We start from the raw sequence: 72,089 nt of genomic DNA, 5'->3' as shown, positions 1-72,089 counted from the left end.
TGACTGCCCCACTCAGAGCCTCCGACCCATCCTACCCCCCCTGCCTTCTTGCCTGTTTCTGGTTCCTGCCTCCCAGCCTATTCTTGGTTCCTATCTTTCTTATTCAAGACTCCCCTCTATTGCTGGTTCTTGCTTTCTTGTCTTGTTCCAAGTCCCTGTTTCTATACCTTACCCCAGATGCTGACCTCCAGCATCAACCCCTGGCTTGACTCCTGTCAGGGTTCCCTCCCCACTCTGAATTCTAGGGTACAGATGTGGGGACCCGCATGAAAGACCCCCTAAGCTTATTTTTACCAGCTTAGGTTAAAAACTTCCCCAAGGTACAAACTTTGCCTTCTCCCTTGAACAGTATGCTGCCACCACCAAGTGATTTAGACAAAGAACAGGGAAAGGACCACTTGGAGTCCTATTCCCCCAAAATATTCCCCCAAGCCCGACACCCCCTTTCCTGGGGAAGGCTTGATAATAATATCCTCACCAATTGGTATAGGTGAACACAGACCCAAACCCTTGGATCTTAAGAACAATGAAAAATCAATCAGGTTCTTAAAAGAAGAATTTTATTTAAAGAAAAGGTACAAGAATCACTTCTGTAAAATCAGGATGGTAAATACTTTCCAGGGTAATCAGATTCAAAACATAGAGAATCCCTCTAGGCAAAACCTTAAGTTACAAAAAGACACAAAAACAGGAATACACATTTCCTCCAGCACAGCGAATTTACAAGCCAAAACAAAGAAAACCTAATGCATTTTCTAGCTAGATTACTTCCTAACTTTACAGACCTTGAAGGGCTTGCATCCTTGATCTATTCCCGGCAAAGGTATCATACAGACAGACAAAAGCCTTTTCCCGCCCCCTCCAGATTTGAAAGTGTCTTGTCCCCTCATTGGTCATTTTGGGTCAGGTGCCAGTGAGGTTACCTTAGCTTCTTAACTCTTTACAGGTGAAAGGGTGTTGCGTCTGGCCAGGAGGGATTTCATAGCACTGTATACAGAAAGGTGGTTACCCTTCCCTTGATATTTATGACAACTCCTGACTGTGGCTCCAGCTCTGACCTTTGGCTTTGTACCTGACTCTCACCCTGGCTCCGGTCCCAGCTGCCTGACTCTAACCATTAGGCACGACTGTCCACCCAGTCCCTATACCCAGTAGGGAAGCTGGAAGGGAATCCCAGGGTTGTGGGATGAGACTATTGCCATGGGGGCAGCACTCCCCATTCTGTGGGAGATAGGGAGAGTTGCACAGGAGTAGAGCTCTTTCTGTGGTGAGCTGGCCTGTTTTGAAGAATAATACGAGTATGCAACAAATCTTTTTAAAAATCTTTGTTCATACTCTGTCCTCACCAGCTATGACGAGGTCTGTGACTTTATATGGCAGCATCCCATTTCCATTTTAGGCTGCAGACTTGCATTCTGGGATGAACAATGCGAAATGGCTGAAAGCTAAAGAGGCATGTGGAACCTTAGTCTCCCTGGGCCTATAGCACATGGCCTCCCAGACACAATCCCTCAGAGATAAAAAGCTGTCAGTGAGTCAACAGCATGAGCTGATGCATCTGAGGAATTTCCTTGACAGGTGAAATTGCTGCTCATGTTCTGCCCAGTGTGTCACGCCCAGATGACATGCTGCAAACGTTGAAAGCAGTGTGTGTGAGTGAGAGATCACGTTTTTAGGTTAAGGATTTGAAAGAAACTCTAGATGACAGGGTCATCCTAGCAAGGCACTCCTGTGTACTGTATTTACTCCCTCTTGAGCTAAATTGGGTCACACTTGAAGTAGGAAAAGGTAAATAGCTAAAACCTAATCTTGTCTATAGTGAAAAGAGGATAAAATGATTTTAACATGTATAGTTTAACAAGGTAGCGATATGTTTGTGTATGGAAGAGACAGAGGGGCAAATTCTGAGGTGATGGGTTAGTTTTATGCCTTGGTTGCCTGGTGGAAGGAGGTCTAAGTGAATGTAAGAATTCCAGGTCGGTGTAACTTAAATGCCATGGGGCTGGCAGAAGGTATACATTAAAGGAAAGAGCAGACATTAACTATGTGGAGAAAAAGTATGATATATTTGAGAAAAAATATGATCACATAAGTAAAGACTATTTTGTAATGTAAACAGACAGGGGGGTGGAGTCAGCATACTCAGCCTTAACTTTTGTATTTATTATTTTGTAATGCCTGTGTGTGTGCCAGGCATTTCACCTACATAAAAAGACTCATTCCCTGCTCCAAAAGAGTTTACAATTTACATGTAGAGAAGACAGGGAGGAAGGGTAAAATAAAAATGGGAGGAGAGGTGCAGGAAGAAGATCATGCTCTTGACCCTCACCCCCACACTGACCCCTCTCCCTCGTAGCCCTGTCCTTGCTAAAGCTCCCTGTTTCCACAAAACTCTGCCCTGCTCAATCTCTCACACCCTCCCACTAATAACAGCTACACCTCCATTCCCCCTCAGTTGCCCTAATGCTACCCACCCCTTGAGCTCAATCCCGTCCCCCAGAGCCCAACCTGCCTCCCTACTAGAGAGACAAGGTGAGTGAGGTAACATCTTTTATTGGACCAAATTCTATTGGTGAGAGAGACAAATGTTGAGCTCACACAGAGCTCTTCTTCAGGATTCCCAGACCGGAAGAAGAGCTCCTCTCACCAACAAAAGTTGGTGCAATACAAGATATTACCTCACCCACTTTGTCTCTCTAATGTCCTGGGACCAACATGGCTACAACATCCCTATTCAAGTCAGGGATAGGGCGGATTGGAAAACTTTGATGAAAACAAAATTCAGATAAAAAATAAATTTTAAATGTTCATTTTGTGCCTGCAATCAGGGAAGCAGGCTGGCAACATCAAAAAAACAAAAGTAATTGATGGAGCTGAGTACTGCTATTGGCTAATCTTGGCAAATCTCCATTTCTTTATGACTAATTAAGGGAATAGATATGTTTGAGCTAGACTGCGCCTTTAAGGTGAGTGTGTAGCTGCACCATGCCAGGAACATCTCCGGAAAGGAACCATGCCTCAGACACCCCTCTGGAACTCCTCTCACAAGTGTGTCACATCCACCCAGGCAGGGAGCTGTGGTTAACCCTACTCCCCATCCTCTCCCTGTCCACTTGCTTGCAATAGGAAGTATGGGAACCACAATTCAAAGCTCTCCTTCCTGCATCTAAAGCCGAGTTTGAAGACTAAATTCAATTATTAAACTGTGAAACAGATGGGTTAGTCCTGCTTTAAGTGCAAATATCAATGCACTCTTACCTATGGAGTTGCTACTGTCACCACCATTTGACTTATGCACACACACACAGTGATTCCCATAAAAACCAGTGTTATCCAGCTGGAGTTAAATTTATTGTGATATTTCCCATTATAGAATCATAGGACTGGAAGGGACCTTGAGAGGTCATCTAGTCCAGTCCCCTGCACTCTGGCAGGACTAAATATTATAAGTGCAGTAGACACACAAATCCCATGCACCAAATAAGCAAAATGAATAGAGGCCAATTTTATGTCATGTACATTGTATATACACTGTGTGTGTATGTGTGTGTGTGTGTGTGTGTCTGGGCAGGAGTGGAAACACATGGAGTGTTAGTTCTAGAATTCATATGAATCTGTGTTGACAAAAGTAAATGGATCTGTATGCTCAGTATTTGTCACATATTGATGCTATTCATATTTTGGTCACTAGAGGGTACCCATGTGACTTTTCCAAAGGAACTTATTCAGTGTATATACAAAATTTCACACATTCTTTTAGTGTAGCTTTTTACAGGTGCAAAGTCAAAGTCAGGAAATACCAGCATTAAGGGTGCCTGTGCAACCCCTGTGTCTATGCACTGAGATAATCTTTACCTACGGGGTCAAGTACTATTTTTTCCCACAGGATTCCTGCCTCATTCAGTGCGTAGGATGGATGCTGCTCACTGAATGACCAGCTATTCAATGTTGTATTTTATCCTCACTTTTCAATGTATGGCCCTAGATCTCATTTACTTCACACTATTCAAACCCTGCTGTGAAGACAGAAGTATTAATTTCATCATGGGTTCTTCCACAGTGCTCACGGCTGCAGTGTGGGTGCCTTGCAAACATTTACTTCATAAGAATCCTGTGAGATGAGGGGGTATTATTATTCTACAGCTGGGGAAGAGACAGATGAAGGTCAAAAGTGTCCACTAATTTTAGGTGCCCATTTTGAGACACCTAGGACCTGTATAATGCTGTGCTTAGCATCATATAGCACTTAATATGTTCAAAGCACAATTCCCATTGACTTCAGTTGCAGGTGTGAGTGCTAAGCACTTCTGCAAATCAGACCTCAGATTTGACACTCAGAAAATGAAGGCCGCACAATTAGTGACCACCTGTGAAAAGTTTAGTTTCAATTACCTGCCTACCATCACGCAGGAACTCTGACAGAGGCAGAGAGAGGCTCTGATTCTCCAGGGTAGCATTCAACTGCCTTAACATGAGACTATCCTTACTTCCTGAAATTCCTGCCTTATTCACAACACACCCTCCAACTTCTTTAACAAATTGTTATTTATTATTTATATTATCGTAGTGCCTAGAAGCCCTAGTCATAGACTAGGAGCCCATTGTGGTAGGCTCCGCACTAACACAACACAACAGTTCCCTGCACCAAGGATCCTACAATCTAAATATGAGACAAGAGATGGCTAGAGACAGTCAAGAGAGTCCAACTAAACAATGGGACAATACTGATCAGTATGGTAGGCAGTGCTATCAGCCAACCCTAGCCTAACTCTTGTCAAGTTTTATGTAGGAAGAGGAGAGTTTTAAGGAGGGAATTGAAGAGTGAAGTAGCTTTGCAGGTGCTTACGTGGAGCACCTCCCAGGCATAAAGGGCACCAGAGGAGAAAGCACAAAGATGCTCATTAGCAAATTTTATGAGTGGGTGATGGGGGCTGTCATTATGGGCCTATTGAAGGCAGGCACTGACCTTTTGCTACGGACTGAGGCAGGGAACCTACAGGCGACAGCCTCCTTTGCTAAACAACTTTGATTTGCCCTGAGCGCACCATCCATCCTGTGTACTGTATCATGTAAACAAACTGGTATGTGATGCAATTAAAGACTTATCATAATTCATAGGCACAAGGGGGCTGAGCTAAGGCTGCATGCACAACCTTCACTAGCTTCTCTCAACCCCCCAGTTCCCAGGCCCAGGCCCAATCTCCTCCCAGCACTACTGCTACACGCACCCCTCCCCACCCAGGTCTGGCTCTCGTCCTCCCTGCATTCCAGCCAGGCGGACTCCTCCTCCAGGCTTCCTGGGCACCCGGGGTGGGAGCAGTCAGAGCACCAGAAAGACAAGCTCCCTGCTGTCAGATGCGGTGTCCAGTGTCACAATAGGCCCTACCAGTGAGGAGCAACAATTGCAAGAGGCATCCTGCCCAGCTCCTGCAGCCCCAGTCTGCAGCATGCCCAGTTATGTTCTCTTTGGAAAATTTAGCTGCCAAACTCTGTCTCTGCTGAGTATGTGCAAATTGAAATTTTTCAATGGCTTATAACTGGGCCAAAGGTGGGGTGTGACCCTCCCCTCTCCCAGAACAGCAAAAGGCACATCTCTGACACCAGGGTGGCTGCCCCCTCCAAATTTCAAGTCCCTGTTTTAAAGCATGGGGCACTAGAGAGTCTCAATGAAATGTCTGTAAGCATGGGCGGTGGGTATAATAGGCTGGGGGAGGCAAAGCTTCCCCTGGCGCAGCCCCCGCCACCCTGCCGCCGGACACCTGGGCCGTGGTGGTTTCACCTGTGCGCCGCCTCTTCCCCTCCCTAATCTGCCCCTGCCCTCAAGGTCCCCACTGCTCGCCACTTCCTGGTGAGTCCCTCCTCGCTCCTCTCCTCCACTCCACTCCACTCCACCACCCTGCTCCAGAGGCCCCCGCCACTATCCACATCCCTCTTCTCCTCCACTCCCCTCCCCGTGAGACCCCCCCCCAGCCCCCTGCATCCCTCCTCACCCCCCCCCCCCACAGGGGAGGGGGATGGAGGAGAGGAGGGACACAACGGGTGATGGGAGAGGAGGAGGGATGCGGTGAGCTGCAGCGAGGGGGCCAAGCAGGGAGGGAGCTGAGCAGGGAGGGGGTGGAGCGGGGGTGGGGCCTGGAGCAGAGGGGGGGAGTGTGGGTGGTGCCACTGGCAGAAGAGGCAGGACATGGAACTAGCCTCTTCCAGCTTTACCCGCTGACCATGTCTGTCAGATTTTTTTTTTAACACAGGCAAAACATCATCACCAACTCAGGCCCTCAGGTTGTCCAGCCGGGCACTCTCGGTCAGAGATGACCTTCCTGTTGTGCACTCAGGTTTCGATCTCAATGTCCTGAAATTGACTGTGGCCCCTACTAGGTCTGTTGCTATAAGAAGATGGGAGGATGTGCCACCTCCTCCTCCATCTTCAGGGCCTTGTCTGCGGCCACCTCTATGGGAGCAGGGAGTGCACCGAGCAGATGCTCTCTTTCTCCTGCTGTAGGTGCTCTGTGGCATCCAGCTGTCCACATGGCAGAGAACACAGGGAGGACGAGATGCAGCCACATACCCAGGCTATGTCAGGGTGAACCAAAGGAAGTGGGGCCGGTGATCACTAAGTCACACAATACGCTCCCAGCTACAAATACTGTCAGCTGGTCATACTCTGGGAAAGGGGTCAAAAAACTTCTTAAAAAGATTATTAGTATTAGGCAGGTAATGTGTTGGTGGATCCAGGCCCACTAGAGTTCTAAGCTGCCCTGCCTCCACAGAGGTCATCATGTGTGAGGTGAGTACTCTAAAGGCTGGCTAGCTGCTGAGAGTGAATTAGGGAAAGACTTTTTTCACGACTTATGCACACAGCAAGATTTCACATGCTCTACATCCAGAATGCAAGTTAGGATTATTTGTGACAAAGAAAGCTCTTAACTAAATTTTAAGGTGGCTAACGAACCTATTACTCATAGCTTTGAATGTTAAATGGCGGCTCTGAAGTCAACATATCCCTAGTGTCATTTATATGGAGCTGCAAAATTAAAACAAAGCCAGCATTCAGAGTAACCCATACCAAAGAAGAGCAGTAAGCATTAGCTGCCTGAACTGTGTGCATGCTTTTTCGATTGGTGTTCTAATGTGGTTTGCAGAAGATACCACGTTTTCAAAAGTCTCCAGTGAACTAAAGTTCTCACTATGATACCACAGTCATCAATATTTTGTCTGCTCCGACTTTATAACAACTTTACTCTGCACTTGACACATTACAAATATCTTTAATACATCCTGCGCTTATGCAGAAAGCCTCATTTACAAGGTGTAATGTTCGGTAAAGCTTATTTGACATACGGTCCCACCAGCAACCAGGTTTTTTGAAGGAGGTAACTAATATATTTGATAGGGGCAATTCCCAGGGCTGGGAAGAAGCTATTTGTTTTCCCCTTAAAATAAGAGACAAGCCGGGTGGGAATTCATGTTCAGAAGAATGTGTGTGGTGGATTGGGAAAAAGGCAGCTTTCCATGGGGGTATAGCTTCCTTGCAAACCTCTGTTCTGACAGTGGTTCTGTGGGGGGTTTTATTGGGCCTCAGTGACATCATGTTCATTGGGCTTCCGTGACACCATATCCACTGTGCTAGGTCAGCATTGAATCTAGATCTGAATCTTGGAGAAGACTCTATCACTGCCTCATACCCCTTTGGTAAGGAAGGGAAAATAAAATGGACTCCCAGGGACAGGAGGGGGAGATGGGAGTGGTAAAGGGTGTTGCTACCCAGGAAACACCTTCCAAAGAAGAAATTAACTCATAAAGCTTTTATCTGAGGGAAGCTGAAAGCCTGTTGATTAAAGGGAATAAAGAACAATTAAAACCAACTTTGAGAGAGCTATTGAGAAAAAAAGATTCCACGTTGGCACAGACTTATGAAGGTGTGAATGCAGCCAGAAATGGGTGACATTACAGCAAAGAAAGCTGCTGCCTCACATATTTGCTTAAGATGTTTGAGGCTTGGTGGGGAAAAAGGTTACCAAAGCAAAGGCTAATGGGAGAAAAAATCAGTGGCTTTGGAAAGCTTGATACAAGATTGGCAGATTCAATCTTTTGGCACTTCAGCTAGCCACCTGTGTATACCCTCCCATCCGGACCAAAGCTCCCTTGTCTTAATGCTTGTTTTTCTTTTGCCTCTTTTGTTAACGAACTGTTCAAGACTAGCATGACAGGCTCCTGAGTTCCCTGAAAGTGCATCAGAAGTCATCAAATAAAGGAATGAAATATTGAAGAAACATACCTGCACAGTTGGCTTTGTAGAAAATATGATTTTCTTTCATTGTGCAGAGAGGATCCGGCTGAAATAGGATTAGTTTGGAATAAAGAGGAACTCAGAGATGACATTCTCTACCCATTGAGGTCCATTGTCCTTCCATTGTGCTCTGGGTCTCTCTTTAGTGTGTAAAGCCTCTTCTTTTGATGACTTAAGAACTCAAACAAAACATTTAATCATCAAAGTCACTTCCAACTAGAAGCTATAGAAAATATACCCCAAAATAGAGTATTAAACTGTATAAATAAACTTATCTTGGAACAATTGGCATGTAGAGTGCAAGTCTTCCGTACTGTACTTTATGCTAGCGATACACTGCTAAGAGGATTACAATTTAAAAATCAATATCTCATTAAAAGAATTTCTTTTGGCTAGCAAGAAATTAGATGACTGCTCTTTATATGGAGGTAATGGCAAATCCTTTATCCCTCTAACTTTAAGCCTATAACAAATTATTAAAACTTTCTGCAGATTCTTGCTCTACACAGAGATGTATTTCAGCAATATACGAAATTCAGACTTGCTTAAATCAAAATTTGTGACCCAGGGACCTTGTGATGCCAGGTAGCACATTGGTCCATAGGGTTTTACAGGGATCCCCTCGGTCAGATATATGCAAAATAGTTCACCAAAGGGTGGTATGTCAGGTTTCTACAGAGAGCCAGGAGCCCTCTAGTCATTATAAACATTGTGCAATGTATATGGGGATAATATTTAAGAAGTTATGTATCTATTACTGAAAATTATGTTCTTAAGGTCTTGGTGGTAAGGCCAGTCACCGTGACATCCTCGGACATGTTCCTTCCAGGCAGGTGGTAATAGATGCTTATCTCCCTGTCTAGTCATTTGTGCATTATATATTGTCTGCCTCACAATAGAGGCCTATTTGCATACTGAACCAGGTACCAATCAAAAGGTTGCAAAATCTAGAAGACAGAAAATCTACAGGAAGGAACAAAACAGGAGGTGGATGTTCTATTTATGAATGAAGATAAAGGATGGGACTTGTATATCTTGGGAGGCAAAGGAACACAGAGGGTCCTTCTCTTAGGAGACAAGCTGGTAGCATATCTATCTCGTGAAAAGAGGATCACAGCCAAACCTGGCTGTAACATGCTGCAAGGACTTTGGGTGACCTATACTCTACAAGACATGAGTGTATCTAGTTAATTACGTCTAGGTTCTAGAATGCATGTTATGCTTTTATTCTATATGTAACCATTTGTTTCCAGTACTTCTACCTGCTATTACGTGAATCTCTGGACTTTGTTAAATAAACTTATACTTGCTTTCACTCTAAACATATCTGAGTGGTGTGTGTTCAGGAGAGCGATGATCAGAGATGGAACTGGTGGGCTGGGGTGTACTGTTCTTTGGAAATAGCAAATCTGTGAATACTGTGTGTCCAGTGGAACAGGGGCTGGACACTCCAGGGAGACATTTGGAGGCCTCAAGGGCTGGAGTATGCCTATCACTTACCCGTGGAGAGCCAGTGGGGCCTGCGAGGCCTAGGGGGGAGTGCTGGTGTTGCCCCTGGCTGGTGGAGTTTGGGAGCTGACGCAGACAAGGGCAGGTAGTGAGGTGCCTCACAACGCTCAGGAAGTGTCACTGTGGCATAGGCGGCAAGGTGTAGACTCCATCTGCTGGTTAGCCAAGGGTCATACTCCAGCCACTCATATACCAGCCAATATAAATACTGAGCGATTCAACAGTGAGAAAGTCGGAAACAGGTGAAGAAGAAGGGGTACAGTTTGTTACTTTCTGTTTGGTTATTTCAGGTAAGGGAGATAGAACAAAGGAAAGGACAGGATGAATAAGCTGGAGACACATGCTAAACATACCAAATTGTAGTTGGAAAAAGGGTTAGGTGCACAACACGCTAGAGGCAAATAGAACGACAAGGCCCAACTTCCTGGGTGGCAGGAGCATATGTGGGTGTAACTTATCTACCAAGTGGACAGAAGGGTGGGGTTGTGGCAGGAGAACAACCAACAGGAGAATATAAAATAACATGCATAGGGAAGAGATGGTGTGGAATTATTTAATCTTATAACCCCAGCCCTCAATCCCCTTACTGCTCATGACCAACATGGAATTTCTACCACCATATCTCACTGCTGAATTTGATCCCAAAATCCTGTCTGGAGGGGCTTTACAAATGAAAGTTAGACTGACAATATACTAATGAAGTATGTTACTGAAGAAGACAGAAGTATACAAAAAGGAGCAAGAGCACCCTTTTGGGGCCCTGGCTTTCCCACCGAGCTGTCTCAGCAGACTGTGTGGTAGCTGCCTTTTTATACTGTACTTTGTACGTAATTCTGTGTCTTTTAAAAAAAGAACAGTGGCATTCATTGGTTGAGTAACACTATAAAGATGGAAATTCAGTGCAAAGGATACTGCAAAGCCCCTTGAGAATAGATTGAGAGCAAAACAAGTGGATCCAGATAGAGACTTTACAGCATGTTAGATTTCAAATGTAACTTGCTGAGAAATGTTATCAGAAACCACCTAAGTAGTAAGAACAGAAGTACAGGATAAACAGAGACACAAAAAAAATATGCAATAATTATGCAGTTAGCAAGATTTATAGCATTAAAGGCGGATTAAATATCTAAAAGCAGTAAATGTCACATCACCAAGATCCCCACACACATAGTAAGTCATTTGTAATCCATAGCAATTCTGTCTCCATATGCTAAACTCTGAACTGTGGTGTGATCACACTATAAAGATAGGCATTCAGGGAAGTGGCTACCTACAATCTTCTTCTATCTTTGCAAGGAAGGAGAGGTGAGTGTATGTCACAGCATATTATCTTATGCTGCTAAGGAGGGAGAGTGAGAATTGAGAAACATAAAAAGGCTACAGATTGAAGAAACAGAAAGATCTACAAGAATATCCCTATTTATTAAATCACGGTAGGTGTGTAACTTGCAGTTGTTTCAAAGGAATGTTAGTTACTTCATAAGGGGTGTTAGAGTGACTAGCAGGAGCGGTTTTCAGTGCTGTCTGGAATTTTTGTCAAGGTCATTGCTTGTTATGACTCCAGGCAAAAGTACTTTCCTTTGCCCCTGCACTCCCTGCCTTCCTTAATAAGGGGAAATTATGATTCAGTGTTACTTAGCACTAAGCAGCATCATTTGTCAGCTGTTGTATTTCCTCTGGGTAATGTCAGCCTGTTGCCATCAGCTGTTCAACTGGAAGTGTATTGCTGCTTGTCTTGCAGGGGCACTTCTCTTATTACAAGGCAAGCCACACTACAGTGCATTCAGAGCTGTATAGCCTTCTGGTGGCAATGGGCTTATGGCACCTCAAGCAATTGCAACAGATGACAAAGGGAAAGCAATGGAGCATCCTAAAGTTAAACACAAGTCTATTAAAAACACCCCAATGAAGTTCTGTACAAGGCAGCACCAAAGTAGGGTGAAAACTTGAGGAAGACAGACTCAATTCTCTTCCAGAGGGGAGGCATCAGCCTGCAATACATTCTGGACAATCACACTGTGGATTTGATTACTAATAGAAGAATATAATTCTGCAACTGTCCCCATGGCAGTGCCACAGAACACACACACTCTGCTGCAAATTAATCAGCACATTTCTCTGTCCCCCTGCTCTTGCAGTTGCACGCCATCTGTAAATCTGGTGACCTATGGGGATGACATGCAGGGAGCAGTTATCTAGGTGCCTTAGCCATTCAGCTAAATTAAGCCTTTAGGCCCCAACTCTCATCTATCCTAAGGCCCCTTTACACCACTCTGGCAATGTAAAGGGGCCTTATAGTGAATGTAAATTAATTTTATGCCTATTTTAAGACCACTTTGTACTTACAGGGTGGTGTAAAGGGGCATTAGCTTACGTGATAATTGGTCCTTAACCGGATATACAATTTCCTCCCTCCACCTACAGTTAACTGATTCCTGTCAACTATGTTCATTATGAGCGCAGGCCTGGCCTTATTATTTTGAGGAGGGTCAGCAAGAAGATTCTTTGAGCCCCTGTAATGTACTTGACTCATTTTATATAAAGGGAATTTGGTAGAGGAGAGAGCCACACCACCAGCAGTTTTCTCTGGTGTAAGAGAAGAGGAGCTCAGTATTTTACAGCCACCAATACAGACACTATTTCAATGACAAACTGTCATGGAGCAAGAAGGAAGGTCCTTTCGGGGACCAGTAACTGGTTAAAAGATAGGAAACAAAGGGTAGGTATAAATGGTCAGTTTTCAGAACGGAGAAAGGTAAATAGTGGTGTCACGCAGGGGTCTGTACTGGGACAAGTACTGTTCAACATATTCATAAATGATCTGGAAAAAAGGAGTGAACAGTGAGGTGGCAAAATTTGCAGATGACACAAAACCACTCAAGATAGTTAAGACCAAAGCAGACTGTGAAGAGTTACAAAGGGATCTCACAAAACTGCGTGACTGGGCAACAAAATGACAGATGAAATTCAATGTTGATAAATTCTAAGTAATGCACATTGGAAAACACAATTCCAGCTATACATATAAAATGATGGGGTCCAAATTAGCTGTTACCACTCAAGCAAGAGATCTTGGAGTCATTGTGGATAGTTCTCTGAAAACATCCCCTCAATGTGCAGTGGCAGTCAAAAATGCTAACAATGTTGGGAATTATTAGGAAGGGGATAGATAACAAGACAGAAAATATCATAATGCCTCTAAATCTATGGTATGCCCACATCTTAAGCACTGTGTGCAGAACGGCTTCCATATGAGGAGAGATTAATAAGACTGGAACTTTTTAGAGTGGAAAAGAGATGACTAAGGGGGATATGACAGAGGTCTATAAAATCATGACTGGTGTGGAGAATAAGGAAATGTTACTTACTCCTTCTCATAACACAAGAACTAAAGGTCACCCAATAAAATTAATAGGCAGCAAGTTTAAAAGAAACAAAAGGAAGTATTTCTTCACACAATGCACAGTCAACCTGTGGAACTCTTTGTCAGAGGATGCTGTCAAGGCCAAGACTATAACAGGGTTCAAAAAAGAACTAGATAAATTCATGGAGCACAGATCCATCAGTGGCTATTAGCCAGGATGGGCAGGAATGCAAAACCATGCTCTGAAGTATCCCTAGCCTCTGTTTGCCAGAAGCTTGGAATGACAGGGGATGGATCACCTGTTCTCTTCATCCCCTCTGAAGCACCTGGCATAGGCCACTGTCGGAAGACAGGATACTGGGCTAGATGTGTATTGGGCTGGATAGACCATTGGTCTGACCCAGTATGGCAGTTCTTATGACAAGTCTCAAAGGAGCTGGGGTGGAAGGCCCGCACCTTGCCTCATGGGTTCTGTGTGCACCCTATGTTGGCCACTGCTCCCCATGTTGCGGGCTTTCTTGCTCCACTCTTCCATTCGTCCGTCTCTCCTCTCTTCCTCCTGTGTGGTTTTCACCATTTTAGCCTAGTCCTCCTTCTTAAGCCTGGTCCTCTCATTTTAGCCTGGTCCTCCTCCTCTCTTATACCAATGAATTGTCCTAAGAGATCTCAATGAAACTTTCATTATACTCTCTGAGGTGACTTTACGCCAACATACCTTGTGTTGACCTAACTTTCTAGCATAGACATGACCTGAGTGTTAAGTAGTTTCTATAATATTCATCCACAATTATTCCTGAAATGCTATTAACCACAAAAGAATGAAGATTTCCACATAGAAAAAGTAGCTCAGAGGAATATTGTTTTAGTATATTTCACTTACAAATTGAGAAAAAGATAATGAGCATTCCAATTCCAGACTGTAAAGTGTAGGAGCACAGAGCTAGTCGTATGGAACCATTAGAAAAAGGGCACAGAATACAAATTTAATTGAACTTAGTAGGTCACTGCATCTAGTACCAAACACTGTGCTAAGAAGAATAAAACCAGACACAGGTATGTGATCAGTATCTTTTGCTTGAGAGAGAAAAATTCTACTTCACCTTTATTAGGACTAAACTTTAAGGCCTTAATTCACTATACATTATTCACGTTGTTACATTTTAATTCAATAGAGAGGTAATCAATCAGCTCATTAGCTCTGAAATGCATTTAACAATATACTTTTCTATGACTTCATATAAAAATAACTGAGCTGTTACATCCTTTAATTATCAGTTAAGAAGTAACAAATCTAAGACATTGTAACTGCTGCTTTTTCAAGAAAAACAAGAGCACTTCAAGCTTTGCCACTTTAGACTGTTCTTTTGTGAACAATGCCCAGTAACAATTCTCCCTTAGACCAGTCTGTCAATATGCTTCTGGAATCACATCCAGCTACTAAAGGACTTCCTTTTTTGAGGACAGCAGCCCATGTCCAATTTGGCACTGGTTTTCCTTTTTTAAGTTCACAGGTGTAAGATACTTCCTTTGCCCTGCCACAGGAGGCTATCCAGACAAATACTGTGGCTGGATTTAGAACGAAAGACTCCATAACTTTATGGCCATCATTAATGATTCTAGCCATGGAAGTTGAGACACTATTATATTCAAAATTCATCCTTTAGGAGAGAGATGCCAAAAATGCTGCTTGGCAGCCAAATATGACTCTGCGAATCCTAAAATGCAGCTGTGGTCTTCCCTCTGCCACTTACTGCAGGGTGGGGGCAAAGCTGATCAACCACCGGTTTTTATTGCTGGTGAACTAAAAAACAAAAAGACTTCTCGTAATCAAACAGGAACAGTGCACGCACAGGCAAATACTATGGTTGTGTTAATTTAATTTTCATTGAAAAATGTATACACAAGTGTAGCTCTTGAACTCCTGGCAAGTTGCCAAAGCTGATGGCCTAAAGTTTGGGCAGCTTTGATTTAGGGCATTATGCCAACTGACCACCGGGAAGAGTCAAGAATGAATCTACCCATTTAGAATTGGGGAGGTACATTTTGGGAGGGGATTTGTTTTTCTCTGAAGCATCAGGTACTGATCACTGCTGGAAGCAGGATACTGGAGTGGCTGGACTATTGGTCCAAATAATTACGGCAACTTTTATGTTCATATGCTTTCTTGTTCTCATGGCTTATTTAATATTTGTAACAGCCTGAAACATTAGAAAATAAACAACGTTAAAATGCACACTATTTAGAAAGCGGGTCTTGGCTTCTATATTTGCTCTTGCAAATACAATTCATCTTTACTTTTTAATTAGTTTTCCTCAAAGTCTCCCCAACAGTCCTTCCGAGTTTCTTGTTGGGATCTATGCTCCACCTCAAGTTTTCAGACAACATACAAACTTGGAAGTTAACAATTAAAAAATGAACCATTATGTGGCCTGATAGACCAGTCGTAAGTACAGATAACACCATGACACAAAATAAAAACAAACGGCCTCTGGAATCCGCCCTTTTTGGATAGGACTGAAGCTTCTGTCAAGTTAGACTCATTTTATGTGTATCACAAAAAACAGCATTAGCTCAGCACAACGATTATAGAAGCCACAGAGCAGACTCTGGATGTCTTTTGCTTGTCTAGCGCATCATCGGTTTTTGGTCCTATGTCTGCCTCTTGTTTTCATACCCCGTGAGAAACTCCACATTTCTTTTTATAAGCATCAGGTCCCCTTGCATTTCACAAAACTGGTATCTTTACGAAATGCTTTACAACATTTTACATTGCATTCTATTTGATGTTCTTTTATAGTCTAGTGGTTTCTTCCTCTTTTTCCTTGGGAAGAGGGGATAAATACAGTATATATGTTGGATGAGACAGATTTAATTCACAATAGAAGATTGCAATGTCATATGTTGAAAACATGGTCAGTGGCTAACAGTTAGGAACCCCTAATTGTTCGTGTGACAAATATTCCACTGAAAAATGGAGCAACATCAAAAAACTAAAAAACAGTGGTACACTACTGTCAATCCCAGTTCTGTCAGTGCTTCAGCTGGTATTCATATGCTTTAGTTTAATCTGATAGACATGTCTTCACAGTTTCTAGACATCAGTTTAGCAAAAAATCTGGTTCCCGATATCCAAAGAGTTTAAAGTCTCCTTCAAAGCGAGTATATAGGCGTCTTATATCTCTCTTGCTAATTCCTGAGAAATAACGCTCTACCTTTGTTTTGTTGTATACCGTTATTCCTGGTGGAATTGTGGGATATGATACCAGATGGTCTATTCCTGCTTCTTTCAAGATATATGGAGCATCATCCTCCAGGGTTTCATGGTGTCCAATCACACTATAAGTTATTTCACATGGGGCACAAAGTTCCACGTATGTTACCCAATGAATTATGTGATCACCGAACTGAACATCTAGCCATCGGTGGTTAGGGTCCCCCAGATAGCGCACAAAGTCCTCAAACTGCAGCCCCTTTGTCTCTGTGCGATTCTTCCTGTATTTCCGAATAATGCCAGGAGCAATTTCATGCCTGTACCAAGGTTCAAATCGAGGATTGTGGACAAACTTGTCCTTAAATGCAGAAATAAGTCTTTCAAATGGATCTCTTACAATAAAAAACTTGAAGTATAAATTCAGTCTAAAGGCAAACAGAAATGGAAGGGATTAAACAGATAGAAAAAGTGAACTACGTACCGAAAAGCTACAAAACTGAGATAAAATACGACCTCTGAAACACCAAGAATATGACTTTTAAGGAGGAGCCCACTTTTTATCTCTCTCTCAGACACTGGCTCAAATGAGCTTTGGACCTGGCCTCAAATGAGATGTCACCTTTCTGTTATGGAACTATCCCTTCTCAAAACCAGTTCTTCAGGGTGGCTTATAAAAACCTTGAGTATAAGACTAAACAAAAAACTGTATTTTCATAACCATCTGGGCACAAGTCTCCTAAGTGACCACAATCATTTTGTTCCTATCCTCCCACTTCCTCAACCCTTCTCAGGGCCCAATTGATTTCAGTAGCATTACTTACGAAGTAAGGCACTTGTTGATGTGAATAAAGGTGGCACAATCTGACCTTAGATTGTAAGTTTTTCTAAGAAAGGAATCTTCTTCTATCTTTTATTTAAAACACCCTGAGCACTTACCGTGTTATATAGGTAACAGATGAACCAGAGAAATCCTAAGCACATCTAAGCACAGCCTGGGTTTGATTCTCCACTCCATTTCATCAGTAATGTTGGTTTTACGCCTCTGAAGTCAACATGAGATGGTAACACCAACATCAACGGAATCAGCAGAGTTACACCAGTGGTAACACCTCCTAATTTTCCTCTTTGGTTCAGAAACCTATTTATCTCCTTGGGAAATCACATCTTACCGTTTTTGAATTTCAGAGTCACTGAAGGAGGATAAGCGTGGAAGTCCGTTCTTCTCATGGTCATGTACAATGTTCTCTGGAATCTCTTCTATGGAAGAAAATGCTCCTAGATAAAGAAGACAGACAGAAAAGGTTACCTTTAAAAGAGGTGGGGAAGGGTATTTGTGTCTCAGTGGTGTTTTTATTTATTTTTTCTCTCTTCTGTGGCATTAATATCTATGGTTACTAGGTACAAAAGCTGTTAAATAAGGGAAGATTCAGACTGCAACACTAACGGCTGTTCAACACTCAAAAGAATACAGATTTGGAGATTTGTAACATAACTCCTGTCTAAACCAAACAAGCATTCAAGTTTCTTAATAATGCATGTTAAACAAGCATTATCTATCTGTCAGCCCTCCCCTCCCCTCCCTTCCCACAACTTTCCTCCCACATAACCCAGCTGAAAAGCTTAGCATTACAGGAGGGATTGGCTTTTTTGGTTTAGTTTCCAGCAAACAGGGAACACTGTAAAGCGTCTACTTGAACCATGTTAACTCAAAAACACTTCACTGTCAAGCTCCTGGCAAGCTTTCTTTGCTTGGGTCCTTTTTTAATTAAACGAAAAACTATGCTGAAAACTACCAAACTTCAGATCCTTCTGTGTTGCATAAGAGAATAAAATACATAACACATTTAGAATGGTGAGAGTCCAGGTGTTAGTTTATCAGTCTTTCTGTAGGCACGTGAAGGTGCAGGAAAGAGTAACAGCTAGTTTAGGACCCCAGTCCTGCAGTGACGTGCCAATATAGAGCGCCATGGAACTCAGTGGGATTCCATGTGGGCGGAAGGACAAGCGCAGTGTCATCAGACTAGCAAGTCTCCATGAAAGTCACCAGTGCCCATCTATACACAAGTGCTCCCACTGCTGGAGTCGCACTGGTGCCAGGAAACATGTTTCAGAAAAAAGCCTAGTGTCGATAAGGCTGCAGTGACTAATTCACACAGCTTGGAATCTTAATGTCCTCAGTCTTTCCTGTTTTATAATTAATGCTTTTTGTCCTCCCCTTTTCTTGTGTGAATTGAATGCTGGCAAAAGCCAGACTTGACAGCCTAGGACTTTCGGTCTTTGCTTACGTGTTGGTTGAGCAGTCACTCAGAAGAGCTATGTCGTTAACACTATCTAGATCTTCTGTTGTACGTTGTCAAGCCATGTGAGGCCTGTGTTGTATCCATCTACATTTTTTCTCAAAATGAACTCAGTGGCAATACCAAATAGGAGAGATGAGAGAATGCATCCTTGTTTGACATCAGTGATTACATTAAACCATTCACCCAAGTTTGCATTTACTTTTACTGTGCAAACTGCACCTTGAGATATAGCCTTGAAGAGGTTAATTATTTTTGTTCACAGACCATAACACTTCAGAGAGAGAGAGAGAGAGAGAGAGAACATGCACCTGTCAGAAATTTATTTTAACACAAATCACAACATTGTTCCTTTTCTCCTGTTTTAAGTCATTCTACAATTTATTTTCACTGACCAGGCTACAATTCTACACCCTTAAGTGTATGATTGATTCTTCATAACTCATGCCATGGCCCATTAATAATGTATATACAAAATCCCAGTGTTACAGATCTGCAGCAGCTGCCAAGCTGAAAATTGAGAACTGCTGTCAAGACAGAAATTCCAGCTTCATGCCACGGAAATCTTACAGTACTGCTGAAAAACTGAACTTTTTCTTATGGCTAGACACTTGAAATCACAACTGTTCCTTTTGTTGTTGGTTCAAGTCATAGGTTTTAAATTACCCTGGCTTAGGGGATTGTGATCCTTTATGATTCACTTGCTTAAAAATTCTACTCACAGGGTGTTCGGCCTGCAGTGAAAATAAATCCACCAAATAAATCCTCAATGGCTCAGATAAATCACTTTTAGGTAAGTTAAAAGATATTTATTCTAGCAGAAAGAAGGTAATTTTTAATTTTTCAGATGGAGACATTTAAAAAGGACTAAAAGGAACTGCAAGGAATGAATGAGTGGAATTAAGTATCTGTTTGTAAAGAAGAATGTTAAGAAATTAGTTTTAATGCTTCCCTCATTCTAGTGACTCAGCCCTTTCCCCCTCAAACAAAAACCTTACACTCATTAGAGTAAGTAGGTACCATTTAAAACAATCAAGACTTTTTTCCATTGAGTGTTGCCCACTTTTGGAGTCTGACAGAATAGGATCTTGTGCTTGTCACAAACAAATATTCGGTCCAAGACAAACTTGGAAACAGTAGTATGAGAGAGATTTCTCAGCGCTGCATCTCTGCACACATTCCTGAGAAGTTCAATCCTTTTCACATGGACCAGGGGTTGGTGCATCGGATCTTCAGAAAAAACTCTTCCAGTCGGCTTATTAAAAAAAAAAAAAAAACAAGCAAAAGTTTAACTTCTAGATCAAATTTTAGAGAGTAAGAGACCAACCAGTCAAATTCAGTATCATAGTAGAGTATATATTATGTTCCGCCCTTGTCTGTATAAAAAATACTGTTAAATTCACATCATCCCAGTTGGTTTATGTTGGCTTCCTCAGTGTTGCTACTACAGAGGCTGGTGATTTTCAATCATTATCTAGGAGGGTAAGAACCTTTCTATACAGCAATTTTTATCAAGTTTGGCCTTGTCTGTATAGAAAGGAACAAACCATGCTTTTACCAGAACTTAAAATTCCTTGTCTAAGTGCAGTGGCAAGTAGGAACTTTTCCAGGTGGTGGGAAGGCAGAGCTAAGCAATCAGTTTCAGCAGAAATGAAGTTTTCATTTGAAACATAAAAGATTTTTAGCCCTTATGGACAGGAAGATAACCTTCCAGATGCAAAGTGATGCTGTGCTGACTTCCCGTATCTGCACATGCATACAGCCCTAATGCATCCGTTTCTCCAAGCTGCAGCAAAGTAAGGTTGACCAAATTCTGCTCAGTTTCACAAGTGCTCTTCAGAGCCCAACGGGCAGCAATGAAGCAAACATTAATGGTCCTTTCACTCTGCAGTTGCTTGGGAAAGTTTTGCACAGAGGCAGGCCGTAGCACAATTCTGGATGAGGAAGAGGAACTACTTAATCAAATAGCAACCCAATAATCAGAAAGAGAAGCAAAGATGATAGAGGAGCAGTAATATCTCAAGAACACATCACGGTAAACAGCTCAAGCTCTGTTTAATGGAAATGGTCATTGTGACGGTGCACCCCACAATGCTTTATGAGAAGATGCTTATGAATGTACATATGACATAACTGGAATATGTTTTATGCTACATATGCCACGTAACAATCTTTGTAAAGGTTATGATCTACTGAATATATTCATCCTATTTGTATGCATGTGTCATTGTTGTATTCGAAGTTATGAATATTGGCTGTGTACTTGTTTGATTTTAAGTAGCCTTAGTAAGGCATTTGGTCAGCTTCTTTAGAAAGGAATGTGCAACTTAAGTGCCCAATCAAGAAACGCTTAACAGACAATGGATCTTGGAAAGCTCCAATCCACATAAGAAGTCTATCTGAGGACGTTCAAGGTAGCATGTGAACAATGGCTGCTACCTGTAAGGACATGTGACTTGCCCATGTGACTCCAAAACTCCATCTTGTAGCTGGGATTCTACACAGGGGGAGGGAGGGGTGTCCACCCACAAGAGAAAGTCTATTTAAACCCCTGGGAGACCCCTCCATTTTGTCTTCAGCTGGCTCAAGAGATGGCCTCTCCACCCCCAAAGGATACCTGAAAGAAACTGGAACAAAGGACAATAACCACGGGGGTGTGAGTGATTGCTGGACCCAGACTAGAAGGAGGCTAGTCCATAAAAGAGGCTTATTGGAACATCTCTGAGGGTGAGATTTTATCAGTATTCAGCTTCTTACTGTATTAGGTTTAGACTTGCGTGTTTTATTTTATTTTGCTTGGTAATTGACTTTGTTCTGTCTGCTATTACTTGGAACCACATAAATCCTACTTTTTGTATTTAATAAAATCACTTTTTACTTATTAATTAACCCAGAGTATATACTAATATCTGGGGGGGCAAACAGCTGTGCATCTCTCTCTATCAATGTTATAGATGGCAAACGATTTATGAGTTTACCCTGCATAAGCTTTATACAGGGTAAAACGGATTTATTTGGGGTTTGGACCCCATTGGGAGCTGGACATCTGGGTGTTAGAGACAGGAACACTTCTTAGGCCACTTTCAGTTAAGCCTGCAGATTTTGGGGAACGTGGTTCAGACATGGGTCTGGGTTTGCAGCCGGCTAGCATGTCTGGCTCAAACCAGGCAGGCTCAAACCTGAAGTCCCAAGCTGCCAGGGACAACAGACTTAGAAGTAGTCTCAGCACATCAGCTGGCAGTTCCCAAGGGGTTTTCTGTGATCCAACCTGTCACAGTCATGTCTACAATTATTTCATTCAGTGTTAGGTGTTGGCTTTCCAGAAAGCATACAGAGCATTCTGATTCTGTTAAAGTGAGACATTGGAATGCTTAGGGAAATTCCCTGAAAAAAGACCCACAGATTAACAGTTTAAAGTAAAGCAGCTTGGGTTTATGAGGCTGAAAGCTGCTACAGCCTTAAAGATCTTGCAGGGTAATAAAGCTTATGGCCTTTCTGCATTAGCCTCAGAACAAGGGTTACTCCATATAGAGACTTAAAGTCAGGCATGTGACAGACGATCTAAACTTAGATGATTTGATCCTCTGAAGGAGGGCGTCTGCACAAGCACCTTAAATCTTTCAGAGAGTGGGTGACGTCTTAGTGAACAACCTACAGCTTACAGGGAAGGGGAAAGAAGAAACCTAAGGCTTGAAATACATTCTGGCCCCTTCTTCAGTGCTTCTTATGCTTTCCTTCTGCACTTCTGTTCTGCTACCCAACCTCCAGTTTTCCCCTGAGGGATACAACCTCCTCTCTCTGCTACCCCTCTCCATGACCCACTTCCCCACTGCACCTCCACGCTCCATGCTCTCCTTACCCCACACATCTCCACTGGGCCTCTTAAATCCACAGGAAGTGAACACCTTAGGAGGTCTACTGAAGGGAGTACTGGGGTTAGCAGGGACTTGGCAGGGGCAGGAGGAAGAGGATCAACAGCAGAAGGTGGCAACATTCACCCGCCCCTTGAATAGATGAATTAGGATCCTTCCATTTTAATTGCCTCCCACTTTCTGGTCTCAAGCAAGGATCTGGCAGAACTGTGGTGACCACCAATCTTAAAAAGGGAGCTCTTTAGGTATAAACAGCTTGCTGGATTAACTTCAATTCTGGTGGGGGAAAAATCTATTTTTTCTACTAACAGGCTTCCCCAGTAATTGGTTTACACGGTGAGGCCGGATTCTTCACGGAAAAGGGCTAGAAGCTTTCATTTAAAAATGGGGAGGAGGGATTAAAAGAAAAAAGAAAAAGTGTGCTGACACCTCCAGCAGTCATTTTAAGGGAGTCTAAGCCAATGAGCTATCTTGATACTGCTATTTAAAATAACCTTTGAAGTTAGTGTTCAATCAAGTAATATTTGGTCCTATGCACTAGATCTCAACTAGATGAGTCCAGCGAACTAAATTTTATATAGAGTGGTTAGATCATGAAGAAAAACACACATTTTCACAAACTAATTTTCACTCAAATTTTCCTCTCGTTTTTCCTCCCTTTTCATATTGCCTCTTGGTGCAAAGTAGTAAAAAGTTGGAAAGCTTTGTCAACTCTGCTAAACACCTCCATTTCTAGGCCATCAGGCACCATTTATTTCAAATGAGGGAGAAAAATTTACCTTTTCCCCAGGCCTGACTACCAGCTTTTGGATTTTAGTAGAGGGATGGGCCAAAATCTGATTTATAAGGAAAATTCAGTTACAACCTTAACTATGGTGTGGCTACCGACAGCCCCGATCCCCCATGTTATTGGTTCCAGCTGCATTCTGTCCTTATAGATTTCTTATTGTCACTGCCGATCTCAGCACAAATGTTAGAAACATATTGTGAAAGAAGAAAAGGAGTACTTGTGGCACCTGTTACTCTGAAACCTGTCATTGTGAAAGAAGAGACCCTACTTATTTTATTTTCTTGAATAAAGTCCGTTATTCACTTTGACCTCTCTATAACTCACTGTTACAAAGGTAAAGTTCAGAAGGATTTGATTAAGGGAGCTTGGAAACCCAAGCACTGTCATCCATGCATTCAAAATGTCAAAAGCTTCAAGCATGTGTCTGTGAAACATACGTAAGGAGGCTAATTAAAAGCCTTCTTGTTTTCCACCCCAATTCTCCATGGGAAAACAGTATCTTGCTTTCTACTGCTACTCCTCTCCAATCTCTCTTGGCCATAATGAAATCTGAAAAACCTAGCAGATTGCTTGTCTGACTATAAACATCACCTTTGCATGTATTCTGGATTAACAGCTCTCCTCAGCACTTCAAGCTGTCATAAAGTCATGGGGGAGATAGTACTGTATTCTGGCATTTCATTATTCTTTCCCTGATATGCAAGGGCAGATTTTATACACTTACAATACTGCCAGCCTTACATCAAAGTACTGTCCAAAACCCGGGGCTTTCTCAGTTTGAGCATTCTGGTAACGACTTCAATTTCAACCTCTACATGCAAAAAATCAGCCATAAAATGACTTGAGTCAATGGGAAAAAGAGCTTCCCTCAGAACATCACCAAAACAGCCTCCCTCATCAATTCTTTATTCCATGACATGGGGTTATTGGCTTGTCTCTGTAAATTAGAGAGTAGCAGACTTGTTTTGCCTAATTTCCAGTCACTCAAAATTGCATACTAGAAAGTTCAACTTGTAATGAAGTCTATTGGGTTCATGTTCTGCTTAGGTGAAACCTTAAGATGTGGAGCAGAGAGTACACGATACATGCAGAAGGGGAGTGCGGGGGGATACGGAATGGAACAGGCAGAGCAAAAGACAAAAACAGAGACTGCACAGAGGACTAAAGGAACCAAAAGTGGGGAGACACAGTCTAATTACAAAAATAAATATAGTGGGCTGGAACCGGGAGTAGTGGCTGGGCCTGAGTTGCCCTACCGGCTACTGGGAAAGTGGCACAGACTTGGCAGTGGATCAGAAGACTGCCTGAAACAGCTTGTCCAGTGGGACTTTGATACTGTGGAAGATGAGAACTAAATAGTGACTGGCCGGAAGGCTGAGACATGAAGAGGGAGCATCCTGACTCCAGAAAGAGACCACCGGGCAAGTCACAAAGAGGAAGTAACTTGAGCGGAGAGAGAGAAAGAGAGAAACCAGGGGCAAGCAACTTAAGAAGGGTATGTCAGACCAGTTCAGAACTAATTCCCAGGTGCAGCCACAAGGAGGCGCCCCAGCAGTGATTGAACCCCATGACAACTCCAAGAAGAACAGTATGATGTTCACCTAATTTATTCTAAATAAAAGGGCCAAGTACATATTTCTTGCCCAGCAATTCCTGATGCCCTAAAACAAGAGCTTTCTTTCATTAACTCCACATTTTCACACATTTTTCAGCGAACTGAACAGTTATCTCAAAAGCAGGCACCTGGAATTCTTCAGGCAAACATTTCTCCTCTGGCACTTGTATCTTTTCAACTTTTGTCATAGCTGTCAGCATTAATGGCTCTTGCTTGACACCATATACTAGATAAGAATGAGAGAGGAGAAAATTATAGAAAAATGGACAATTATTTCTGCATTACAGCCAACTACTGGTATCAATTCTTGAATCAACACACACGTTAGGGCTTGCTTCAAAATGGAAGGTTACTGAAACAAACATGGCACAATATGGCTCACTAATATTTTAGAGGATGTCCCCTTCTGGGATGTTGGTTGCTAAAGGCGTAATTCACCCCGGTATAATTTCAGTAGGATTACACCAGGGATTAATATTGTGCTATGTCTTTATTAGGCTTTTATTAACAGAAGAGCAGAGAAACATAAGAATTCATAAATCCAGCCTGTAAAAAAGATTCATCTAGTCATTTCACATATTGTTCGAGACATTAATGTATGATATTTAAATTATATTCAGTAGACAAATGAGCATAACTATATGGGTTTGACAGCAGGAGATTTTTACTTTCTGTAAGCTCAGCTAAGTATAGCCAAAAAGAAAATTAATCCATCAGTGTTTGCGCATCTTAGTATGCAGGTTTGTCCTGTTGTAAATGTCACCGTTCAGGGCAACCGCGCCTGTATTCCTCCTTATGGTTCATAAGGGCACCCATTCCAAGCTCCCAGCTCCTCAGCCATCACCTCTCTTGGGCTGACATCCACTTCTCTCTTCTTCCTGAACAGGGTTTTTCCAGGCTGCACAGTTCCCTGTCTACACCGTGATATTCCCAGCAAGCTAGACTGCCCAAAAGGCCAGTATCTGCACTTTGCTTTCTCTCCAGAGGCTAGAACCAGTGTATTATCTGTAGTTATAAGTTAACAACACAACTCTTTTTAAGCAAGCACATACTATTTTTAAGGTGAAAGCATTACATAGAAAACATATTAAAAATTTAAAAAAAAAACAACCTACACACATGCTAAAAATCTTCTCAGAGGTCACCCTAACTTCAACAAGGTGTCAATCCTTCAGAACTCAGAAATGCTTTTTCCCCGTGGCAACAAATTTGTGACAGTCTCACATTCAGACTCAGAACCACCATAAGCATTTCAGTCTTTCCTTTATACAGCTTCGGATTTTGCTCTTGGCCTTATGTAAAAGGTGATCAGCTCACAATGGCCCACTCCTCAGGGTGTACCTTCAAAAAGCTTTTGCATAACCAAGGGTGGGGAATTTGCATTTACCTTCCCCTAGACCCTGTGTACTCAGAGGAATATTTGGTCCAGGGCAGAAGGGAAAAAATGCCATACTAATAAAATATGGAAAACAAATAATTGATTTAAAGAACAATTGCTAAACAAAATAAAGTAAAATAAACAAGCCCCTTGTCAACTGAGTACAATATTTTTGAGGATAATCCTCACTATGAGTATTAATCGTAAAGGGTTGGGTCATACTGGTCCCCCCCGCCGCAGTTTAGCACTCTATATTTTTTTTCTTCTGTGAAGGTAGTTACTTGTCTCCATATGTCCTAGTACAAAGAGAAGCACCCACCAGCACTTGTTGCTTCATTCATGTGCCTGTACTGCAAAGTGAAATTTAGAAGATCTTTTCACTTTAACTTTACTATTTGCACAGGGAGCAAAGTAGCAATCTGAAATTGGAGTAAAGAGGAAGTAATCAGATTTTGCCATTTCCCTTCACGGCAACAGCAAAATGAAATTTAGGGAAACCCCTCAATTTCCTGTCAATTCAACTCTGTTCATACATAGAACAAAGTAGCACAGGAGGGAGAGAGAAGGGGAAGTGAGCAGTTAGACAAACGGGGAAAAAAGGAAGACTGTTCCCTTGTGTTCCCCATCTGCTGGCTGTCTTCACCTGGTCTCTCGTCTTATACTGCAGTAGCCTTTACTCCAAAGACCTTACAGCCTTTTTGTTCTATGTTTGTCGTGCTATCGTGTCCTGATCCATGACTGGAGCTACTAGGCACAATCCACAGTACAAATGATAAATAAATGACAGTTGCAAAGATGCTTCTGGGACACACACACACGCCACACACGCAAAGCCTTCCCTCAAAAATAAAATTCTATTGTAGCTTTCAAACAAACAAAGATTCCCAACCCTCTGCCCTACGGCTTAAGATGTCTCCTACAATAATAATTAATCAAGACAGTATATGGCACTTCATTACATTACTCTCACATTTTTACAGATACATAAAAAATACTTGAAAGAGCAAGCCACCCGCAATTTAAGGACAATCATGAATCTTGGTGAGAATTTATTATTGCTGAAACTAGAACAGAAGTGTCTCAAATTGCAAGCTAAGCCATCTTCCCTGCCAAGTAGGTTTATTCTTCTTCAAATTAGTTCAGGAGTAGTAATAGGAAAATTAAGTAGTGGTAGTGAAAAAAAGTTACGTAACTTAAGCATACTGAGGTGCAGGAGGATAATCAATGCTTGCTAAAAGCTTGTATATCATAGCAGGAGGAGATTAAACAAAATGGAAACTACCACTTCTATAAAGACAAGGGGAAGGAAGTCAGTTATTTATTTTTGAGGATACACGCAGATAAGACAGAAAAATCAAAGAGAAGGCAAAGCAAATCATGTCTCACTGGAGACCAGATTAGAACCCAAAGAATCAGTTCATCTCTAAGGCCCCAATCCTGCAATGAGCTCCTGTAAGCAGGAGCCAAACTGCAAAGGTGAGCCAAACTTCTGAGCCAAACTGCCAAGGTGAAGCAGTCTGTCCAAGCACAAATCATTGCAGGACCCGGACCCAAGTTGCAAAAACATGAGTAAAAATAAGCCAGGGAGTTGCCTACTTAATCACAGGAGCAAATAAAGACCTAAAAAGCTATCCATCAAAAGCAATTTGGACAAAACATACACCTTATGAAAACTGGTTGAGTTAACTCAAACAAATAGTATTTTCTACCTTTAAATTGTCTCACAAGAGTTGACAGCATGTCATTTAGGAGGGCCAGAATATTTTTTTATAAGTAATCAGTAATTAGACAGTTTTTCTATCACTATTAAATATTTCTGGGTCAAAACAGTTCAGGGCCAAAATTACTCTCACTCTTCCCCCTCAGCCATCATTTTGATAAGTCATACACAAAACTAATGTTCATGATCCCTTTCCAGAAATCTTTAGCTAACAAACACTGTTCTTACAGCTGTCTACATTCTATACAATATCACTGGATGGCAGTTACTTAGCACAACAAATAAGGCTCTGATTCTGCAGAGGTATGTACATAATCTATGTGAATACTCCCAATAAAATCAATAGGGCTACTCGCAGTGTGTAAAGTTAACTATTCGCTTAAGGCTTTGCAGGATCGGAGCCTAAGGAATTACATTGTCTTTTGTTCCAGTAGCAATTCTGGGAGGAAAGGAATCAGCTTCGACCCAAAAAACTGGCAGGTACAAAAAAGAAAAGGGGTGAGTGGGTATTCCAACTAAAAAGTTAAAAATAAATAATTACATCTGAATTCTCTTGACATTTCCTGATGGAAAGCTGTGGCATGCAGCCTCATGTATAAGATGCTTATAGCAATACATTGTTATTGTGGAAATCAGTGGTCACTTTTATTTCATTTACTGCTTCAAGAATAAGCATAGTACAAAATAATAAAAGTTATCTAACTAAAGTCAGATCAGCTCATCTGCAGCCATAACAGAGCACAGAAATAGCCTGCAGTGCCAACAGCTACAAAGAGTTCACATCTGTAAGCCTTGCTGAATAAGACTGCAGACACTACCAAGCATGCCATTTAAGTGAACTTAACTGTGCCATTTATCCATTGACAAGTCATTGAAAAGAACTGAACTGATGACCTTACTCTTTAAGTGTCTTTAAAAGATACAAGAATAGAGGTATCTTCTAACATCTCACACTCACACTCTCTCTCAAAAACACTATCTGCATGTCATGTCAGTGCTTTCATCATACGCTCCCTGCAGGTCTGCTTGTTAACAGCAACATATCAGTATATAGAGAATGCGCCATGTTGTGTAGTGTCATCAAGTGGCTTTAAACTCCTTATCAGTCTAATACCATCTGGGCTACTTAGGCTAAGCAAAAGCTATAAGCTATTTGTCAATCAAGCAGCAGAGGATAAAACTGAAAGTAAGGAGCAAGGCAGGGGAGGTTAGGGTACGTGCACTGCTAATCAAACTTTATACAATGTCTCTTGAATGCTGTAACTGGATGGCAAGTATTTAAAATGGTGCAGAAAATAAAGACTATGTAGTTACTATTTAGTTACTGTGAAATCTTCCTTCTCTCTAATAAGGAACGAAACAATTCAGGGGATTGTTCTGCACTGCTTCAAACACGCACCATTTGTTTACTGACTAAGATGTTGAATTTGAATTGGTTCAAGAATTTGTTTATTAAAAGGCAGACTTTCAAAATGTAACCCCCCCTCTGTTCCCAAATGTATGAATCTGTTAGCAATGTCATTTTTTCAGATCGTTATAAACAAGAATGTAAACTGTAGACGTATTAGCATTGTCACTTGCTAGCAATTTATAAAATGCACTGCTCCAATCTCTAATCCTCTAAAATACACAAAGAGATAACAATGTGTTGGGATCTCCTTTGGGCACAATGATTACACTGTCACTTTTGGACAGAACATTGTTCAAAACTCTGTATTATATCAAATTTAATTAAAGGTGAACTTACCATCTGGGTCTTTAAAAGTCAGTGTGATGAACTTGCTAGCAACCATGAACATGAATATCACCCAAAAGCATGCAGCTAACAGCAGCCACTGATGGTGCATGTTGTCAGATGTGAGCCATATAAAACTTTTGTATCTTCCTGCTTAAAAAAAAAAAGTAAAAATTACAACATACGAAATATATTTTCTTCTATTTTATAAAACCAGTACTTTGTACAGCCGACATTAAAATACACATATTATATTTTTGCCTGAAATCAAATACACCTCGAGGAGTAAACTTTATAACAATATCGCCTTTAATAAATATAATACTTCTACAGTTATGATACCATTTTATTACTGGTGTTCTAGTAACTGCTAGAGACTCTAGCCTGGCCAAGGCTGCCACCATGCTCGGGTGCTGTATGAAAGGGTAGTAAAAGAATATTCCTGCCCCAAAGACATGACTATTTTGGGCCCCCACCCTGCAATCAGATCCACAGGGCAAGCCCTTTTTCTCTTACAGAGCCCCATCAAAGGCAACAGGGCTTCAGGAAGGTTAAAAGTTTCACCTGGAAAGATTGCAGGATCAAGTTATTGGTTTAAAAGCAAAGCACAACAGGTGGTGAACCAAAGAGGAATGGGAGAGAGGATGGAGTAACAGTGGTAGGCTACTTAGGCATGCAGTTGGCAGATATGCTGGGGTAGGAAGGCTGCATGTCGGTTTTGTTTAGTTTTGATCAGCAGCTGACATCTTAGCAATTGACTTCCATGGGAGCAGCTAGGCCAATGTTGAGTGCTTTTGCAAATCCCACCCGTAAAGGTTAAGTCTATACAACTTTTTAAAATTCTAGTTCAATCTCCATTTACCTGCTAAGACCTGAGATCCCTCAGGTGTTGATGTTTCATTGCAAGAATGAAGCAGAAGCTGTATTCCTAACCCTGCTTTCAATATCAGTACTGCTTCAACTGGTGCTGGATAAACACAAGATACCCAAGGGCCTGAATTTGGGTATTTGCACTTCACCTCTAAGAGAACTCTTCTCCGTGAAGATAAATAGGATAATGAAACTTTGATAGCTCTTAACGAGGATCTAACATACAAATGTCAAACATTAATATTACTTCACAATAACGTAGTGAGGCTTAGCTAAATTATTAGCTCCCCCACCCCTTCAATGTATCATTTTTAATTTGGCTGTTGAAAGACAGTTTCCTTCATTATCATACTATGGGTATGTCTACACTACGGAATAAGGACGAATTTATAGAAGTCGGTTTTTTAGAAATCGGTTTTATATATTCGACTGTGTGTGTCCCCACAGAAAATGCTCTAAGTGCATTAAGTGCATTAACTCGGCAGAGCGCTGCCACAGTACCGAGGCTAGAGTCGACTTCCAGAGCATTGCACTGTGGGTAGCTATCCCACAGTTCCCGCAGTCTCCGCTGCCCATTGGAATTCTGGGTTGAGATCCCAATGCCTGATGGGGCTAAAACATTGTCGCGGGTGGTTCTGGGTACATATCGTCAGGCCCCCATTCCCTCCCTCCCTCCCTCCGTGAAAGCAAGGGCAGACAATCGTTTCGCGCCTTTTTTCCTGAGTTACCTGTGCAGATGCCATACCACGGCAAGCATGGAGCCCGCTCAGGTAACCGTCACCCTATGACTCCTGGGTGCTGGCAGACGCGGTACGGCATTGCTACACAGTAGCAGCAACCCCTTGCCTTCTGGTAGCAGACAGTACAGTACGACTGGTAGCCGTCATCGTCATGTCCGAGGTGCTCCTGGCCACGTCGGCTGGGAGCGCCTGGACAGACATGGGCGCAGAGACTAAATTTGGAGTGACTTGACCAGGTCATTCTCTTTAGTCCTGCAGTCAGTCCTATTGAACCGTCTTATGGTGAGCGGGCAGGCGATACGGACTACTAGCAGTCGTACTGTACCATCTTCTGCCAGGCAGGCAGGATATGAGGATTGCTAGCAGTCGTACTGTACCATCTTCTGCCGAGCAGCCATGAGATGTGGATGGCATGCAGTCCTTCTGCACCGTCTGCTGCCAGCCAAAGATGTAAAAGATAGATGGAGTGGGTCAAAAAAAGAAATAGACCAGATTTGTTTTGTACTCATTTGCCTCCCCCCCTCCCCTGTCTAGGGGACTCATTCCTCTAGGTCACACTGCAGTCACTCACAGAGAAGGTGCAGCGAGGTAAATCTAGCCATGTATCAATCAGAGGCCAGGCTAACCTCCTTGTTCCAATAACAACGATAACTTAGGTGCACCATTTCTTATTGGAACCCTCCGTGAAGTCCTGCCTAAAATACTCCTTGATGTAAAGACACCCCCTTTGTTGATTTTAGCTCCCTGAAGCCAACCCTGTAAGCCGTGTCGTCAGTCGCCCCTCCCTCTGTCAGAGCAACGGCAGACAATCGTTCCGCGCCTTTTTTCTGTGTGGACGCCATACCAAGGCAAGCATGGAGGCCGCTCAGCTCATTTTGGCAATTAGGAGCACATTAAACACCACACGCATTATCCAGCAGTATATGCAGCACCGGAACCTGGCAAAGTGATACCGGGCGAGGAGGCGACGTCAGCGCGGTCACGTGAGTGATCAGGACATGGACACAGATTTCTCTGAAAGCATGGGCCCTGCCAATGCATGCATCATGGTGCTAATGGGGCAGGTTCATGCTGTGGAACGCCGATTCTGGGCTCGGGAAACAAGCACAGACTGGTGGGACCGCATAGTGTTGCAGGTCTGGGACGATTCCCAGTGGCTGCGAAACTTTCGCATGCGTAAGGGAACTTTCATGGAACTTTGTGACTTGCTTTTCCCTGCCCTGAGGCGCATGAATACCAAGATGAGAGCAGCCCTCACAGTTGAGAAGCGAGTGGCGATAGCCCTGTGGAAGCTTGCAACGCCAGACAGCTACCGGTCAGTTGGGAATCAATTTGGAGTGGGCAAATCTACTTTGGGGGCTGCTGTGATGCAAGTAGCCCACGCAATCAAAGATCTGCTGTTATCAAGGGTAGTGACCCTGGGAAATGTGCAGGTCGTAATGGATGGCTTTGCTGCAATGGGATTCCCTAACTGTGGTGGGGCTATAGACGGAACCCATATCCCTATCTTGGCACCGGAACACCAAGCCGCCGAGTACATAAACCGCAAGGGGTACTTTTCGATAGTGCTGCAAGCTCTGGTGGATCACAAGGGACGTTTCACCAACATCAACGTGGGATGGCCGGGAAAGGTGCATGATGCTCGCATCTTCAGGAACTCTGGTCTGTTTCAAAAGCTGCAGGAAGGGACTTTATTCCCAGACCAGAAAATAACTGTTGGGGATGTTGAAATGCCTATATGTATCCTTGGGGACCCAGCCTACCCCTTAATGCCATGGCTCATGAAGCCCTACACAGGCAGTCTGGACAGTAGAATCATAGAATATCAGGGTTGGAAGGGACCTCAGGAGGTCATCTAGTCCAACCCCCTGCTCAAAGCAGGATCAATCCCCAATTTTTGCCCCAGATCCCTAAATGGCACCCTCAAGGATTGAACTCACAACCCTGGGTTTAGCAGGCCAATGCTCAAACCACTGAGCTATCCCTCCCCACCAAAATTGAAACACAGCATTTAATGCTGGAAGGGACCCCCAGATCATAGAATATCAGGGTTAGAAGGGACCTCAGGAGATCCTCTAAAGCAGGGCCAATCCTCAATTTTTACCCCAGATCCCTAAATGGCCCCCTCAAGGATTAGAACTTACAGCCCTGGGTTTAGCAGACCAGTGCTCAAACCACTGAGCTATCCCTAGTCAGGAGCTGTTCAACTACAGGCTGAGCAAGTGCAGAATGGTGGTAGAATGTGCATTTGGACGTTTAAAGGCGCGCTGGCGCAGTTTACTGACTCGCTTAGACCTCAGCGAAACCAATATTCCCACTGTTATTACTGCTTGCTGTGTGCTCCACAATATCTGTGAGAGTAAGGGGGAGACGTTTATGGCGGGGTGGGAGGTTGAGGCAAATCGCCTGGCTGCTGGTTATGCGCAGCCAGATACCAGGGCGGTTAGAAGAGCACAGGAGGGCGCGGTACGCATCAGAGAAGCTTTGAAAACCAGTTTCATGACTGGCCAGGCTACGGTGTGAAAGTTCTGTTTGTTTCTCCTTGATGAAACCCCCCGCCCCTTGGTTCACTCTACTTCCCTGTAAGCTAACCACCCGCCCCTCCTCCCTTCAATCACCGCTTGCAGAGGCAATAAAGTCATTGTTGCTTCACATTCATGCATTCTTTATTCATTCATCACACAAATAGGGGGATGACTACCAAGGTAGCCCAGGAGGGGTGGTGGAGGAGGGAAGGAAAATGCCACACAGCACTTTAAGCACAGCACTTTAAAAGTTTACAACTTTAAAATTTATTGAATGACAGCCTTCTTTTTTTGGGGCAATCCTCTGTGGTGGAGTGGCTGGTTGGCCGGAGGCCCCCGCACCGCGTTCTTGGGCGTCTGGGTGTGGAGGCTATGGAACTTGGGGAGGAGGGCGGTTGGTTACAGAGGGGCTGCAGTGGCAGTCTGTACTCCAGCTGCCTTTGCTGCAGCTCAACCATACACTGGAGCATACTGGTTTGGTCCTGCAGCAGCCTCAGCATTGAATCCTGCCTCCTCTCATCACACTGCCGCCACATTTGAGCTTCAGCCCTGTCTTCAGCCCGCCACTTACTCTCTTCAGCCCGCCACCTCTCCTCCCGGTCATTTTGTGCTTTCCTGCACTCTGACATTATTTGCCTCCACGCATTCATCTGTACTCTGTCAGTGTGGGAGGACAGCATGAGCTCGGAGAACATTTCATTGCGAGTGCGTTTTTTTTTCTTTGTAAGCTTCACTAGCTTCTGGGAAGGAGAAGATCCTGTGATCATTGAAACACATGCAGCTGTTGGAGAAAAAAAAAAAGGGACAGCGGTATTTAAAAAGACACATTTTATAAAACAGTGGCTACACTCTTTCAGGGTAAACCTTGCTGTTAACATTACATACATAGCACATGTGCTTTCGTTACAAGGTCACATTTTGCCTCCTCCCACCACGTGACTACCCCCTCAACCTTCCCCCTTCCCTGTGGCTAACAGCGGGGAACATTTCTGTTTAGCCACAGGCAAACAGCCCAGCAGGAATGGGCTCCTCTGAGTGTCCCCTGAAGAAAAGCACTCTATTTCAACCAGGTGACCATGAATTATATCTCACTCTCCTGAGGATAACACAGAGAGATAAAGAATGGATGTTGTTTGAATGCGAGCAAACATACACTGCAATGCTTTGTTCTACAATGATTCCCGAGTACGTGTTACTGGCCTGGAGTGGTAAAGTGTCCTACCATGAAGGACGCAATAAGGCTGCCCTCCCCAGAAACCTTTTGCAAAGGCTTTAGGACTACATCTAGGAGAACCGCAAATGCCAGGGCAAAGTAATCCTTTCACACGCTTGCTTTTAAGGATATATATTGCTCCATGTATAGTATTTTAAAAGGTACACTCACCAGAGGTCCCTTCTACGCCTGCTGGGTCCAGGAGGCAGCCTTGGGTGGGTTCGGGGGGTACTGGCTCCAGGTCCAGGGTGAGAAACAGTTCCTGGCTGTCGGGAAAACCGGTTTCTCCGCTTGCTTGCTGTGAGCTATCTACAACCTCCTCCTCATCATCATCTTCTTCGTCTCCAAAACCTGCTTCCGTATTGCCTCCATCTCCATTGAAGGAGTCAAACAACACGGCTGGGGTAGTGGTGGCTGAACCCCCTAAAATGGCATGCAGCTCATCATAGAAGCGGCATGTTTGGGGCTCTGACCCGGAGCGGCTGTTCGCCTCTCTGGTTTTCTGGTAGGCTTGCCTCAGCTCCTTCAGTTTCACGCGGCACTGCTTCAGGTCCCTGTTATGGCCTCTGTCCTTCATGCCCTGGGAGATTTTCACAAAGGTTTTGGCATTTCAAAAACTGGAACGGAGTTCTGATAGCACGGACTCCTCTCCCCAAACAGCGATCAGATCCCGTACCTCCCGTTCGGTCCATGCTGGAGCTCTTTTGCGATTCTGGGACTCCATCATGGTCACCTGCAGCTTGCCACGCTGGCCAAACAGGAAATGAGATTCAAAAGTTCGCGGTTCTTTTCCTGTCTACCTGGCCAGTGCATCTGAGTTGAGAGTGCAGTCCAGAGCAGTCATAATGGAGCACTCTGGAATAGCTCCCGGAGGCCAATACCATCGAATTGTGTCCACAGTACCCCAAATTCAAGCCGGCAACGTCGATTTAAGCGCTAATCCACTTGTCAGGGGTGAAGTAAGGAAATCGATTTTAAGAGCCCTTTAAGTCGAAATAAAGGGCTTCATTGTGTGGACCGGTGCAGGTTTACATCGATTTAACGCTGCTAAATTCGACCTAAAGTCCTAGTGTAGACCAGGGCTTTAAGAGTTTTCTTCTTAAAAACCATGCTCAGTCGCATTCAAGTCAACTATCCTTTGGATTTTTATAGACACTGTAGAATATTCAACTCCGCTACCCTCACAGGAGGACAAATACCTTGTCTTCCATTTCTAGGTCAATTCCGATCTCCTAAGCACAACATTTCTGAATCAGGCTTTACTCCATTATCGAAAACTGGAGTCCAGAAAGGGCAAGTACTATGATTGGAATTCTAGAGCAAGTTCCCACTGATTTCTTTCCAGACTCAAATCAGCAATACTTCAAAATAGGTTTCATTCTAGCACAATGTGTTACAGCCCTTTCCCTAAGATTCGTGCTAGAGTCTCAAGTCTCAGAGGTGACCTTTTCCAGTTTATCACTACACCCACGACAGCGAAATCTTCTAGCAATTGAGCCAAAACTTTTACTCTTGTTTACAGACATCCTAGTACTTCCACCAGCACTTGAAAAATTTATTAGACTCTTACTGATCAGAAGTAGATACAAAATATGAGCCAGGAGGCCCTTCACCAATTTAGCACCATTTTTTGGAATTCTTACTCATGTTTAATGGTACCTCATTCCTTGAGTAGCTCTTCAGAAAATAACAGGATTACTCAGAGTAAGGTCTACTAAACACAAATAAGGGAGGCAGAATTCATCCTTTAATATTCATAACATATCTGCTAGGAAGACAAGTTTTGTTATTGTGATGAATATGTGGGTGCTCAGTAAGGATTATTAACCTGTATCCCCAAATGTGATTTATGTATTCGATTTCTAAGATGGTGTGTTAGACTATTAGAGAGGAGCAGACAGTTTCAATGTACTGTACTCAGATCTGCAGGGTAGTAGCAGTTGGTATATATAGGAAACCACAGCCAGATCCTAAGGGTGGAAGAATGATTCCACCCCAAGATAGGAAAACACAAGAGGCCTATCACCTGAGGGGGTGCACTCAGAGACTAGAAAGGGGACAGAGATACAGCCAGCCCCGTAGCCATGACTATTATCATTCTCATTTTACACATGGAGAAGCTGTGGCAGAGAAGTTATGCGATTTTCATCTAATCTTTTGGTAGACACATTATCTACTTTCTGCAACCACAGATGTATATTGATCATATAGCTTTCACACAGGATTCACCGTAACTTATATATTAACAGTGGGCCCTGGAGTTTGCTCCCAGGCAGCTAACCAAGCTCCCTCAATATTAACCAGCTCTTTAACTATCTCAGGAACCACGACTACTCAGGATTCTAAATAAAAGTAACTGATTTCAAAAGTAAACCCTGTTTAGAGATTATACTCATTCAAAATAATGCCCCTTAAGAACTTACAAAAAGCAACACCTTACATTTTCCTTCTCTCTAAATCCTTCTAGGGGGATGCTCTACTGCACTCCAAACCAGGGTTCCTGAATATCAAGATATTTCCAATCTCTCCTCTTCATCTTTGTTTTCCATCATGCTGCTAGTTCATTCATATATTTACCTGCTTCCTCCATCTCTTTAATTTTGTTTGTTTCTGAAGTGCTTCTTTTATTTAGAGATATTTTTCCTTTTTAAGCTCTTCTGCTTCCTTCTGCATTTAGTTTTAATCCCGTTATTTTTTTCTTATCTGTAGTTTTAAGTTTCTTCTGAGTCTTCTCTTTCTTGAGCACATAGGGACTTTTCAGCCTCTTCCCTGTCTCTCACTTCAATACCACCAATTTGTTCTGTAGGGTGGTGAAATCAGAAAAGCTTCCTCACCATCTCTTTGGTTGCCTCCTGCTCCCTGTGCTCAACTATCTGCCCTAACTTCCAAGGAACCCTAAAGCCAGCCAGCTATAATATTCTGTCACCAGTTCTAAAAGTACTTATCACATTTTTGCTCTTTAATACATTTATTAAAGAGGGTGCAACAGGGGAGGCCTCCCGATTCATACTGAGAAAGTAGGACAATTGGCTTGTTATCTTAGATGCCTGTACATGAACGTAAGAAGCCTGGGAAACAAACAGGAAGAATTGGAAGTCCTGGCACAGTCAAGGAACTATGATGTGACTGGAATAACAGAGACTTGGTGGGGTAACTCACATGACTGGAGCACTGTCATGGATGGGCATAAACTGTTCAGGAAGAACAGGAGTGGGAGAAAAGGTGGAGGAGGTGCACTGTATGTAAGAGAGCAGTATGATTGCTCAGAGCTCTAGTATGAAACTAGAGAAAAGCCTGTTGAGAGTCTTTGGGTTAAGTTTAGAGGCAAGAACAACAAAGGTTATGTCAAGGTGAGAGTTTGCTATAGACCACCAGACCAGGAGGATGAGGTAGATGAGGCTTTCTTTGGATAACAGAAGTTTCCAGATCGCAGGCCCTGGTTCTTATGGGGGACTTCAATCACCCTGACATCTGCTGGGAGAGCAATACAGAAGTACACAGACAATCTAGGAAGTTTTTGGAGAGTGTTGGGAACAACTTCCTGGTGCAAGTGCTGGAGGAACCAACTAGGGGTTGGTCACAAACAGGGAAGAATTGGTAGGAGAAGTAGAAGTGGGTGGCAACCTGGACAGCAGTGACCATGAGATGGTCGAGTTCAGGATCCTGACAAAAGGAAGAAAGGAGAGCAGCAGAATACAGATCCTGGACTTCAGAAAAGCAGACTTTGACTCCCTCAGGAAACTGATGGGAAAGGAGTCCAGGAGAGCTTGCTGTATGCATGCACCGCTTACAGGCTGGGGACCGACTGGCTAAGCGGCAGTTCTGCAGAAAAGGACCTGGGGATTACAGTGGACGAGAAGCTGGATATAAGTCAACGGTGTGCCCTTGTTGCCAAGAAAGGCTAACGGCATATTGGGCTTCATTAGGAGGAACATTGCCAGCAGATCGAGGGAAGTGATTATTCCCCTCTATTCGGCACTGGTGAGGCCAAATCTGGAGTATTGTGTCCAGTTTTGGTCCCCCCCACTACAGAAGGGATGTGGACAAATTGGAGAGTGAAGGGCCAAAATCCATTTGTAAGATCTTAACTACAGTTTCTGCTAAGAACTTTTCATATAGGCCCGGATGAGGACTAGCTAACAAAGAACAATACATGGCTAAGAGAAAGCTGAGGTAAACACATAACTTTGTGTGTTTCTAGTCAGTGAGCAGAGTCAGCATAACTCCGAATGTAACTGGCCATCTTTATCGTGACTTATAGACACATGAAGCACTGAGAAAGGCCTCACGGTTACTCCTTAATGCAGGAAGGAGATAGTGGTATAATACCCCTCAGATCCCAGACAGAGTTCGGGTAGAGGCCTAATATGATCAACATGAGTTATGACACCCTCCTCTCACAGATGTATGCCAATCCTAGCCCACAGAAATGCAAGGGTAAACTTATAAACGATTGTTATTCTTAAGTACTAATTACTGCTTTTTTGCTTTAAATCTCCAGTAATGTACCTGTTGGTCAACTGGGAGAGCTGCTACCTCACTCCCCTGGACCCCAAAATTAGGATTTAACCTATATACTTTAATAGACATAGTTTGGGGGTAATTACCTGTGTGTCAGTAATATGTTAATTTGGTCCTTGGGCAGAACCATTATGTAATCTTTTAGACCATTGGCTTATTGTGCTTATCTTGTCTTGCTGCTGGAACCTATCCAGGGGTTTGGGAAAACCCATCCCCGTCGTGTCTCTCCGTCCAATGAGCACCATATATAATCTATTGTAACTAATTGTTTTGCAGCGTCTCTGAGCCCAATAAGCAAAGTGACACTCCGCCAGCAATGTGCATAATAAACTCCTGTGCTTGACTCTATACGGTGTGGATTATTGTTCCTTCAGAGAGAGTCCTGCTGAATTGGAATTAATTTGCAAACTGGATACAATTAACTTAGGCTTGAATAAAGACTGGGAGTGGATGGGTCATTACACAAAGTAAAACTATTTCCCCATGTTTATTCCCCACCCCACACCGTTCCTCAGACATTCTTGTCAGCTGCTGGAAATGGCCCACCTTGATTATCACTACAAAAGATCCCCTCCCACCCCCCTGCTCTCCTGCTGGTAATAGCTCACCTTAAGTGATCACTCTCGTTACAGTGTGTATGGTAACACCCATTGTTTCATGTTCTCTATGCATATAAATCTCCCCACTGTATTTTCCACTGAATGCATCCGATGAAGTGAGCTGTAGCTCACGAAAGCTTATGTTCAAATAAATTTGTTAGTCTCTAAGGTGCCACAAGTACTCCTTTTCTTTTTGTGAATACAGACTAACATGGCTGCTACTCTGAAACCTGAAAATTATTAGGGGGCTGGGGCACATGACTTATGAGGAGAGGCTGAGTGAACTGATCTTATTTAGTCTGCAGAAGAGAAGAGTGAGGGGGGATTTGATAGCAGCCTTCAACTACCCGAAGGGGGGTTCCAAAGAGGATGGAGGTACGCTGTTCTCAGTGGTGGCAGATGACAGAACAAGGAGCAATGGTCTCAAGTTGCACTAGGTCTACGTTGGCTATTAGGAAAAACTATTTCACTAGGAGGGTGGAGAAGCACTGGAATGGGTTACCTAGGGAGGTGGTGGAATCTTGTACATCACAGCAGGCAAAAGTGTGTCTGCTGCATGTAGCCGATATGATCAGTTGAGCAGTTACACTTAACAATGGACAGTTGCTAGGTGTGGTCGCCAAGCCAGGCAACCAGGAAAAGGAATTTCAAAAATTTGTGGGACTTTAAAGGGGAGGGGCAGCTTTCTATCTGCCTGACCAGAGAAATTCACAACAGTGACCAGAGCCATCAGTGTGGGGCATTGTGGGACAGGTGCTGGAGTCCAGTAACAGTTTACGTAAGCATAGGGTGACCAGACAGCAACTGGGATGAGACGGAGGGTAATAGGTGCTTATATAAGTTAAAGCCCCAAATATCAGGACTGTCCCTATAAAATCAGGACATCTGGTCACCCTACTTAAGTAGCACAGTGTCTACACTCTGACTGCATTGATCTAACTACATCAACTGTGACTCTACACTGCTCGGGGAGGTGGTGTTATTAAATCAGTGTAGTGGGGTGCTTACACTGGCAGAAGCCAAATTTAACTGAAGATGTGTCCACAGTTAGGTCAATATAAGCTGCCTTGTGTCGACCTAACCATGTAGTGTAAATTAGGCCTATATTTTTTCCATTCTTAGAACGTTTATTGAGGGGGCCCACAATATCCACCGACACTCAGGCAAACACCTATTTAATAATGGGCGGAGGTTGCAAAAGTTGTTTGCAGGGTCCCTTTGACCTCTTATGCTTCTGACATAAGGCACAACTCGCACAGTATCTATTACTGTCTCAAACAGCTGAGGCCAATAGAAAGGCATTTTGGGACATATAAGTAGGGGCATTGCCAGCAGATCGAGGGACGTGATCGTTCCCCTCTATTCGACATTGGTGAGGCCTCATCTGGAGTACTGTGTCCAGTTTTGGGCCCCACGCTACAAGAAGGATGTGGAAAAATTGGAAAGAGTCCAGCGGAGGGCAACAAAAATGATTAGGGGACTGGAACGCATGACTTATGAGGAGAGGCTGAGGGAACTGGGGATGTTCAGTCTTCAGAAGAGAAGAATGAGAGGGGATTTGATAGCTGCTTTCAACTACCTGAAAGGGGGTTCCAAAGAGGATGGCTCTAGACTGTTCTCAGTGGTAGCAGATGACAGAACAAGGAGTAATGGTCTCAAGCTGTAGTGGGGGAGATTTAGGTTGGATATTAGGAAAAACTTTTTTACTAGGAGGGTGGTGAAACACTGGAATGTGTTACCTAGGGAGGTGGTGGAATCTCCTTCCCTAGAAGTTTTTAAGGTCAGGCTTGACAAAGCCCTGGCTGGGATGATTTAGTCGGGGATCAGTCCTGCTTTGAGCAGGGGGTTGGACTAGATGACCTCCTGAGGTCCCTTCCAACCCTGATATTTTATGATTCTATGATTCCCAAGACAGAGCCCTAACATTATTCACTGTGCTATGCACTTCCTCTGCTGTTCCCTCTGGGGCCACTGTAGTAGCATTGGGGGTGCAGGTCATGGGATGACCTTAAGTTTGGGACAATTTGGCTTTATATGGCCAGGAGATCCGCAGTGATGGCAGACTACCTGCCCTCCCTTAGGGCAAGGACTTTTAGAACCTGGGGTCCCTTGAGGTGTTTTTTTTAATCAAAGTTGAGATTAGGTTTCTTCCTAGACCCCTTTTTTCTCTTAAACTGGTTAACAGAGAGATTACCCTTCCCCTGAGGTTTGCACCCCCGATGAACCCTTGACTCAATATATTCATCAGCAATTTCTCCTGTCTCCAAAATAGTGGAAGGTTTTTCCACCACACAGATGGTTGCTTTTGTTTCATCAGTCACCATTCACAATAGTTCTTGCACCATCAGAACAAACTGTTTTTCATAGTTACCTTTAGGCTCATATTCAACATGTGTGATATTGTCAGACATTTTAAGATTTCTACACTTCAATCAATAGGACTCAGGGGTAATCTTAAACCTTTTCAAAATATTCTCTTTAAATCTCTTATACACCTTTAGCACCATCTTGCTCCATATCATTAAAAACTTGTCTTGCCTTCCCAGGTAATCTGGTCAAAAGGACTGGCATCCACTTATCCTCTGGAATCTTGTGGATCCCAGTCTGTCAAAGGTGGACAGGAATTCCTCAATAGTCAGTCTCTTGAGTGGGCTTTCTCCCCTGCAGTAATGCTTTGGGTGGGGTACTCACTGGCTGAGGCTGCTGCTTTTTGCTGCTCCAGTACTTTGAGCTGCAAGGTGTGGGCTTCCATCTGTGTCTGGTGTGCTCTCTCCTTAGCTTGTAGTTGTTTCATGCATCTGCAGTGAGCTTCCTTCCCAATTTCAGCATTGGTTTTGCATCTTTCATAGGCTCTCTCCTCCACCTCCCCAGTTTCTTCCTTCTCCTTGATCTGGAGTTCCACCATCAGTACCTGGTGCTCACATTCTTCCTGGGCTGCCTGGTGCTTCAGTTGAACCAGTTCCACTGCAGCAGTCTCTGTGGCATTTGGAATAGGAGGGTGCTCAGACCCTGCTCCTTAGTCAAAGTCTATGAGTGCAGCTCTCAGTTCTTGATCTGAGGCTTTCTTTTGGGGATATTCCCCTATTTTTTGCATAATTTTTCAATGTTGTTTGTTTCAAGATCCTCATCTGACTGTGATTCACTCTGACTGTCATTCAATCTGTGACTAATCTTTAAATACTTAAATACTCAATATAAAATTTAAACTTTTAATAGCAGTGGGGTTATGAGCTATAAACCCAATTGACTGGTGGAATGTGAATCTTGCCAAGACTACACCAATTGTCACACTGCCTGGAGTGACTCACGACCGCAAGCATCAACTTCAGGACAGACTGTAAAAAACTGGGCAGACATCTCAAACTGGTGGTGTGTTCTATACTTAGACTTTACCAACCCAGTAACAAATGTGAACTCCTGGATCACTATAACAGCCTTACCATGGAGTATAACATAGTCCCAATAGGCTCTGCAGTCTATCTTATCACCCAGGCAAGTTGGGAAATGGTCACTTACACCAAAAATCAAAAAATATTCAGGTTGCTTCCAGTCCCAAAAGATCAGTCACTTACCCCAGATCAATTGGTATCCTAGATCTTACACAAAGACAACGCATGTAGCCAATTCTGTAATAAACTAACTAAAGGTTTATTTCTTTTTCCTAGTTAATAAGAGTTATTTATAGGTTAAAGCAAGCCAACATATACACACATAAATGAGTTGCAATCTAAATCCTAAGGGAGAGTGGTAATGATCTGTCAGTTCAAGATGTCTCTTTCAAGGCAAACCAAGGGATAAACCTCCTGGAACTCCTGCCTCAGTTTAGAGTCTCTGGCCCTGTGAGAGTTCAAGCAGCAAAGAGATGAAAAATTCTCTTGTGACTCCCCGTTTTATCTTTTACATTTAGTCTTCAGGTCTGTGAGATGAACGTAGCATTTCCAAGGTGTGATAGGGACAATCACCAATCCTTTGTGTCACAATGTTCGTTAATGGCTCGTTTAATCTCGATAGGCAAACATTTTCTAAGTTATAAAGCAAAACTTACATATTTCCTTATAGCGTGGAATACAGCATTACAAGTGAGATTAATGCATGCAGCAACTTACAAGCATTTCATAGAGACTAAATGCTAAATACACTCTTATAAGACTAATACCTATTTTGAACAAAACTAACATACAGTGAGCTGGTTTGGTTCCAGCTATGAATTTGTCAGTTCTTAGTTAATCTCTATGGCCTGGCACTTGGTTCACCAGCGTCACACATTGATTCCCAGATGTATGTCTACCCACCCTTTTAGAGCTCTCTCACTTATTCTTATAAAGGGAAGAAAACCTCACAAAGCTCAGCAAATTTCCTTCATTTTGCTTGCTAGACAAGTTTCTACGGAGTATACCTCTCAATTCTGACAGTGACCCTTGACTGTCAACAAGAGAACTGAATGTACTGACATTACTTTTAACCTCCAGGCATTCTTAATAGAACTAGTAGGCATGGAAAAACTCTCCCACCATGCATTTTAATCTTGATTACTCATTCATAAGAAGTTACAGATATTCAGGATATTTTTGCTTTGGATCCCTTCTTTGGAGATGGGCTCACTCTCTCGCTCACCAAAATCTTATAAGGGAACCAACCCTCAGCAAAAAAGGATACATGAATTTCAAATAAGGAACTTGAAGAAGAGCTCTCTGTGGTTCGAAAGCTTGTCTCTCTCACCAACAGAAGTTGGTCCAATAGAAGATATTACATCATCCACCTTGTTTCTCAAATAAGTGAGTATAAGTGATCTCCTGGAATCTAACCCTTTTTAGGGACTCCTCACTCTCCCCGACTGTCCTTTGCATTGCATGTGTCTAAGGGTAGGTCTACACTAAGGCTACATCTACACTACAACCGGATTGATGCGCCGGTGATCAATGCACTGGGGGTCGATTTAACGGGTCTAGTGAAGACCCACCAAATTGACCACAGATTGCTCTCCAGTGGACCTAGGTACTCCACCCCGAACAAGAAGAGTAAGGTAAGTCGTCAGCCCCGCACGGTGTAGACACTGCACTAAGTCTACCTAAGCTACGTCGACTCCAGCTATGTTATTTACGTAGCTGGAGTAGCGTAACTTAGATCGACTTATCGCGGTAGAGTAGACATAGCCTCAAAACGCTACATCGCCGCAGGCTGCTGGAGCACTTAAATGAAAATGCTCCTACACCCACAGGAGAGAGCTTTCCCATCGGCATAGTTAATCCACCTTCCTATGAGGTGAAAGCTATGTCAATGGGAGAAGCTCTCCCGCCAACATAACGCTGTCTACACGGGGGTGGGTTGGTATAACTACGTCACTGAGGGGTGCGGATTTTTCACACCCCTGAACCAGAGAGTTATACCGACATAGCTCTGTAGTGCAGACCTGGCCTGACTTAGCCTATGTCTGCGCTGTCAGGGAGCCGCTCTCCCACCGACATAGTGCTGTCCATACTGGCACTTTTGTCGGTGAAACTTACGTCTGTCGGGAAAGCGGGGTTCACAACCCTGACAGACAGAAGTTTTACCAGCAAAAGTGCTCGTGTGGACACAGCACTACAGCAGCCTGCAGGCTGTAGTGTCTTCAGTGTAGACCTACCCTTGCTCCCTGGACTTTTCTGGGTTTTGAAAGCCCCAGGCAGGGCTCTGGCCGCTGGGCTGAGAAGTGCCAGTGGGTTATTGGTCTTTAGTACCTAGGAGTTTTGCATTAATCCAGGGGCGGGGGGCTTTTTCGCAATCCCTCATCTTCCAACGCCCCAGGAGGCTGGAGGGGCCAAGCGGGAAGCGCAGCCACAGCTCCGGCCCTCGCGGGAGATGGACCGTCTGCCCTGCCTGCGGCATCCGGGCTGCAGGGACGAGTCTCCGGCGGCGCAGCATCCCGCCCTGCTCGCCGGCCCCGCAGCCGGGCCTCCCCCCGCCCCGGGCGGGCTCGGCAGCGGCGGCACCGCCTCCGCGGGGTGGGCGCTGCGCACGGAGCCCCGCCGCGCCCGCGCCAGCCCCGCCTCCACCTACCGGGCCCTGCAGCGCCGCTCACCGCAGCCTCGGTCTCCGCGGGCGGAGTGGCAGCTTCGCGGCCTCCCTCAGTCGGCGGCGCAGGCGGCCCGGGGAAGCGGCTCTAGCGGCTGCATCGCGCCCCGCCCCGGCTCCTCCCCGCCCCGGCTCAGCGGCTGCCCTGTCCGGCCCGGCTGCCTCCTCCACATACCGCCGGGCCCCGCGGAGCTCGCTTCCCGCCGCCACGGGGTGGGGAGGCCGGCCCGGCCCCGCGGGCGGCCCCCGCCGCGCTGAAGCAGCCCCTCTCCCTGCCGGGGCGCGGGAGGAGGCGGCGGGGCTCAGGCGAGACCCCACCTCCAGGGCGCAGCAGCGCCTCCCCTGGCAGCCTCTCCGGCCAGCTCCCTTCCGGGGCCCGACTCTGCCCCCAAGGGGGCGGGCGACACCAGCACAGCCCCCACCCCAGAGCCGCCGCCTGCCCTCCCTGGCCCTGGGGAGCGCGCTCCTCGGGCACTCGGGGGGAGGCATCCTAAGGCCGGGCTTCGCGGCCCGCTGGGGTTTGAGGGTAGCTGAGGATGTGGCCGGGGATCCTGTTTCAGTGAGACCTTCTAATTGCAGCCCTTTTCGTTTAAATCCCCACCTTCAGGCTCTCCAACCTGGTTAGCATTTATCTAATAATAACATCATAACCAAGCCCCAGTCCTGCGCCCCTGGACACCCACTCCCATAGGATTATGGACCAGTTCAGGAATCTGCCCATGGATCACATTGAAGAATCCAGGCCTGAGTGCAGGGCTGCTAATTCTCACCAGTTTATTGTGAGTCTGACAATGTTTGTTAGAGCCCAGCTGCTGGAGTCATCTTCCTGATTACATGAGAGTCTCAGCTTTCTTTCTTAAAGTTTCTAGCCCTCCCAGTTGCAGGGAAAAGCTTGAAACTGTGATCTTGTGCCCCAGAGGCTGAAACACCCAAAAGTCATATAAAACAGCCCCAAATGTATTACCTTTTAAAATCTCATGATTTTAAATGACAGGTTTCAGAGTAGCAGCTGTGTTAGTCTGTATCCGCAAAAAAGAACAGGAGTACTTGTGGCACCTTAGAGACTAACATTTTTTACACTTGGGATTGGCAATAAATCTAGTAAGACATGGTTCCCAAACTGCACTCCACACTGTCCACAATGCCCTTGCTAGGGGTTCCTGGAGAATGACTCGGAGAGCTAAGCATAGCGGGACTGCGATGCTGGAAAAGGAGGTGTGTATGTGAGACAAGTTCTTTCTTATGAAGTGGCCAAACAGAATTTAAAATTTTTTGGAAAACCTCTGCAATACAAATGATTAGAGTGCATGGTCATGTGTGGTACGAAAATAGAGATGATAATTATTAATGTTTGAAGACATAAATGGAGATTTTCAAAGACATCTGAAACGATTTAGCCAGACAATTCCCATTAATTTCAGGGGTACTTCTGTGGCTAAATCCACTAGTATACATTGAAAATCTCAGCCACAATCTTATAAGAAATATAAAGAAAAAATTTACAATCTAGAAAGACAAAGACAGTTTAAAGTCTCAGTTATGCAATGAGTGTCTGCAATGAGGCCAGACACTGTGCCTCCAGAGAACCCTAGTGAAGTCATTGGGACTCTGCTCAGGGACAGGAGTCCTCCACAAAGTTCACTGCAGGACTCACATTTTAATGGGATACAGGAAGGCCCGTCCCTAGGGGGCTGCGGGGCCCAGGACAACCCCCCTTACCTCTGGCCCAGGCCCCGCCCCATTCCACCCCTTCCCCAAGCCCCTGACCCGCCTCTTTCCGGCTTCCGCCACCTCCCCCAAGCGACACCTGGAGCCAGCGGGGTGGGTTGCTTGCTGCTGCCGGCGCCAGGCCCCCCACTGACCCCCCAGGCTGCCCTGGACCCCACATCCCGAAGCTCTGGATACAGGGATAGTGGAGGAAGGGACCATGGTTGTATAGTGCCCAATACTGGGGCATAATAAGTATTGCAAGTATCCATTCAAGGAACATGGGTATTAAGAATGCACACATTGTTACATAATAGAGAATAGAACCACAGCATTTAATTATATAAATGTAATTGTGTTGGGCTGCAAAATCTAATCCCTTTACAAAATGCACATGACCCTTTAAACTGATCCACATGGGCAGAATCCTATTCCTCTGACATCTTTGGGAGTGAGACTGCAGGTCTCTGCCGACAGGGATCACCTTACAGGATCAGGGCTAGATTGATTGTTCCAGACAAAGGTTCAGATTCAGAGAGAATAGAGCTGTAAAAAGAGGTTTTCAAAACTATCTATAGGATTTGGATGTCCAATTCCCAATAAAATCAATTAGAGTTAAGTCTCTAAATCCTATAGAAGGCTTTGAAAAAGTCAGCTGTAAATTACATGTTAGTAGATGGGTTCAGTTTGGTGTAATTTCTACTGTGATGGAGCAAAAGAAAGTATAAATTAGAGCAGGGCAAGCCTATTTTAACTTAAACCTATTACTGACTTCTGTTATTCCTGCTACAACCTTTCCAGCCTCTCATCATATGGATTAAACCAGTTTAGGGAGTTTGCATCCAAGGCCTGGTCTACACTATGAGTTTATGTTGGATTTAGCAGCATTAAATCAAATTAACCCTGCACCCGTCCACACAACAAAGCCATTTTTTTCGACATAAAGGGCTCTTAAAATCGATTTCTGTACTCCTCCCCAACAAGGGGATTAGCACTGAAATCGACATCGCCATTTTGAATTAGGGTTAGTGTGGACGCAATTCGAAGGTATTGACCTCTGGAAGCTATTCCACAGTGTATCATTGTGACCGCTCTGGACAGCACTCTGAACTCGGATTCACTCACAGTCACAGTCACTAACTTGTAAGGTGTATCATCTCTTATTCGAAGCCCCAGGAAGTAGTACTTAGTGTACTAAATTAAATGGATTCTTCCCTCACTAGCTAGCCAGAAGGCAACACCCCTGTCTGTTAGATGAGGATTTAGTCACTATAATCCATGTCTTTTCAGGCTTGACTATTGTACTGTAATGCGCTATATTGGAGGCTGACCAAAAAGGCCACATGGAAACTGTAGCTGGTGCAGATGCTGTACCCAGCTTACTAAGCAGATCAGGCCAATGAAAGTACATCACACCACTGCTTCACATGCTACCTTGATTATAGTTAACTATACAGTGAAAAATTCATTTAAAGGAGCTGGCCCTCATCAGTGTGACCTAGTGGCTAGAGTAGTGAAGTGGGGTGATGACTTTAGGCAAGTCACTTTATCTCTTTGTGCCTCCATTTCCACTTCTAGGAAATGGAGATGATGATACTCCTTTGCAAACTGCTTTGAGATCTACTGATGGAAAGCACTATGTCTAGGTATTACTATTTTTTATTATCTACAAAGGCTTGAATGGACCAGGACTCAACTACCTTGGAAGTTACTTCTCTCTTCAGGCAATGAGAATGGCAACTGCAACTACATGGGCACTAAAGTTAACAGTCATGGGCCACAGGCAACTTTACTGATAAAGAGCCTGTGGCTGTGGAACCTGTTTCCTCAGTTACCAGGCTGGACCCAAGTACTTTGAGCTTCTGAATATACTGCTATAGGCATAGGTATAATAACTGAATCCAATACAGAACCAACATATTCAAACTGAGCAGGTGAGAGGCTATGTATTCTCTGCGTGGTCATGAAAGGGTCTGAGGAAGTTGAAGAAATGGTTGTAGGCAGATTCAAATTTAGATTAAACAATTGCTGTTAATTGCAATTAAACAGCACAAACCTCGGCTACCCTCTTCTTAGTGCATGTATAATCCACACACCTTCTGGGTGTGGTGTTCTGTCCCTTCTAGTGGCACCGAGACCACTTAAAGAGAAAGAGTTAAATGAGTCTGCTCTACAGCCTTGGCTAAGAGGCAGTTGGCTTTTAGCTCATGTGGTAGAGGCTCATGCACTAAGCTCCAGAGATCCCCAGTTCGATCCTGCCCGCTGCTGACCGGGGTCTCTTGGTGTTACAAGTGGGGGCTCATCCGGGATTTCAACTGGGAAGACTCTGAAGCTCAGGATGCACTTCGTCAGCTAGGAGAAGTATGTAACCCACACACCTTCTGGGTGTGGTGTTCTGCCCGTTTTCCCTGCCAGCTTGGGACTCCAGAACCCTGCCTTGTTGAGCCAGACATGCTAGCCTGCTGCAACACAGACCGAGGTCTGGTCGATGGCCCCAAAGCTGCAGACTTTAACCAAATACTGCTCAGCAGGTCACCTATTTCCAGCACCCAGACACCCAGTTCCCAATGGGATCCAAACCCCCAGATAAATCCATTTTACTCGGTATAAAGCTTATACAGCGTAAACTTATAAATTGTCCACCCTCTATAACACTGATAGAGATATATGCACAGCTGTTTGCTCCCCCAGGTATTAATCACTTACTCTGGGTCTACTAATAAATAAAAGTGATTTTATTAAGTATAAAAAGGATTTAAGTGGTTCCAAGTAACAATAGACAGAGCAAAATAAGTCATAAAGCAAAAACATGCAAGTCTAAGCCTAATACATTAAGAAACTGTTTACAGGTAAAATCTCACCTCTTTAGCCCCAGGCTCCTTCCATCCACAGGATCCCAGCTCTGGGATTCTAACCTATGGTGGTGGTGAGAGAGAGACATTTCTGCCTGAGAAGCCGAAGGGTTGTGCTTGGGTAAGAGAACACTCTGCACCTGAGAGCCCAGCACTTGAGCAAGGGAGAGAGGATATCCCTACTTGGTGAGCCCAATCCACTGATCGGGGGAAAGTTGAACCTTCCAGCAGAGATGCCCACCTCTTTAGCCTTAAGCCATTAGGTGGAATTTCCTCCAACCTTTGGGAAACCACACCAAATATAGACAGGATTTCCCTTCTCCCTCCCTGGGGCTGTGTTCTCCAGGCTGGTGTCTCCTCCTATATTGTCTGCCCACAGGTTGAACTTCTCAGACAAGACTCTCCTCTTCCTTCTTCAGTTCTAGAAATGGGCTCCCCAGTCCTTTTCATTTCCAGAATGGAAGGTTCTTCTTTCCTGGTGTTCTCCTTCCCATCATGGTTTGTTTATGGGGCCCAGCCAACACTAGAAAAAAAAGACATTTCTGATGATGGTTGCCAGCCATGGGTTCAGCTGTCATGCCTCCATTTCTGAAACGGTGCTGGAAGCTGTTTGTCTGCCAAACACTTGCAGCTAAGCCATGTTCAGCACCAGTTCAGCTGCACCTTGTCCTGATACTTGTCAACAACAGATCATTTTTCTAGCATAGAACAGACCACTACATGTGTGCTTGGGTTCTTCCTGGAGCTCTGAGTTAGGTCTTTGAGTAGGGGGTTGGACTAGATGACCTCCTGAGGTCTCTTCCAACCCTAATCTTCTATGATTCTATATTCCAATTCTCCAGGTAGCCCTCCAGAGATTGGTTCATTACCACCTCTGATGACTACCTCAGAAAAGTTCAATTTGCATACCTCCACCAAACAATCCTCCCAGGTTTGCACCAGTCTAAGCAAAATGTTTTTCTACTATACATACATCTGTATTTTTTTTAATTAAAATTCTTGTGGTTCCAAGGGATAAAGCCATAGGGTTGTTTTTGTTTTTTTAGTTTGGGCACATTTAATGGAAATAAGGAAGAATTTTGAAAAATCTTTTTCTACATGGCAGAATGTATTTGAGGTCAACAAAAATCTTGTCTGATGTTCAAAGTTCCATTATTTTCATACTATTACAGGACTTGCTGAGTGATGGCGCATTAAGATAATTGTTTATTCTTGCCATCAGACAAATGTAACAAGAGAGTCTGTATTGTTCTGTACAAGTGCTGTAACAAAACACAGCTTCACATGCACTGAACTATGAGAACTAAGGCTGCTGTATATGTAGATACCAGGGATTACATTTGTGCACTGAAATGGACAAAAATGTTTGCTGCCTTTCCAATTTTAAAGTCCCATTCCATTAATTTATGTTAAAATGTTGTATTGCATTGCCTGTTGTTTTGTGCACATCGTTTTTCTGCACTGGTGTTGCCACTCAATATATTTCTATTGTTGGAGAGTAAAATTATCTTTATTAGTTCAAAACACATTTCAGAATGCATAGTGGTACTGAAAACACACAGTCCTTGTAAATGTACAGCAAACACCATAGCTTCAGGAAAATATGCAGTCATATTTATAAGTGTACAGCAAGTACTACCCAATTCCCAGCAGCACCCAAAGCTCCAGGGCCAGAGAACAGTGCAGCACAGAATGCTACTCTGTTGCTGGCCATAGTGCTCTTTCAAAGCCTCCCTCAACCTCATGACTCCATATTGGGATCTTCTAATAGTCCTTGGGTCTGTCAGTTCAAACTCAGCAGATAGCCTGATTTACCTCTACCCTTCACCCTAGCAGCAATTTTTCCCCTTTTGCCCTCACAGATATTATGCAGGCCCAACAGGCAGCTACAACCATTGGAATATTTTTCTCACTGAGATCCAATCTAGTGAGTAAACAACACCAGCGTCCCTTCAATCTACCAAGAGTACATTCAACAATTGTGTGCACCTGCTGAGCAGGTAGTTGAATCTTCCCTTGGGGCTCTAGAGCTTCATGGGGAAGAGGTAGGCTGGGTTCCCCAGAATCACTGTTGGCATTTCAATGTTGCCAGAAGTAATCCACTGGTTGGGAAAGAATGTCCCTGCTTGCAGCTTTCTGAACTGTCTTGTGTTCTTAAACCTGCCAGTGTCTTGCCCTTTCCCTGATCAGACCACATTGATATTGGTCAAGCATCCACGGTGATGCACCAGCGCTTGCATAACCATAGAAAAGTAGCCCTTTCTACTGATGCACTCTGTGGCAAGGTGGGTGGGTGCCAAAATAGGGATGTGCACGCTGTCTATCACCCCACAACAGTTTGGGAACCTGATTGCTGCAAATCCATCCACTATGCCTCACATGTTGCCCAGAGTCACAGCTCTGCATAGTAGGAGATGATTAATGGCTCTACATACTTTCATGATAGCGGTCCCACTGTGGATTTACAACTCCAAAATGATTTCCTACTGATTGGTGGAAATCTGGTGATGCGCCATTCAGTTTTTCACTGCAATGCAGCTCTCATTCTAGTGTCCCTGTGCTGGGGGGGGGAAACTCAGCACATAACTCCAGGAATGTCGCCTTTGCATCCAAAAGTTCTGCAGCCACTGTTCGTCATCCCAAATCTGCTTTTCAATGCAGTCCCACCTGTTAGTGCTCATTTCTTGGGCCAGAAGTTGTGCTCCACCATCTGCAGCTGGTCTTCAAACACCACCAACTTGAATTGTTATTTTGCAGTGTCCCTCAGCAAGCCATCCTCAAATAAATCTTCATGTCCCCTATTGTTGCAGTACTTCCTGTGGGTTTGCAAATACAGAAGAATTGTGTGTCCTGTATTTGCAATGTTTCAGAGTAACAGCCGTGTTAGTCTGTATTCGCAAAAAGAAAAGGAGTACTTGTGGCACCTTAGAGACTAACCAATTTATTTGTGCATAAATAAAGCTTATGCTCAAATAAATTGGTTAGTCTCTAAGGTGCCACAAGTACTCCTTTTCTTTTTGTATTTGCAATGTTCATAAAAATATTGCAGAGGTCTGCAGACTCCATGCTTCTGCTAGAGATGGCAAACACTGAAAAGTGCCACACAGGTTTGTGGGATTTTTTTTTAAAAGTGAAAAAATTATGGGATGGAGAAAATTGCATGCTGAGAATTTGACTCTTAGCTCCCAGAGATCCCTGAGTGAGTCATTTCTACCCAACATATTGTGGAAAGTTTGGAAAAGACATCGTACCAGATGACAGCGTGTGGCACACTGGGATACCTACCTGGGGTGCACCTCACTTTGCATCAACACAAGCACTTCTGCTGAGTACAAGGAGCACCAATGCAAGCAGTCAAATATGCAAGAGCACAAATGATATACACAGTTTGGCAGCTGTACACCGGCCTAACTTGCATCGAGCAAAGTTTGTAGTGTACACATCACCTGTCATAAAAGTGGGCCTCTTTAAGCCTCCTCGCTGCAAAAGAAAGACCTTTAGTCTTAAACGCACACAAAGAATTCTAGAAATATCCTTATTGAAACAAATTTTTTATTAACTCTCTAAAGTATTCATTCTTCACATTTTAAGGAGAACATTTATGGCTGGTATCACAGAGTGCGATATGTCTGTATCAAACTGTGAATGCCATTTTGTATTGTGTGCAGAACATATATCTAACTTAGCCCAAGGCAAGCCTATTGAAATGCATTCCAGATAGCTGCCCTGCTTGACACCTCATTGAAAGCTTATCATGGAGAAACTATCAAGACTACAATCTGTGGCTATCAGCTTCAAATGACTCTCATGAGAACATAGAAATGGCCATACTGGGTCAATGGTCCATCTAGCTCAGTCGCCAATGCCAGATGATTCAGAGGGAATGAACAGAACAGACACAATTATCGAGTTATCGATCCCGTCATCCACTCCCAGCTTCTGACAATCAGAAGTTAGGGACACTCAGAGCATGGGGTTGCATCTCTGGCCTTCTTGGCTAATAGCTATTGATGGACCTGGTCTTACATGAACTTATTTGGTTCTTTCTTGATCTTTACAACATCCCCTAGCAACATCTAGTTTTGGCCTTCACAACATCCCCTGGCAAGGAGTTCCACAGGTGGACTGTGCATTGGTGTGAAGAAGTTTTCCTTTTTGTTTATTTTAAACCTGCTGCCTATTAAGTTCATTGGGTGACCCCTGGTTCTTATTTTATGTGAAGGAGTAAATAACACTTCCTTATTCACTTTCTCCACAGTAGTCACAGTTTTATATAACTCTATCATATTCCCCCGTTTGCTAACCTGAAGAATCCCAGTCTTTTTAATCTCTCCTGTTCCATACACTTAATCATTTTTGTGGTCCTTCTCTGTACCTTTTCCAATTCTAATACATATTTTTTGAGATGGGGTGACCAGAATTGCATTCAGTATTCAAAGTGTGAGTGTGCCATGGATTTATATAGTGGCATTATGATATTTTCTGTCTTATTAGCTATCCCTATCCTATTGATTTCCAGCATTCTGTTAGCTTTTTTGACTGCTGCTGCACATTGAGCAGATGTTTTCAGAGAATGATCCACAGTGACTCCAAGATCTCTTTCTTGAGTGGTAACAGCTAAATTAGACCCCCTCATTTGCATGTATAGTTGGGATTATGTTTTTCAACATGCATTATTTTGCATTTATCAACATTGAATTTCATCTGCCATTTTGTTGCTCAGTCACCCAGTTTTGTGAGATCCCACTGTAACTCTTCACAGTCTGCTTTGGACTGAACAGCTTCAATAATTTTGTATTGTCTGCAAATGTTGCCATATCACCGTTTACCCCCTTTTCCAGATAATTTATAAACATGTTGAACATCATGTTTCCAGTATGTATCCCTGGGGGACACCACTATTTACCACTCTCCATTCTGAAAACTGACCATTTATTCCTATCCTTTGTTTTCTGTCTTTTAGCCAGTTACTAAACCCTGAGAGGACCTTCCCTCTTATCCCATGACTGCTTAGTTTGCTTAAGAGCCTTTGGTGAGGAACCTTGTTAAAGGCTTTCTGAAAGTCCAAGTGCACTATATCCACTGGATCACCTTTGTCCACATGTTTGGTGGCCGCCCCAAAGAATTCTAATAGACCAGTGAAAGCTCCAGCAAGAAGGAGTCAGAACCCTCTCTCAGTACAGCAATGAAGCCCATAGTACAAATGGCTCTGCTAGAGAAGTTTGATTTTGGCAACCCGGGCAGCTTCTGGTTTAACATACAAAGCACAAGAATCGCAGGTAAATGCCCTGATATTTGCCTTGGATAATGTTGCTGCTCATATTCTATGTGCCCTACACCTCACTGATGGGGAAAAGAAAAAAAATACCAAAATCCCCCTTGCTGCAACATCTATATTATTAACTACATTCATCACCCCATTTTGAAGGTACTGTTTCAATCAGCTTCCATTCCTCATATCTTCAGCACTAAACATTTCCAGAAAAGAATTTCTCAGGTCATAACAGGTTTACCTGTTGTCCTTTGCCATGCAGATGATATGTTGGTATATGGCAGAGATAGAAATGAGCAGGATGAGCACCTCCATGCAGTTTGAGATGCTTCCAACAAGCCAGTCTCACTCTTAAAGAGAAATGTGAATTTGGACAGGAGCAGATGAAATGTATAGGACACATAATTGAGAAAACAGGGAATTCAGCTGGATTCAGACAAACTGAAGGCATTACTTGCCTTACCCGAACCCAAAGATGTTTATGCTGTGAGAAGATTGCTGGGCATGACAAATCACTTTGGGAAATTCTTACCACATTTAGCTCATCAAACAAAACCTTTAAGAGATCTTAAAATGGTCACAATATGTGGATCTGGGCAAGTCTACAATAAAACACATTTAATAAAGTAAAAAAAATTACTGATATCTCCATCTGGTTTGGTATGACACTCAGAAAACAGTAGCAATAGATGCATTTTCAACTGGTGTAGGAGTGGCGCTCACACAAAAGGAAGAGGAGACCAGAGCTCTGTTGCATTCTTATCAAGAAGCATCACAGAAACTGAGCAGCAGTACACTCAAATGGAAAAGGAAGCTCTATCAGTCACTTGGGCCTGCCAATGGTTCAGGGCATATCTGTTTGGCTTAGATTTTAACAAGGAAACCGACCACAAGTCTTAGTGTGCAAAACCAATGGATGAACTTCATCTAAGATTTGTAGATCCTACCTAGTGGAGACTCTAAAAGGACTTCTTCATTGGAATTGGGTTCATCTTCAATATTTCCCGCCACAACAAAGAGAGAATCTGGGCTCTTCAGGTACTCTGTCAGGAAACAAGTAAATCTTTTTAAGGAATTTGAATTTATTTTGAATCATTGTGTGTATATACATTGGTTCATAATTTAAGTTTTAATCTTTTATATAAAGAAAGGGAGTCAAGGAGTGGTTATAGATGGTTGGAAGGATTAGATTTTATTCCATAAATGTTGATTTTATAGTACACACAACAATCTATGAAAAAATATTTCTATTGATAGTTATCAACATTGATAGATAGACAAAGTAAGAAAAATGCTCCTTGAAAGATTGTTAGAGTTTGATTTAAGTATATTTTGTATATTTTGGCATGTGATATTGACAATTTGTGTTTTGAAAGTTATAAAGATTTATCTTTTTGAATCTCAGCGCCTGTTATTTTATTACTATCTGACTTCTTTCATTGTCTGGCCCCACCATAATTTCCTGCAACTGTGAACATTCAAACAGATAAAAATAAAAATAAACACTTCAAATCCATAATTTTTCATGAAAATGTAAGTTGATTAACATCCAAAAAATGCTTAAAAATAAACATTGATAGTCTGTCAAAATGATCAAAAAATAAAAATCGAATTCTGCCAAACTTAGTTATAGTTTCTGGTCCTCCCAAGTTACCAGAAAGGACCAGAGTGTGTTGCAGTGGGAGCTTAATAAACATAGGAACTTCCTAATCAAGGAATTCTTTAGTTACTGCCTAAAGCGTGGTTCTCTGAGTTAACACCATTGCACTACACCTAACCTCTAATTTTGAATCAGTTGAAACCCATGTCAGTTTTCCTATTATTTTCCCCTAGATTGGTATCAGGCTAACTGGCTTACAGTTACCTGCATCATTCCTCTTTCCCTTTTGGAATATTGACACAACATAAGTACTCTTTTAGTCTTCTGGAATTTCTTTGATATTCCAAGGTTTATTATAATTAACCAGGCTAGAGATCTCCTCAGCCAACTCTTTTAGGACTTTTAGATGCAAGTTACCAAGCCTGCTCATTTAAAAATGTTTATCCCAAGTATACGTTATTCAACATTCTCCTTAGTTACTAGTAGACTGGAAAGTACTTCATCATCCTCATGTGATACAAGTACATCATTCTGCTTCTTTCCCAATACAGAACAGTCATATCTATTGAACAGTTCTGCCAATTCTGTATCCTTATCAACAGTTTTATCATCTCCAGCTAGTAATGGGCTTATACCATTGCTGGGATTTCTTTTGTTCCTAATATACTTTAAAAGCCTCCTTTTTACTATGTGACCCCTTTGTCAGCAGAGGGTGCCATCATAGTTCATCAACCATCATGACTACATCAATGAAGCCAACTAACAACTCTCCAGCACCACCTACAACAAAGAACTCAAAGAAGATCCCACACCACAATTCATCCATGAATTTGAGGATATCATCAATAAGACTACAATTATCTCACGGAGTCACAGAAGTCACAGAATCAGTGACTTCCGTTGACCTCTGTGACATTTTCTGCCCTGGGACTGGAGTTCCCAGCCAGCCCTGCTCTCGCAGCTCCCAGCCCCCAACCTGGTGGGGGGACTGCCCAGCCATGGAGGGCAGCTGGCAGACCCTGCAACTGCCCAGTGGTGGCGGGCAGCCAGGGGACCTAGCACATCCGCCCAGCCATGGCGGGTGGCCAGCGGACCCTACACAGCTGCTCAGCTGCAGCAGGAGGGCAGGTAGGGGGACCCCATGCAGTTGCCCAGCCACAGTGGCCAGCCGGGGAATCCCGCACAGCTGTCCAGTAGCAGCAGGCAGCGGGGACTCCCCAGAGCTCCCCAGCTGAAGCTGCAGCCAGGGCCAGTGGTTGGGGGATCTGCAGCTACCAGCTGCCTGGGCAGGGGGACCCCACAGCAGCCCAGCCCCAGGGGCAGAGGGACCCTGGAGCTCCCAAGCACCCAACTGGTGGGTGGGAGCCCCAGCAGCAGTGGGCACTGCACCCATCTATCCCTTTTGTCAGGGATATTTTTAGTGAAAGTCGGGGACAGGTCACAGGCTGCCGAGAATTTTTGTTTATTTCCAGTGACCTTTTACTAAAAATATCCATGACAAAAACTTGGCCTTAATCATCAAATCCTTCCCCACATAACTCCAGAAGAAACTCTACAACCTCACTTCCCACGAGCCCACCTCAGGGACCTTATATATGTTTCCCAAGATACACAAAGAAGGGAACCCAGGTAGACTCCATCATATCTGTCCATGGCATTCTTACTGGAGAAATTTCAGGACTCATAGAAACCATCCTCAAACCACTCACCACACAAAGTGGCAGCTTCCTCCAGGGCACAACCAACTTCCTCCAGAAACTGTCCAACATTAATAATCTCCCTCAGAACACCACCCTTGCCACCATGAATGTCACCTCTCTTTACACAAACATTCCTCACAATGACAGCATTGCTGCCTGTCTCAGCTATCTACAAGACAATGTACAACACTCAGATATCTACCCCAAACGCTTTGCCAAACTCATCCATTTCGTCCTCACGCATAACAATTTTACATTCAACAACCATCACGGGATTGTCCAAATCATGGGAACTGCCATGGGTAATAGGATGGCTCCCCAATATACCAGTCTTTTCATGGGCCACCTTGAAGAAGAATTTCAGGACAGATGCACCATGAAACCATCAGATACCTGAGATACATCTGTGATATTTTCATCCTCTAGACATGTGACCTAATCTCCCTCGAAGATTTCCATTGTAACTTTAACAACTACTACCCATCCATCAAACTCTCTCTAGAACATTCCTGCACCAGCATCAACTTCCTGGACACCATGATCAGCTTCAGCAATGGAGCCCTAAAGACAACTGTATATAAGAAACCCACATATCACCACACTTACCTTTACAGATTCAGTAAGCATCCTAAACACACCAAGAAATGTATTATCTACAGCCAGGCACTCAGATTCCACAGAATATGCTTGAGGAGACAGTCTGGAATACACATTTTAACACACTTAAAACTGCCTTCACTAAACAAGGTCACTCCACCAGAGAAGTAGAGCGCATCAGGGAATGGGCCACGCAAATACCCCATGAGAGCTTGCTTCAATACAGAAAAAAAAAAATCTCCCACTGCATACCCCTTCTTGTAATCTCCCAACCCACACTGGAATCCATATGGGGTATCATTAAACAATTACAACCCATACTTGATGGGGATAACGCCCTGAAAGAAATCCCAACCCCCCTCTTCTGGCCTTCAAACAATCCCCACAACCTCTCTAAGCTCATCAGAAGAAAGCTCCCCACAGACCAGAACACCAACTCAAAGCAGCGTTGGACCCTCTTATAACAGGATGCAAAACCTGCAGACATATCCCCACTGCTACAATGATCAATACCCACCCCCCAATATACCTTACAAGATCCCTGGGTCTTACATATGCCTATCACAATATGTGGTGTTGTCATAAATATAAAGGGAAGGGTAAACCCCTTTGAAATCCCTCCTGGCCAGGGGAAAGCTCCTCTCACCTGTAAAGGGTTAAGAAGCTAAAGGTAACCTCGCTGGCACCTGACCAAAATGACCAATGAGGAGACAAGATACTTTCAAAAGCTGGGAGGAGGGAGAGAAACAAAGGGTCTGTGTCTGTCTGTAGTCGTCTTTCATAGATTCATAGATTCATAGATATTTAGGTCAGAAGGGACCATTATGATCATCTAGTCTGACCTCCTGCACAATGCAGGCCACAGAATTTCACCCACCACTCCTAAAAAAGACCTCACACCTATATCTGTGCTATTGAAGTCCTCAAATTGTAGTTTGAAGACCTCAAGGAGCAGAGAATCCTCCAGCAAGTGACCCGTGCCCCATGCTACAGAGGAAGGCGAAAAACCTCCAGGGCCTTCCAATCTGCCCTGGAGGAAAATTCCTTCCCGACCCCAAATATGGCGATCAGCTAAACCCTGAGCATATGGGCAAGATTCATCAGCCAGATACTACAGAAAATTCTTTCCCGGGTAACTTGGATCTTACCCCATCTAAAAACCCATCACAGGCCATTGGGCCTATTTACCATGAATATTTAATTACCAAAACCATGTTATCCCATCATACCATCTCCTCCATAAACTTATCGAGTTTAATCTTAAAGCAAGATAGATCTTTTGCCCCCACTACTTCCCTCGGAAGGCTATTCCAAAACTTCACTCCTCTGATGGTTAGAAACCTTCGTCTAATTTCTAATCTAAATTTCCTAGTGGCCAGTTTATATCCATTTGTTCTTGTGTCCACATTGGTATTGAGTTTAAATAATTCCTCTCCCTCTCTGGTATTTATCCCTCTGATATATTTATAGAGAGCAATCATATCTCCCCTCAACCTTCTTTTAGTTAGGCTAAACAAGCCAAGCTCCCTGAGTCTCCTTTCATAAGACAAGTTTTCCATTCCTCGGATCATCCTAGTAGCCCTTCTCTGTACCTGTTCCAGTTTGAATTCATCCTTCTTAAACATGGGAGACCAGAACTGCACACAGTATTCCAGGTGAGGTCTCACCAGTGCCTTATATAACGGTACTAAAACCTCCTTATCCCTACTGGAAATACCTCTCCTGATGCATCCCAAGACGACATTAGCTTTTTTCACAGCCATATCACATTGGCAGCTCATAGTCAACCTATGATCAACCAATACTCCAAGGTCCTTTTCCTCCTCCGTTACTTCTAGTTGATGCGTCCCTAGCTTATAACTAAAATTCTTGTTATTAATCCCTAAATGCATGACCTTACACTTCTCACTATTAAATTTCATCCTATTCCTATTACTCCAGTTTACAAGGTCATCCAGATCCTCCTGTAGGGTATCCCTGTCCTTCTCTAAATTAGCAATACCTCCCAGCTTTGTATCATCTGCAAACTTTATTAGCACACTCCCACTTTTTGTGCCCAGGTCAGTAATAAAAAGATTAAATAAGATTGGTCCCAAAACTGATCCTTGAGGAACTCCACTGGTAACCTCCCTCCAACTTGACAGTTCACCTTTCAGTAGGACCCGTTGTAGTCTCCCCTTTAACCAATTCCCTATCCACCTTTCAATTTTCCTATTGATGCCCATCTTATCCAATTTAACTAATAATTCCCCATGTGGCACAGTATCAAACGCCTTACTAAAATCTAAATAAATTAGATCCACTGCGTTTCCTTTATCTAAAAAATCTGTTACTCTCTCAAAGAAGGAAATCAGGTTGGTTTGGCACGATCTACCTTTTGTAAAACCATGTTGTATTTTGTCCCATTTACCATTGACTTCAATGTCCTTAACTACCTTCTCCTTCAAAATTTTTTCCAAGACCTTGCATACTACAGATGTCAAACTAACAGGCCTATAATTACTTGGATCACTTTTTTTCCCTTTCTTAAAAATAGGAACTATGTTAGCAATTCTCCAATCATATGGTACAACCCCTGAATTTACAGATTCATTAAAAATTCTTGCTAATGGGCTTGCAATTTCTTGTGCCAATTCTTTTAATATTCTTGGATGAAGATTATCTGGGCCCCCCGATTTAGCCCCATTAAGCTGTTTGAGTTTCGCTTCTACCTCAGATATGGTGATGTCTACCTCCATATCCTCATTCCCATTTATCATGCTACCATTATCCCTAAGATCCTCTTTAGTCTTATTAAAGACTGAGGCAAAGTATTTGTTTAGATATTGGGCCATGCCTAGATTATCCTTGACCTCCACTCCATCCTCAGTTTTTAGCGGTCCCACTTCTTCTTTCTTTGTTTTTTTCTTGGCCAGGGACAGAACAGGAATGGAGTCTTAGAACTTTTAGTAAGTAATCTAGCTAGGTATGTGTTAGATTATGATTTCTTTAAATGGCTGAGAAAAGAATTGTGCTGAATAGAATAACTATTTCTGTCTGTGTATCTTTTTTGTAACTTAAGGTTTTGCCTAGAGGGGTTCTCTATGTTTTGAATCTAATTACCCTGTAAGATATCTACCATCCTGATTTTACAGGGGGGATTTCTTTATTTCTATTTACTTCTATTTTTTATTAAAAGTCTTCTTGTAAAACACTGAATGCTTTTTCATTGTTCTCAGATCCAAGGGTTTGGGTCTGTGGTCACCTATGCAAATTGGTGAGGCTTTTTATCCAACATTTCCCAGGAAAGGGGGGGTGCAAGTGTTGGGAGGATTGTTCATTGTTCTTAAGATCCAAGGGTCTGGGTCTGTAGTCACCTAGGCAAATTGGTGAGGCTTTTTACCAAACCTTGTCCAGGAAGTGGGGTGCAAGGTTTTGGGAAGTATTTTGGGGGGAAGGACGCGTCCAAACAGCTCTTCCCCAGTAACCAGTATTAGTTTGGTGGTGGTAGCGGCCAGTCCAAGGTGTAATATTTGTACCTTGGGGAAGTTTTGACCTAAGCTGGTAAAGATAAGCTTAGGAGGTTTTTCATGCAGGTCCCCACATCTGTACCCTAGAGTTCAGAGTGGGGGAGGAACCGTGACATGGTGGCACAGTGGTGGGATTAACCTGAAATCATTTTGAGATCCAGTTGAGATTTTTTGAACTAGAAATACAGATTTTAAAAAGGAATTTTTAGGAAGTCCAGGAAGCAGCTTTGAAACTGAAAGCAGCTTGGTTTCTCTCTGCTTTGTGGCCAAGCAGAGACAAAAGGGGATTATCTTGTGAATTGCAGGTTTTCTTTGCCTGGAGGCAGGGTACTTAACTCCTGCAGGGAAATTCACAGTCTTCCAACCCAGAGGTTTTTTTTTTTTCTTTTCTTCCTAAAAGTAAATAGGGGGTGTGTGCTCTACCCATTTGCCTGGAGACAAAAGTGGCAGGGGTTTTTTTTAGGATTTTGATTTTTTTTTTTGTTTTACAAGGAGCACAGGTTTGAAAAGAAATTTTTTTTTTCTTTGGGCTGGGTAAGCAGGTTTCCAAGTAGTTGGAGGTTTTTTGCTTTAATTTGGGCCCAGAGCAGAGACAAGGGAATTGTCTTTTTCTGTAGGCTGACAATCACTATCAGAGAATAGGTATTCTATTCCAGCACAGCAAAATTTTACAGCCAAGTTTTGTTTGTTTATTTCTAAACCTCGGGTGTAAAGTTAGTTAAAAACAGAGAGGTTAGAATGGCCAAATCCTCGGCTCGACTACAGCTGGAATTAGCCAAATTTCAGGCTGAGGAAAAACAAAGGGAACATGAAAGACAGATAGAACTCATGCGGCTGGAGAAGGAGGTACAGGAGGCTGCCCACAAGAGGGAAATGGAGGCAAGGAAGCATGTGGAGGAGATGGAGAGGATAAAGGCCCAGCAGAATATACCAACAAACCCTAGCAATCCTTCTCCAGGTACCACTTCCCATCCCAGAAAGTTCCCCACCTACAAGGCAGGTGATGATACTGAGGCCTTCTTAGAAAACTTCGAAAGGGCCTGCCTTGGGTACAACATCTCTACTGACCAATACATGGTAGAGCTGAGGCCGCAGCTCAGTGGACCCTTAGCTGAGGTGGCAGCTGAAATGCCTAAAGAACATATGAACAAGTATGAACTGTTTAAATCCAAGGCGAGAGTCAGAATGGGGATAACACCCGAGCAGTCTCGTCGGAGGTTCCGAGCCCTAAGGTGGAAACCAGACATGTCATTTACCCGACATGCCTACCACATTGTGAAACATTGGGATGCCTGGATATCAGGAGCAAGTGTTGAATCTCCAGTAAAATTGCCCTTCCTAATGCAAATGGAACAATTCTTAGAGGGTGTTCCTGAGGAAATAGAAAGATACATCCTAGATGGGAAACCCAAAACTGTAATCGAGGCAGGAGAGATTGGAGCCAGATGGGTGGAGGTGGCAGAGAAGAAGAAAACTGGTCGCAGTTGGAGCGGAGACCAGAAGGGACCACCCCAGACCACACCCTATTACCGGGGGCCGCCCAAAGCCCCACCTACCTCCCAAAGAACCCTCCAGACCCCTTATCGTCCCACCACCCCGTTCTCCAGCAACCCACCTTGCCCCGGTGACCCGTCAGCTGGACGATGTTTTAAATGTAACGAGCTGGGGCATGTAAAGGCCAACTGCCCCAAGAACCCCAACAGATTACAGTTCATTGCACCGGAATCACACCAGAGGTCCACAGGCCCAGATACCTCCCAGATACCCTTGGAGCGGAGGGAAACTGTGAGTGTGGGCGGGAAGAAGGTCACCGCGTGGAGGGACACCGGAGCACAAGTGTCAGCTATCCATGCTTCCTTAGTGGACCCCAATTTAATCAACCCAGAGATCCAAGTGACGATTCAACCCTTCAAGTCCAACTCTTTCAATTTGCCTACAGCCAAGTTGCCTGTCCAGTACAAGGGCTGGTCAGGAATGTGGACTTTTGCAGTCTATGATGATTATCCCATCCCCATGCTGTTGGGGGAAGACTTGGCCAATCACGTGAAGCAGGCCAAGGGGGTGGGAACGGTCACCCGCAGCCAGGCTAAACAAGCCGTGGGGCCTAGCTCTGTTCCGGAAACTTCTATCAGGGCCCGGTCAGAGGTGATGGACCCGGACCCCAGGCCAATGTCTGCAAGAGCAGTAGTGGATCCAGTCCCAGAGACCCAGACGGAACCAGTCCCAGAACCGGAACCAGCCAAACAACCAACACCAGACCCCGTGCCAGCACTGAATCCAGTACTTGCAAGCTCAACACCAGAGGGCCCCACCGAACCTGAACTGGCAGCAGCCGATAACCCTACACAAGAGGCTCAGCCGGAGCCTGAATCCCAACATAGTGCACCAGCGGAGAGCGGTTCACAGTCAACAGAAACAGCCCCATCCCCTATATCGCTTCCAGAGGGACCAAGCCTAGGTCCACAATCCCATGAGGAACTGATGTCTCCAGCATCAAGGGAACAGTTCCAGACTGAACAGGAAGCAGATGAAAGCCTCCAGAGAGCGTGGACGGCGGCACGGAGCAACCCACCGCCTCTCAGCTCTTCTAATCGATCCAGGTTTGTTGTAGAAAGAGGACTTTTATACAAGGAAACTCTTTCTGGGGGACACCAGGAAGACTGGCATCCTCAGAGACAGTTGGTAGTTCCAACTAAATACCGGGCCAAGCTCTTGAGCTTAGCCCATGATCACCCTAGTGGCCATGCTGGGGTGAACAGGACCAAAGACCGTTTGGGGGGGTCATTCCACTGGGAGGGAATGGGCAAGGATGTTTCTACCTATGTCCAGTCTTGTGAGGTGTGCCAAAGAGTGGGAAAACCCCAAGACCAGGTCAAAGCTCCTCTCCAGCCACTCCCCATCATTGAAGTTCCATTTCAGCGAGTAGCTGTGGATATTCTGGGTCCTTTTCCGAAAAAGACACCCAGAGGAAAGCAGTACATACTGACTTTCATGGATTTTGCCACCCGATGGCCGGAAGCAGTAGCTCTAAGCAACACCAGGGCTAAAAGTGTGTGCCAGGCACTAGCAGACATTTTTGCCAGGGTAGGTTGGCCCTCCGACATCCTCACAGATGCAGGGACTAATTTCCTGGCAGGAACTATGAAAAACCTTTGGGAAGCTCATGGGGTAAATCACTTGGTTGCCACTCCTTACCATCATCAAACAAATGGCATGGTGGAGAAGTTTAATGGAACTTTGGGGGCCATGATACGTAAATTCGTAAATGAGCACTCCAATGATTGGGACCTAGTATTGCAGCAGTTGCTCGTTGCCTACAGAGCTGTACCACATCCCAGTTTAGGGTTTTCCCCATTTGAACTTGTATATGGCCGTGAGGTTAAGGGGCCATTGCAGTTGGTGAAGCAGCAATGGGAGGGATTTACACCTTCTCCAGGAACTAACATTCTGGACTTTGTAACCAACCTACAAAACACCCTCCGAACCTCTTTAGCCCTTGCTAAAGAAAACTTACAGGATGCTCAAAAAGAGCAAAAAGCCTGGTATGATAAACATGCCAGAGAGCGTTCCTTCAAAGTAGGAGACCAGGTCATGGTCTTAAAGGCGCTCCAGGCCCATAAAATGGAAGCATCGTGGGAAGGGCCATTCGTGGTCCAGGAGCGCCTGGGAGCTGGTAATTATCTCATAGCATTCCCCACCTCCAACCGAAAGCCTAAGGTGTATCATATTAATTCTCTAAAGCCCTTTTATTCCAGAGAATTAAAGGTTTGTCAGTTTACAGCCCAGGGAGGAGACGACGCTGAGTGGCCTGAAGGTGTCTATTACGAAGGGAAATGGGCTGGTGGTGTGGAAGAGGTGAACCTCTCCATGACCCTTGGGCGTATGCAGCGACAGCAGATCCAGGAGCTGTGCACTAGCTACGCGCCAACGTTCTCAGCCACCCCAGGACTGACTGAACGGGCATACCACTCCATTGACACAGGTAATGCTCACCCAATTAGGGTCCACCCTTACCGGGTGTCTCCTCAAGCTAAAACTGCTATAGAACGGGAGATCCAGGATATGTTACAGATGGGTGTAATCCGCCCCTCTGAAAGTGCATGGGCATCTCCAGTGGTTCTAGTTCCCAAACCAGATGGGGAAATACGTTTTTGCGTGGACTACCGTAAGCTAAATGCTGTAACTTGCCCAGACAACTATCCAATGCCACGCACTGATGAACTATTAGAGAAACTGGGACGGGCCCAGTTCATCTCTACCTTGGACTTAACCAAGGGGTACTGGCAGGTACCGCTAGATGAATCTGCCAAGGAAAGGTCAGCCTTCATCACACATCTTGGGCTGTATGAATTTAATGTACTCCCTTTCGGGCTGCGAAATGCACCCGCCACTTTCCAAAGACTTGTAGATGGTCTCCTAGCGCGATTAGGAGAATATGCAGTCGCCTACCTTGACGATGTGGCCATATTTTCGGATTCCTGGGCAGACCACCTGGAACATCTACAAAAAGTCCTTGAGCGCATAAGGGAGGCAGGACTAACTGTTAAGGCTAAGAAGTGTCAAATAGGCCTAAACAGAGTGACTTACCTTGGACACCAGGTGGGTCAAGGAACTATCAGCCCCCTACAGGCCAAAGTGGATGCTATCCAAAAGTGGCCTGTCCCAAAGTCAAAGAAACAGGTTCAATCCTTCTTAGGCTTGGCCGGTTCTTACAGACGATTTGTACCGCACTACAGCCAAATCGCTGCCCCACTGACAGACCTAACCAAAAAGAAACAGCCAAATGCTGTTCAGTGGACCGGAAAGTGTCAGAAGGCCTTTAACAAGCTTAAAGCGACACTCATGTCTGACCCTGTACTAAGGGCCCCAGACTTTGACAAACCGTTCCTAGTAACCACAGATGCATCCGAGCGTGGTGTGGGAGCAGTTTTAATGCAGAAAGGACCTGATCAAGAATTCCACCCTGTAGTGTTTCTCAGCAAAAAACTGTCTGAGAGGGAAAGCAACTGGTCAGTCACTGAAAAAGAATGTTATGCCATTGTCTACGCTCTGGAAAAGCTACGCCCATATGTTTGGGGACGGCGTTTCCACCTGCAAACCGACCATGCTGCACTAAAGTGGCTTCACACCGTCAAAGAAACTAACAAAAAACTCCTTCGGTGGAGTTTAGCTCTCCAAGATTTTGATTTCGACATCCAACACATCTCAGGAGCTTCTAACAAAGTGGCTGATGCACTCTCCCGTGAAAGTTTCCCAGAATCAACTGGTTAAAATCGTCCTTGAGATGTGGAAAATATTGTTAGTCTTTATGTACTTGGTAGTATATTTAGAGATGCATGTGTCTTATTAACTCTGTTTTCCTAGAGCTCCAGGAAGAAATCCCAGCCAGTGTTTCACCCTAGCTGAGATTTGGGGGGCGTGTCATAAATATAAAGGGAAGGGTAAACCCCTTTGAAATCCCTCCTGGCCAGGGGAAAGCTCCTCTCACCTGTAAAGGGTTAAGAAGCTAAAGGTAACCTCGCTGGCACCTGACCAAAATGACCAATGAGGAGACAAGATACTTTCAAAAGCTGGGAGGAGGGAGAGAAACAAAGGGTCTGTGTCTGTCTGTAGTCGTCTTGGCCAGGGACAGAACAGGAATGGAGTCTTAGAACTTTTAGTAAGTAATCTAGCTAGGTATGTGTTAGATTATGATTTCTTTAAATGGCTGAGAAAAGAATTGTGCTGAATAGAATAACTATTTCTGTCTGTGTATCTTTTTTGTAACTTAAGGTTTTGCCTAGAGGGGTTCTCTATGTTTTGAATCTAATTACCCTGTAAGATATCTACCATCCTGATTTTACAGGGGGGATTTCTTTATTTCTATTTACTTCTATTTTTTATTAAAAGTCTTCTTGTAAAACACTGAATGCTTTTTCATTGTTCTCAGATCCAAGGGTTTGGGTCTGTGGTCACCTATGCAAATTGGTGAGGCTTTTTATCCAACATTTCCCAGGAAAGGGGGGGTGCAAGTGTTGGGAGGATTGTTCATTGTTCTTAAGATCCAAGGGTCTGGGTCTGTAGTCACCTAGGCAAATTGGTGAGGCTTTTTACCAAACCTTGTCCAGGAAGTGGGGTGCAAGGTTTTGGGAAGTATTTTGGGGGGAAGGACGCATCCAAACAGCTCTTCCCCAGTAACCAGTATTAGTTTGGTGGTGGTAGCGGCCAGTCCAAGGTGTAATATTTGTACCTTGGGGAAGTTTTGACCTAAGCTGGTAAAGATAAGCTTAGGAGGTTTTTCATGCAGGTCCCCACATCTGTACCCTAGAGTTCAGAGTGGGGGAGGAACCGTGACAGGTGTATTTCATCCAGTGCACTAAATGCCCCAGTAACTCCCATGTGGGTGAAACCAGACAATCACTATGGTCTCAGATGAACTCACACACAAAAATGATAAAAGATAAAAACACCATACGATTTGTGGGTGAACATTTTTCGCAATGTGATCCCGCTATATCTGACCTCTCAGTCCTCATTCTCAAAGGAAACTTGCATACCTCCTTCAAAAGATGAGCCTGGGAGCTTAAATTCATAACTTTGCTAAACACAAAAAATAATGGCCTTAATAAAGACCCTAGATTTATGGCTTATTACAACAATCTGGAACCCACTAACCCCCTTTTTTTGTCCTATGACTGCAGGGGTATTAATGGGCCTTTTCACCTTGAATGGTCTCTTAGAATATATGTTAACTATGTATGCTAAACAATTTGTTCCATCTTGTGTTTAGCTGTGATACTCTGGTTACATTTTGCAGTCCTGAAAAAGCGCTTTGTGTAGCTCAAACCATGTCTCCTTCACCAGCCGAAGTTGATCCAATAAAAGATCTTACCTCACTCACCTTGTCTTACCTTCTGTCCACCTGAAGGATGAAATTCATGACCACCATGAACATGAGCTACCCCTCTAGCAGTGAGCAGAACAGCTGCAGGGCCCCCCAATAGTGCTGTGCCAGCCTCAGGGCTGAAGCAGTGGCCCTTGAACTCTGAGCACCATATGCAGAGGTGTGAAATACAGAGCACACCCCATCCCCATTTGATCACAAACTCCTAGCCTAGTTGGAGATGGGATGTGCTATGTTCAGGGGATGCGGCATTCTTGGTGACTGCTCTGGAGCTACCCTTTCTGCAGCCCAAGCAGAACTGCAGTCCCATTGTAATGGGAGCCTTCCACAGCCCCTACACCGCTGGGCAAATGTCACATAAAATTAAGTGAAGTTGCAGTTGCAAATTGCTCCAGTGGATTTCAGGAGACTTTCACTCCCATTACAGAGAATTTTTAGTCCATTGTAATCTATTTCCACTGTGCTAATTTCCTTGGAATGCAGCAATTAACCTAGGAGGTGTAAATGGCTGCATTCCACTGGGATTATCATTTTTCTGCCTCTAGTTGAACAGAAGAGAAAAAAAAAGGTCTCTTAGCACTATTTGCGATTTACGCTCATATGATGGACTCCTGCATTTTTTATGCTCCGTATTAATATAGTGTATGTTGCACTGATCTATTAGGCGCTGGATAGGTACCGGATATGGTGTGTAAACGTTTGTAAGACAAACATTCCTATTTACATTGGCATCTGAGTGAATTAAGGCAGAACTTCCTAGTGCGGGACTTGCTTTTATCCCAGGTTTTTGGGGTTTTTTTTTCAGTTCTTAAAATTATTTGTAAAACATCTAATCTCCATACATACTCATCAGGGGGTGTAGTTTGATTATAAAAGTTCATTTGGGATTGAAACTTGGCATACACAAGATACAGCCTGGGAGGAAGTGTTGTTTTGTATTCATCATATATTGCTCAGATGCATTCAGCATATAAACATAGAATATTTGTTACATAGAATATCAGGGTTGGAAGGGACCTCAGGAGGTCATCTAGTCCAACCCCCTGCTCAAAGCAGGACCAATCCCCAATTTTTCCCCCAGATCCCTAAATGGCCCCCTCAAGGATTGAACTTACAACCCTGGGTTTAGCAGGCCAATGCTCAAACCACTGAACAGTTATGAACGTATGAGAATAAGGCACAAGATATGACTATATTTTAAATGAGTGCCTTGACAAGAAGACAGCATGGTGAAGTGGTAAGGCTATTAGACTGGGTGAAAAGAGACACGGCTCTATTCCCAGCTCAACCACAGATCTTGTGTATGACTGTAGGTATGTTACTTTGCCCTTGTTTATCCTCTCACTCTTTATCTGTCTCCCCTATTTAGACTGCAAACTCTTTTGGACAGAGTATATCTTATGTTTGCACACACTGTGTTATTTCATACATATTACAGTAGTGCCTAGCCCCATTGTGCAAGTGTGATACAAATAATAAATATTAATAATTGTCCTGTAAAAAGCAACCCCAAACATATAGCTTTTCAAAAGGACCACTTCCTACACTGACATTGTGACCAATTAGAGCTGGTCAAAACCAGGGAAGCATGTTTCTTGAAAATTGTTGAAAGAAACATTTTGTTTGTTTCTTCAACATGTTTCATGATATTTTTCATTTTTTGAAACTTTTT

At 43.8% G+C, this 72,089-nt stretch overlaps 1 protein-coding gene across 5 annotated transcripts; it reads right to left on the bottom strand.

Moving 5' to 3' along the window:
• Positions 1-14,227: 14,227 nt before the first annotated feature.
• On the bottom strand, positions 14,228-46,716 carry CHST10 (carbohydrate sulfotransferase 10). Of its 5 annotated transcripts, none has more exons than XM_073352041.2 (6): positions 46,283-46,716; positions 29,791-29,931; positions 25,074-25,171; positions 19,689-19,923; positions 17,541-17,646; positions 14,228-16,796 (listed from the first exon to the last, which is right to left on the bottom strand). In XM_073352041.2, exons 2-6 carry the CDS (start codon positions 29,888-29,890, stop codon positions 16,259-16,261), a joined length of 1,077 nt encoding a protein of 358 aa, XP_073208142.1. In that variant the 5' UTR covers positions 29,891-29,931; positions 46,283-46,716; the 3' UTR covers positions 14,228-16,258. The 5 variants fall into 5 exon arrangements, with proteins under 5 accessions (XP_073208142.1, XP_073208152.1, XP_073208161.1 ...); XM_073352051.2 differs by having other exon boundaries at positions 29,791-29,928; XM_073352060.2 differs by having other exon boundaries at positions 29,791-29,928; positions 46,305-46,716.
• Between the last annotated feature and the right edge of the window lie 25,373 nt (positions 46,717-72,089).

The sequence above is a fragment of the Lepidochelys kempii genome, chromosome 1 (genome assembly GCF_965140285.1).
Source record: "Lepidochelys kempii isolate rLepKem1 chromosome 1, rLepKem1.hap1, whole genome shotgun sequence".
In the NCBI taxonomy this organism is placed as follows: domain Eukaryota; kingdom Metazoa; phylum Chordata; order Testudines; family Cheloniidae; genus Lepidochelys; species Lepidochelys kempii.
The sequence above is the reverse complement of the archived record's forward strand: the minus strand, read 5'-3'. Positions and strand labels throughout refer to the sequence as shown.

Bases quoted from the DNA above. Each gene is read 5' to 3' on its own strand.
- CHST10 (XM_073352041.2), bottom strand. From the start codon at position 29,890: ATGCACCATCAGTGGCTGCTGTTAGCTGCATGCTTTTGGGTGATATTC. The intron at 25,172-29,790 runs GTAAGTTCACCT...ATTCTTATCTAG, and splicing joins GACTTTTAAAGACCCAGATG to TATATGGTGTCAAGCAAGAG. The intron at 19,924-25,073 runs GTGCCTGCTTTT...TTTTTTAATAAG, and splicing joins GTTTGCCTGAAGAATTCCAG to CCGACTGGAAGAGTTTTTTC.